The sequence below is a fragment of the Hylobates moloch genome, unplaced genomic scaffold, assembly GCF_009828535.3.
Source record: "Hylobates moloch isolate HMO894 unplaced genomic scaffold, HMol_V3 SCAFFOLD_18, whole genome shotgun sequence".
Classification (NCBI taxonomy): domain Eukaryota; kingdom Metazoa; phylum Chordata; class Mammalia; order Primates; family Hylobatidae; genus Hylobates; species Hylobates moloch.
The window spans coordinates 14,568,048-14,640,136 of record NW_026652293.1 but is presented as its reverse complement, the minus strand read 5'-3'; positions in this window follow the sequence as shown (position 1 = coordinate 14,640,136).

The following is a 72,089-nucleotide window of genomic DNA, read 5'->3' as shown; positions in this document are numbered from 1 at the left end:
CCACTATGTGAAGAAGGACGTGCTCCCCAGGCACAAGTGCCCAAAAGGGCAGTTCCGGGAACTTGTTCCAAAAGTAGACCTCCACTTTGCAGACAAAGCCACATCAGTTATTTGAACAGAGGAGAATTAATATAAAGAATTGTTAATCAGGGAAAGGGAAGCATAAGTAGCATGTGTAAAGGGGCAGCTACTACCACTAGGCCGAATGAGAGTAGACAACGAAAGGACTAAGGTCTCAGGAGAACTACTCTCCCTCCGACACACATGCACACTTCAGGCTGAGATTGAGACCTTTTTGATGTAACTGCACAGGTCTCACATGATCACAGGAAAGACTGTGACAGCAATTTGATGCACAAAGTAAAGCTCTGCCAACCCCTCTCCTGTAGCTATTAATAAAACTACTTCATGAAAAATGAAAAGCCTGTGAGAAATGCTGAACCAAGTGGGACACCAGAATAACAGGTATAACTGGGACTGTTCCCGACAAACCAAGGTGTGTGGTCATCTTACTGATATGTTGTAGTCCAAGAGGATGAGGATTATGTTTCCTAGCTAACTTTCTTGTCTTCAGTACATTCAATCAAAATGTCCCCAAAAGGAATTGATACATTTAAAAGATAAATAGACCTTTCTAATTGCCACCCAACACCTTGTCATTTAATATTTCCAGGTAACACCCTTGGAATTAATGGGGAGAATGACAAGGCACTAACGAGGCACTAATGGAAGTTTCCCGGTGGTGTTACATCAGAAACACTCATTTCCCTTCAAATACAAAATCTGGCAAACCAATTAACATGACGCTTTCAAACTGAGGTCCCCTGGATTCTGTACATTCCAGAGTCAGCAAGTACTCCACAATATTTTCCTTTCATAGCATGCTTTCATTTTGGTAATGAGCTGAACATTTTAATATAAGTATGTTTTAGATTATCTACATGGCCACTTGATAGGTGAGTTCTCTTGAATTTAGGATCACATAGATGCTAAGTGGTACTAATTTAATTGTATTGTAGCAGGGTAGTGAAAAATAAGAGGTATATCTGATGTAAATAATTCGTTAGCTCTATGGACTAGCCACATAATATCCAGGAAGACTTTGTCACAGTTTAAATAGAAATAAGTGGTGGGAGAACTTAAGAGACAAGAGATTTGGGCAAATTGAACATACGCATTAGTACAGTCACAATCAACACAATCAGCAACAAAGCAGTCAAATCGATTCCAGTTGAAATAGCAATTTAGCTTTAGCAAGACAGTATCACAAATCACAGACAAGGAGACTCCATGGAGCCATTTAGGCTGGCTGCACATGGAGAATGAAAACACCATTCCCTAAAGGTTCTCGGCATCCAGACCTTGATTCTTATGGATACATCCTCATCATAATTAAAACCCTCTTCCCTCAGTGAACGCGTGAAACACTCTTTTTTTTTTTCCAACTTTTTTTTATAATCATGGGGTACATGTACAGGTTCGTTGCATGAGTAAATTGCATGTAGCTGAGGTTTGGTGTACGAATGATCCCGCCACCCAGGTAGTGAGCATAGTACCCAATAGGTAGTTTTTCAACCCTTGCCCCACTCCAATTCTCCCCATTCTAGTAGTCTCCAGTGCCCAGTGTCTACTGCTCCTTTTTTTTTTTTTTTTGGATGGAGTCTCGCTCTGTCACACCGGCTGGAGTGCAATGGCACTATCTCGGCTCACTGCAACCTCTGCCTCCTGGGTTCTGGCCATTCTCCTGCCTCAGCCTCCTGAGTAGCTGGGATTACAGACGTGAGCCACCATGCCCTGCTAATTTTTTTTTATTATTATTTTTAGTAGAGACAGGTTTCACCATGTTGATCAACCTGATCTCGAACTCCTGACTTCATGATCTGCTCGCCTCAGCCTCCCAAAGTGTTGGGATTACAGGCGTGAGCCACCGTGCCCGGCCTTATTGCTCCCATCTTTACGTCCATGTGTACTCAATGTTTAGTTGTTACTTATAAATGACATAATATGCAGGTTTATTTTATCTCCAATTCTTTCTATTACTCAGGAAATGTGTGTGCTGAGCCAACTATCTCTATTTGATTCATTTGGTATTTGGTTTGCTGTTCCTATGTTAAATCACTAAGGGTAATGGCCTCCAGCTGCATCTATGTTGCTGCAAAGGACACAATATCATTTTTTATGGCTGTGTAGTATTCCATGATGTATATTTACCACATTTTCTTTGTCCAGTCCACTGTTGATAGACTTCTAGGTTGATTACATGTCTTTGCTATTGTGAATAGTGTTGCAATGCACACGTGAGTACATGTGTCTTTTTGGTAGAATGATTTATTTTCCTTTGGGTATATACCCAGTAAGGCGATTGCTGGGTTGAATGGTAGTTCTGTTTTAAGTTCTTTGAGAAGTCTCCAAACTGCTTTCCACATGAACTAAACTAATTTACATTCCCACCAACAATGTATAACTGTTCCCTTTTATCCAGGATCTGGCCAACATCTTTTTTTTTTTGTCTTTTAAATAATAGCCTTTCTGACTAGTGTGAGATGATATGTCATTGTGTTTTTGATTTGCATTTCTCTAATAATTAATGATGTTGAACTTTTAAAAATACATTTGTTGGCTGCATTTATGCCTTCTTTTGAGAAATGTTTATTCATACCTTTGCCCATTTTTAAAATGGGGTTATTTGGTATTTTGCTTATTCAATTGTTGAAGTTCTTTATAGATTGTGGATATTAGACCTTTGTCAGATGCATAGTTTACAAATATTTTCTCCCATTCTGTAGGTTGCCTGTATCTTATTCCTGGATTTGCAAAACCCTTCAAATTCAGAGCTTCCAATCATCTTGAGGTTTTAGAATGCTGCTCTTTAATACTAGAATTCTACCTACAATAAGAACATTAGCAAATATAGGATTAAAATTAGGTTTAACTCTCCTGGGTCATTTATCAATGTGTAGAAAACATAATATGCATGCTTATTTTATCCCCAATTCTTTCTATTACTCAGGAAATGTGTCTGCTGAGCCAATTATCTCTATTTGATTCATTTGGCCAGTGCTTCACTGAGTAGTAAGTGCAGGGGACTTTGGGGATATTAAAGTTACTAGAAATATAAAGAATAGCAAATCAGTAACTATATATTTCAAAACATCACTAAAGAATTGATTATGTCATATTACTGCTTAAAGCATAACATTTATAATTCCCCAGATACATATGAGTTTCATTTAGTATAAAAATTAAGAGTAAAGTGAGGCCAGGCACGGTGGCTCACGCCTGTAATCCCAGCACTTTGGGAGGCCGAGGTGGGTGGATCACGAGGTCAGGAGATCAAGACCTCTTGGCTAACACGGTGAAACCCCATCTCTACTAAAAATACAAAAAAAAAAAAAAAATTTAGCCGGGCGTGGTGGCGGGCGCCTGTAGTCCCAGCTACTCAGGAGGCTGAGGCAGGAGAATGGCGTGAACCCAGGAGGCGGAGCTTGCAGTGAGCCAAGATCGTGACACTGCACTCCAGCCTGGGTGACACAGCGAGACTCTGTCTCAAAAAAAAAAAAAAAAAAAAGAGTAAAGTGAATTTTATTTTAGATTGGATTTACATCAGCAATGGTAGCTAATCCTCCGTGAAATGTATAGAACAACAAAAATTGGTGGATTTAAAATTTCAGCATAATTAAATCCTTTTAGATTTTTTTGAAATTACCTACACAAGAAGCACTTAATTTCAAGGTAAGGGGTAACTAATGTGCATTAGTAATTAAAGTTAGCTGGCAGAGGGAGTAGATGAGGTGTTTAGAGGAAGAAATTGTGGCTTGGTATTTTCAACCAAGCCAGGAAAGAAAACCCTCTGATTTAACCTCTAATGAAAATTTCTATTTTAATTATGATAATGATGTTATTTAAATTAGCTTCAAGTCTATTAACATATATACGCTCCCAGGATCTCTGGGCACAAATGCCAGTGACCTTCCCCATGACTTGAGATGCCTTCTGCCTTTCATTCAGAAAAGGGGAATCTTTCACAGCAGAGCAATAGCTTGAACAGATTGCTCAGTAGAGAGCATATTTCTAGGAAATAGTCAAACATGGGCACACGTTCCTGGAGTAGGTATATATTTATATACTGAATGAGTTTCAGAAATGCCAAGTTTCAGGCAGCAAAAGACATCCACTTTGTATTCAGAGAAAGAGGAGGACACGTAAAAGAAAATAGATTTAGTAACTAATGTAATGCAAAACTTGAACATGTGCAGACTTTGTTACAGACCAGGTCCCCACTTCATGGTGTGTTTAATGAAAGATAAGGAAACTTTAAAGGTTGAGAAGTTTAAGTTCTCTGAAAATATAAATGATTCTTTGCTGCTTCTCTGAAGCCCTGTGAACAATTTTACCTAAGAACATTTGACATTTTAGGAGAACCTACACATTACTTACTTCTGGAAAGCTTCTAGATTCTAAGCTAATATTATCCTATTCCTTTTTAAAAAATAATTTGTAGAAAAGAATTTGACCAAGAGCCTATGGTTAAATCTAAATAATGAAAAATATCAAAGAATCCTTTCAATCTTAGTAAAGCTGAGTGACAAAGTCAATTGCCTTAAGTAAGCTGCTATGTTGCTTCCAGATGCTTCCTCTACAAGGAGTTCCTCAGAGAGGCTAGGATATTGGTGGAAAAAAAAAGTCTGGCAAGGTAAGAGGAAGTTAAATATGATGAGACCACAAAGCAAATATGTTAACTCCTTGAATCTTATCAGCATCCAGGAAACAGTTTATTCATTCAGTCAAAGGATCTCCCAAGATCCTCTATTATCTGAATTAGCGTGGTATTCAAGGCACTTTGCAATTATTGCTGAAACGTAACTATAGAGTCTTATTTTTCATCACACCCCTTTAGACCCACCCACTCCTCAGCTTGTGCTGTGGTAGGACACAGTGTGTCAATTCACACACCTGTGATTTCTTTTCTCACTCTGTGGCCTCTTTCTGGAATGTTCCCCCATCCTGGCATTCCTGGCAGGCCAGATAAAATTTGACCACCTTGATGAAACTCCCTGAATCTCAGGCAGAATTAATAACTTGGTTCTTTGTGCATGTTTGAACACAGCGTTGGTTACATTTTCCTATAACTATTTGTATTTTTGTCTGATCTTCTCACCAGACAATGTAAAGGGCAAGGATATTATATTATTCACTTTTTAGTATTCTAAATTAAGCACCATATCATCAGTGTTCCATAGCATATCATTAGGTTATACATGAAGAAATTCAAAATATGCTCAAAAAGCAATCTGCTAAACAAAGTTAAACAGGTTTATTTACCACAGGACTTCTTAGAATCTTCAATATGCTAGTTTATATTAGTTTACACCTAATATGCTATGTAGCATATTACACTGGATTGCACAGTTATGTACTATGTAATCCCATTTAGGGGAAACCTCTTGTATTGAACATACTTCAGTAGTTGCCTTCTTAGCACATAATAGATATTCAAAACATGTGTGTGAATTAAATCTGTAAACCATTATTTTCGTATACTCTAAGCGATTTAATTTATCATGGAGTTTAGATTTCTCTACAGAAATAGCATTGTCCAGTGGTTAACCTATTCGCTTGGAAAATTACCATTGCCCCTTCCGGGCAATGGAATATTTGATAAATCACACAACTTATCTTCCTCCCTATTTCCCTATGTTTGGAGCAGGTAATAATCACTTTAATGGTGCTTAAGGATTGTTTTGAAGTACTCTCTTTTGTTGAAGTGCAACTTGAAGTAAAGATATATGATTATTGACTAGAACCATTATAAAAAAATAACAGCTTGCTTTGGTATAGAGAAACAGGCCAAGTCTGTGTCATTTTGTCTGAGATATAATTGGTATTTTCAGCCATAATGAATAAGTCTTTCATTTTGGTTTAGTGGGAGTTCTTATATAGAGCAAACCATGTCCTTGGGGGAAAAAAAGGCTTCCTTACCCTAAATTATCTACCATAACTAATTCCTTCAAAGTCATTGGAAAAAAAATAGACATATCTTCTGACTTTGGTTTCTGGCTCAAGATCTCTCTAAGTTCCCTGAATATATTTAATTAAAACCTTCATATAAAAATCACATGAAACAGATTTTTGAAGCCCTGTAATCTGGGCTATTTGTAGGAGTCGTCACCTTGCTACAGACAGACTTCTCTTGGTGGAAAAATCCTCTTAACCAATCGTCAGCCAAAGGTCACTTGCAAGTGTGCAGTGCTTAGTGTTTCTCCAGGCCCAGTTTTGCATTTCTTCTTGTTTCACTGTAGGTTTTCCTCATACTTTCAAGCTAGCAATTAGCCTCATAATTCAAATATCTTTCAAATAAGAAAAAGCAAACCATTTTATTGAATAATTTTGTATTTTTCACTGTACTGCAAACTAAATACAATTTCTAACTAGAAAGATTAGACTAAGTAGAACTGTTTCACACAAAAGTAGCTTGTTGACAAGAATATCTGGCCCTGGGATATTTCAATTCTCCACCTGGAGGCTAAGCTTCCAAGTTGTTTGTCTGCTATCATGGCCTTTGTTCTTTATATTTCCTGGCAAATGGTATCCATGGAGAATAACTGTTGCAACAAAATAATATAATTCCATTGTGTTTGGTGAACTTTAGGGGAAGACATGTGAAACCAATATATTTCATCCACTTATTACACAAAAATGATTAAATTGGGATTGATTCAATAAATATTTACTGCAAGCTTTCTATGTGCTGAGCACTGCTTAGGCCCTGGGGATAAAGCAATGAGCCAGACAGTTTCTGTCCTAATGAAACTTAACGTTCTACTCTTTTAGTTGAGCAAAATATGTGTTTTCTTCTTCTGTTTCTTCTCTATACCTAAGCATCCCTTTATAACTTTTTGGTTCCTTTTTTCCTAGTAAAGTTCTTCACTTTTTTATGTGCTTTGCACAAATTCAACTCTGGAATGAGAAAAATAGTAATGCTTAACTCAATGTAACTGAGCAGATTAAGGTGATAACTTAAGGTGAGAAATAAAATTATTTCACCTCATTTTCAATGGTTTACAGTTAATATGTATATACAGTAAGCTCATATGATCAACCGTGATCACTAAGGTAGATACAGTTTGTACTCAGTCTCCCAAGCACCCAAATATTTCTCCAGCAAAAGACGACCCTTTGTCACAAATTCACTCAAAACTATTTCTGACGCTTGCTTTAACTGATTTCTCAGATATAAAAATATGCAGGAGATTGGGAGTTCATACATTAAAATTTTTCTTCCAATAAATCCCTTTAGTATTGGCCCTGATCATTGCCATCGCATGATACAAATTGTGTTAAGGAAGATGTTAAAAACTTGCAGAATTAGATTCAGAATTTTAGAGATGGAAGACAAAACAAGGATCCATTGTCTTCCATCTCAGTTCTCTTTCCACACAGAGCCAAGCTATATCCTCTTTATTCCCAAGCACACTTTCTCCAACATAGAGAACAACATCAGTAAAAGCTAATACCGACTCCCTCCGTGAATCACTGCAGCCACAAATTACAATAAACCACTCAACCACTTACATTCGCAAAACTAGTAGTTTAAACACACATTTTTGTTTTTAAAATATGCGAAAGTTTCATTGCACAGAAAAATAATAAAATTAATGTTTCTACACCTGATGGTGATTTCTTCAATTCACTCATCAAATAAGCTGTTCAGGTATATAGAGTTATATCTTCAGATAAAACTTTAGAGTTATATTTTCAGGTCTTCAGATCAATCAGAAGCGTTCACTTTTTCTTCTTTTTTTAGAACCTCTCCCTGTTTTTCCAAGCTCTTCCCCTCCTCTCCAAGGCCACCATAGGGTATAATTTTTCCTTCTCTTAAAATCTCATTGCTATTTCTCTTCACCAACCCCAGAAGTATCTGCCTAACCAATTACCCCACCCCAACTACTTGATCATGACAAATCAAGGCTTTGATCTCTCTACCTCTGTGTTTGCTAGGAAATGTATCACACTTCTATTAAAAAGTATAATTAGACTTGTTCTGGTCAAATTAAAACATTCCCTAACAATTAGTGAGAGGAATCTAGGGAACTTCTATAAATGTCTAACCAGTAAGGCAAGTATTAAGTTGAGAGGAAGTGTGTGTGTGCATGTGTGTGTGTGTGAAAACTTTTAGCACCCTGCAAGTCACTAAACGTTCTACTATAGATACCTGGAAAGACAGATGGACTTTGAAAATCTATAAATGTGCCACTTAACTCTAATGACAATACCGTGCCACTGCAAATTTTCCTAAGACTTGTCTCTAAGTCAACAAAGGCAGCTGTGAAAGAAGTTTCTACCTTTTGGATTGAAGATGTGCCAGAGGAAGGACGGATGGGAGGGGTGCTGAATGTTGATTATTCCTGCATTATCAGTTCTTACTATGCTACAGCCGTCACAAATTGGGTTCTTTGGAAGCAGATGCTGAGACATAGTTTGTGGCATGCAATGTTTATTATAAATGTCTGTGAAGGGAAGGTGAAAAACTAGCATCTGGCAGGAAGAAAAAATGAACTGTACCAACCATAACGCAGGCCCAACAAAGCCTCTTCCAAATATCTGGAGAGCTCTGGTGAAGTACAGTTGACCCTTGAATAACCCAGGATATAGTGATGCTGACCCTCTGTGCTGTCACATATGTGCATATATTAATAACTTTTGATTCCCCCAAAACTTAACTAATAGCCTACTATTGACCAGAAGCCTTATTGATAATATTAAAATCAATTAACACATATTTTATACATTGTATGTATTATATACTTACTGTATTTTTATAATAAGGTAAGCTAAAGAAAAGAAAATATTAAGAAAATCATAAGAAAAAATATTTACTATTTATTAAGTGAAAGTGAATTATCATAATGGTCTTCATCCTGGTTGTATTCACATGGAGTTGGCTGAGGAGGAGAGATAAGGAGGAGGAGTTGGTCTTGCTGTCTTGGGGTGGCAAAAGTGGCAGAGATGGAGAAGATGGAAGGGGAAACAGGAGAGGCAAGTTACTCGACGTAACTTCTAGAAACACTTTGTAATTTCTAACATTTTTTGCTTTTTCATTTCTTTAAATATGTTTCTATACAGTACCAATTTTTCTTCCACCATTTGCCATAGTTCCAGTGCTCAAGTCTTAGATGGGCTCACGTCATAAATGAAGGCAAAACCAGCCTTGAAGCCAGGCACAGTGGCTCATGCCTGTAATTCCAGCACTTTGGGAGGCCGAGGGGGGCGGATCACAAGGTCAGGAGTTCGAGACCATCCTGCCTAACACGGTGAAACCCTGTCTCTACTAAAAATACAAAAAAATTAGGCAGGGGTGGTGGCGGATGCCTGTAGTCCCAGCTACTCGGGAGGTTGAGGCAAGAGAATGGCATGAACCCGGGAGGCAGAGCTTACAGTGGGCTGAGATCCCGCCACTGCACTCCAACCTGGGTGACAGAACGAGACTCCGTCTCAAACAAACAAACAAACAAACAAACAAAAAAACAGCCTTGAATAATTGGAACCCTTCTACCAGACTGTCTCCTGTTAATTTGTTTTCTGGCACTGCTTCTTCTAGATCTTCTTTCTCATTGCCTGCAACTCATTTCTATCAAGTCATCTTATGTTAATTCCTCTGATGTAGTATCTATTAGTTCTTAAATTTCTCCAAGACGACCCCTATATTGAAACCTTTCATTCCCAAACTTTTTTTTTTTTTTTTTTTTTTTGCCATTTTCACAATCTCTTTCATGATTTCCTTGATTGGCTCAATTGTAAATTCTGTGGAATCGTGCACAACATACGGACACAGTTTTCTCCAACAGGAATGTATTGTTTGGGGCTTAATGGTTTTCACAGCTTTTTCTCTAACAACCTTGATAAATTCAGTGGTGTAATCCTTCCAGATTTTTATGATGTTCTCTCTACCAAGGTCCCCTCCAATGTGTTGAAGACATAGAAGATCATGTGTAATGAGCCTTCAAGGTCCTTATGACCTCCTGATCTAGAAGCTGAATTGGAGGTATTGTGTTTGGGGGAAAGCAGACCACTTTGATGCCTTTAATGTTGAACTCCAGATTCTAGGGGTCCAGGGGCATTGTCTAATACCAAAAAGGAATGTAAATGGCAGTCCCTTGCTGGCCAAGAACTTTCTGACTTCAGGGAGAAAGCACTGATGGAACAAATCCAGAAAAAGGGTTCTTCTCATCCAAGCCTTCTTGTTATGCAACCAAAAGACTGGCAGCTGGTATTTAAATTTTCCTTTTACTGCTCAGGGGTTACTAGCTTTATAGGTAAGGGCAGTCCTGATCATAAACCCAACTACATTTGCACAAAACAGGAGAGTTAGCCTATCCCTTCCTGCCTTAAATCCTGGAGCTCACTCCTTTTCCTTACTAATAAATGACCTTCATGGCCTTTTTTTTACCCCCAGACTAGAGCACTTTCAAGCTACATTAAAAACCTGTTCAGGCAGATATCCTTTCTCCTGGATTATTTTCTTAATGGTATCTGGAAATTCATCTGCTGCCTCTTGGTCAGCAGAAGCTACTTCTCCTGTTATCTTCACATTTTTTAAGTCCAATCTCTTTCTAAAATTATCGAACCATCCTTACCTGGCATTAAATTCTCCAGCTTTACATCCTTTTAAGTTGTCATGTAATGTCATCACTTTTTCTCAAATTATATTGAATCTATAGGTATACCTTTCTTATAACAATCCTGCACCCACATGAAAGCTGCATTTTCAATGCAAGAACAAAAGATATTTCACAAAAAGTGCAAGGTATTTTGTCTGCTGGCATAGCTGTAGCACTGACTTCATCGATTTTCTTTTCTTTTTTTTAAGTGATCCTTACACTGGATTCATTTTACCTTGAAATGGTGGGCAAACTGCAGCTGCCGATCTCAATCTACAGTGCATAGGAAGAAATCAACCTTTTCTTGTAATGTTACGACTCATCTCTGTTTCTTGAGAGCACTTCCAGCATCACTAGTGGCAATTTGTATGGGTTCTATGGTATTACTTAAAGTGTACAATATTGCATTAAACATGTTGAAAAATGTGCAAGAACTGTGAGAGATCACTTTTCACTGTGATACACAATTTGAGAGATGAACTGCTGATGAGGTGATGATTAGCATCACATGTTTTAAGCAGATACTCTCAACACTTAGGATCACTGTAATGGCAATAGGAGGTGGCTCCAAAATTGTTACAGCAGTACAGTGTGTGCTACAATTCATTTTATGTGGTTATAATGTAATACTGCATCTTCATGTTTGTTTCTGTTTCTGGGTACTGCAAATGTCACCATGTATGATCTAAAAGAGCTTGTGTGTGAGTTTTGACAAATTTTAACTTTTGTAATAGATATTTGTATATTTTATGACAGGAAATTATCAAATAAACTCGTATCTACATCTACTTTCTACATTCATGACATTCCTATTTTTTCTTCATTTTTTCAATAGTTCTAGGCTATGTGGTCTGTCTGTTAGTTTTTCAAATTCTTGCAAATCTCCAAAAAATTTTCTAATATATTTATTGAAAAAAGTCTGCATACAAGTGGAGCTGCAGTCCCATATTATTTAAAGGTGTACTGTATTGTGCTTTAGTGTGTCCATGTTGGGCTGAAATGGCCCACCATATTCCCCTCTTGCCCAGTCGTCAGATGCAGGCATCCCAGGGAAGAATGTGGCCTGGTGTGGGTGGGAGGGGGGAGCAGGGAAAGTGGGAGGGTGGTTCTCCTCAGCAGAGGCAGTTTCTAAAACATCTGACATATGGAGGCTGTCTGCTGACCACAGCTGGGCAGCAATTCCTTCCCTGAAGGGGAATCTGAGAGGTACATCTTCATGTCTTTCACAATAGTTAAGAGAAATTGGGTACAATTCTAGACCTTATATATAAATAATTTGAAATCAAGAATGTGTCTCCAAGCTCATCAACACAACAGAACCATTGATCACTCTCTTTTTATTATTATTATTATACTTTAAGTTCTGGGGTACATGTGCAAAACGTGCAGTTTTATTACATAGGTACACACGTGCCATGGTGGTATGCTGCACCCATCAACCCGTCACCTACTTTAAGTATTTCTCTTAATGCTATCCCTCCCCTAGCTCCCCACTCCCTGACAGGTCCGGGTGTGTGATGTTCCCGTCCCTGTGTCCATGTGTTCTTATTGTTCAACTCCCACTTATGAGTGAGAAAACGCCGTGTTTGTTTTTCTGTTCTTGTGATAGTTTGTTGAGAATGATAGTTTCCAGCTTCATCCATGTCCCTGCAAAGGACATGAACTAATCCTTTTCTATGGCTGCATAGTATTTCATGGTGTATATGTGCCACACTCTTTTTTAATCCATTCTATCATTGATGGACATTTGGGTTGGTTCCAAGTCTTTGCTATTGTGAATAGTGCCACAATAAATATACATGTGCATATGTCTTTATAGTAGAATAATTTATAATCCTCTGTACATATCAAGTAATGGGATTGTTAGGTCAAATGGCATTTCTAGTTCTAGATCCTTGAGGAATCACCACACTGTCTTCCACAATGGTTGAACTAATTTACATTCCTTTATGAAGGACCCCTTTCCTGAAGAACCAGCTAAATGTATATAAACCCAATTCTGGATGTGATCCAAGGGACCATGATATCTCCCCTGTACAACTCTAAAACTTGCAGCTTCTAGATACACATGCAATAACTTTGCTGTGGGAGCACATCAGGCTGACATTATCCTAATAGTTCCCTTGACTATTGTCTATATGTGAAGAAAGCAGTCTTTCTATATGATTTCTATCCATTTATGCAATCACTCATTGATTCATCTATTAACTAATCATTCTTCCTTTTGCCTACTTCGAGTGCATGTGAGGAATCTGAAACTAAAAAATTTCTTGAGAGGTCAGCCTCCTTGTTCTATAGATACCAGAACTAAAAATCATGCTAATTTATCCAAGGTTTTACACATAATCATTGTCTAAATTATTACCAGAAGTCTTTGTGTTTTGATTCTTAATTCATTGTTACCAGAGCTAATTCCTGCCAGACTCTAAAACACTACCAAACTATATAATACCCTAAATTGAAAATGAAATCAAACTAACTTCAATGTTATCTTCCAAAAATTATTCTACCATACGCAGTTTAAACTCAAGCCATAATTTATATTCCTGTTAAATTATTTGCTATAATAGAACAAACACATTTAAACACACACACACACACATTAAACATAACGGCCTTGTTCAGTGTGTATAATATAGTAGTTAAATGCATTATTTAATCAATTTCCTCCATTTACTATGACCTTTTCCAAACAAATATTCCAAAATGCATTATGTCATACCTTCAACCATCTTGACTATTACTGCAGATTGCCATGGCTGAATTGCTTGACAGTGAATTGGATAAATGTGATAGTAACTGAACTGATAGTGTTGGCTACTTACCAATCTATTTCTTTGAAATAAACAGTTCCATGTATGGTAGGAAGATTATTACAGTGACAATGTAGAGGATGCACTAAATATGGAAAAGACAGAGAAGTGAAGACAGAGTTGAAATACTAGATTGGGTGTTAAAAATGAGTGGCTTACCCTTTGAAGTGAGTTCAGAGGCAAAAGTACAGTACAGGTTTTCTGTATGATTCTATGTGGATTTTTTTTTTTTTTTTGAGACGGAGTCTCGCTCTGTTGCCCAGGCTGGAGTGCAGTAGCGGAATCTCGGCTCACTGCAAGCTCCACCTCCCGGGTTCACGTCATTCTCCTGCCTCAGCCGCCCGAGTAGCTGGGACTACAGGCGCCTGCAACCACGCCCGGCTAATTTTTTTTGTATTTTCAGTAGAGACGGGGTTTCATCATGTTAGCCAGGGTGGTCTCGATCTCCTGACTTCGTGATCCACTCGTCTCGGCCTCCCAAAGTGCTGGGATTACAGGCGTGAGCCACCGCGCCCGGCCTGTGGATTCTATATGTCCTGAGAGGTTAACTGGATTAAATGGCCTAAGAAGAAAGATGTGACTAACCCTAGTTTTACTTATTCAAATATTTAAAATACATATAAAAATATCAGCACTACTTAATAATGGTTATCATTATTGAATGTTCTCTATATGCAAGAAATTGCACAAGATTACACGTGTATATATAATAGTATATTTAATGCATATTAATATATGTATATATTAATATATAAAAGCATATGTTAATAAAGCTTTAACAATTATTAATCATTATTCTAATTTTACATATGAAGGACAGGCTCTGAGATTTTAATAATTTGTGATCACAAAACGAATAAGTGGCAGAGCCAGGATATAAGTCCAGGTACATCTGGCCTAAAAGTTTTCATTTTGTTTTCTATGATTATGCTTTGGGAATATCATTCACATCTGAATGATTGTCTGATTTGATATGTTGTTTTGCCTCAGGTAGCAAATTATTCAAAGTATAGTTGTTAAAGAAGCTCAGGTTTTTTAATGCTCTGAGTACTCAGCTCATAGCCTCATAGCTTTTCCTGACAGAACAGATCAAATATATATATATATATTTACTTATATATTTGATTTATTAATTATGATTATATAATATATAAATATAATCATATATAATCATATATATACCTTAATCATATATATGATTATATTATATATAATATAATCATATATAATCATATATATATATACACACACACACACACACACACACAGAGAGAGAGAGAGAGAGAGATGGAATCTCACTCTATCACCCAGGCTGGAGTACAGTGGTGCAATCTTGGCTCACTGTAACCTCCGCATCCTGGGTTTGAGCGATTCTTGTGCCTCAGCCTCCTGAGTAGCTGGGATTATAGGCATGCACCACCACGCCTGGCTAATTTTTGTATTTTTAGTAGAGACGAGGTTTCACCATGTTGGCCAGGCTCTCTCAAACTCCTGACCTCAAGTGATCCACCCACCTTGGCTTTCCAAAGTGCTAGGATTACAGGTGTGAGCCACTGTGCCCGGCCAAATATTTTGAAAAGCAATAATAACTGAACTTGGAAAAATAAATCTTATAAGGATAGTTCTATTCCATGACCATTTTAAAAAATAAAATGTCTTACATTAACTTGTCTTACGTTAACTTGTTAAGAGTCACATACATTCCAATGTCAGAAACAGGAGGCACTGTTTTACATGGACAATGTGGGAGTTACTTCGATTGATTGTGTTTTTAGTACCTCGAAGATTAAAATCTCACTGTATAGATAAGATATGAACATGTGAAAAGTTCACTATCTAAACAATAATTCAAAATAGCAATAAAGAACCTAGAATATCTGCTGTGTTCAGGTATGGGTGATGCTGTGTGAGGGATGGGCAGAGAGAGTAAAAAGGAAAAATATGAATATAAAATGAAAGAGTGATAAATCATTTTAAGAATTTTAAGAAAAATGTAAAGGTGCAGGTAAATTTTTGATAGGCAAGAGGGAGGGCTGGAAAGTTGCACTGAGGCCAGCATTTGGAAGCTATTCAACAAGAGGTTAAGAACTTTGGCTTTTATCCTCTAAAACCTAGAAGACATTAAATATGTCTAGGTAGGGGTTGAAATTATCAAACAAATATGATAGGAAGATTAGTTTGGTGACAATGTGGGGGATGGGCTGAATATGAAAGAGACAAGAAATTGAAGGCAGAGTGGAAACACTAGGTTGAGAAATACTAGAAATGAGTGGCTGGCTCTTTGAAGTGAGTTCAGGGACAAAGGTACAGGTTTTGTAACTCTCACAGATATATTGGCTTATCTAAATAGTAATATTTTGAAATGCAAATTACTAATGCCTTCTATTATTTGTTCTTCAGCAAAGATATTTGACAATGTCTGGGACATTCTGGTGTGTTGTATTTCTGTTATATATTTTGTTCATGTGTGTTATATGTTTTGTTCATGTCCTTTGCCCACATTTTAGAGGGGCTGTTTTTTTCTTGTAAATTTGTTTAAGTTCCTTATAGATGCTGAATATTAGACCTTTGTCAAAGCCTAGTTTGCGGAAATGTTCTCTCATTCTGTATGTTGTCTTTCTACTCTGTTGATCATTTCTTTTGCTGTGTACAAGCTCTTTAGCTTAATTAGATCCTATTTGTCATTTTTTTGCTTTTGTTGTGATTGCTTTTGAAGCCTTCATCATGGAATCTTTGCCCATTCATAGGTCCAGAATGGTATTGCCTAGGTTGTCTTCCAGATTTTTTATAGTTTGGGGTTTTACATTTAAGTCTTTAATCCACCTTGAGTCAATTTTTGTATACGGTGTATCAAAGGTGGCCAGTTTCAATCTTCTGCATATGGCCAGCCAGTTATCCTAGCACCATTAAATAGGCAATCCTTCCTCCAATGCTTATTTTGGTCATCTTTGTCAAAGATAAGATAGTTGTAAGTGTGTGGTCTTATTTCTGGGTTCTCTGTTCTGTTCCATGATCTATGTGTCTGTTCTTGTACCAGTACCATGCTGGTTTGGTTACTGTAGCCCTTTAGTATAGTTTGAATTGGATATCATGACGCCTCCAGCTTTGTTCTTTTTGCTTAGAATTGCCATAGTTATTTGGGCCCTTTTTGGTGTCTTACGGATTTTTAAATAGTTATTTCTAGTTATGGGAAGAATGTTATTGGAGTTTAATAGGAATAGCATTGAATCTAAAAATTGCTTTGGACAGCATGGCCATTTTGACAATATTGATTCTTCCTATCCATGAGCATGGATAGTTTTTCCATTTATTTGGGTTATCTCTGATTTCTTTGAGCAGAGAATTGTAGTTCTCTTTGCAGAAATCTTTCACCCTTTGGTAAGCTGTATTCCTAGATATGCAAATTTTTGTGGCAATTGTGAATGGAATTGCATTCCTAATTTGGCTCTTCGCTTGACTGATGTTGGTGTATAGGAGTGATAGTGATTTTTGCATACTGATTTTGTATCCTGAGGCTTTGATGAAGTTGCATATTCGCTGATGGAGCTTTTGGGCCAAGACTATGGGGTTTTCTAGATATACAATCATGTCACAAACAGGGATAGTTTGACTTCCTCTTTTCCTATTTGGATGCCCTTTATTTCTTTCTCTTGCCTGATTGCCCTGGTCAGGACTTCTACTACTATTTTGAATAGAAGTGGTGAGAGGGGGTATCCTTGTCTTATGTTGGTTTTCAGGGGGAAAGCGTCCAGCATTTCCCCATTCAGTATAATGTTGGCTATGAGTTTGTCATAGATGGCTCTTGTTATTTTGGAGTATGTTCCTTTAATATCTAGTTTATTGAGAGTTTTTAACATGAATGGGTGTTGAATTTTATCAAAAGCCTTTTCTGCATCTATTGAGATAATCATGTGGTTTCTGTCTCTAGTTCTGTTTATGTGATGAACCACACTTGTTGATTTGCATATGTTGAACCAACCTTGCATCCCAGGGATAAAGCCTGCTTGATTGTGATGGATAACCATTTTGATATGCTGCTGGATTCAGTTTGCCAGTATTTGTTGAGGATTTTTGCATTGATGTTCATCAGGATATTGGCCTGAAGTTTTCTTTTATTGTTGTGTCTCTGCCAGATTTTTGTATCAGGATAATGCTGACCTCATAGCATGAGTTAGGGAGGAGTCCCTCCTCCTCAATATTTTGGAATAGTTTCATCAGGAATGGTACCAGCTCTTCTCCGTACATCTGGTAGATTTCAGCTGTGAAACTGCCTGGTCCTGGGCTTTTTTTGGTTGGTAGGCTTATTTATTGCTGACTCAATTTCAGAGCTCATTATTGATCTGTTCAGAGACTTTATTTCTTCCTGATTCAGTCTTGGGAGGGTGTATTGTGCAGGAATTTATCAGTTTCTTCTAGATTTTCTAATTTATGTGCACAGAGGTGTTAATAATATTTTTTGATGATTATTTGTATTTCTGTGAGGTTAGTGGTAATATCCCCATTGTCCTTTCCAATTGTGTTTATTTGGATCTTCTCTCTTTTCTTCTGTATTAGTCTAGCTAGTGGCATATCTATTTGTATTATTTTTTTCAAGAAGCCAACTCCTGGACTCATTCATCTTTTGAATGTTTTTTCATGTCTCTATCTCCTTCCATTCAGCTCTGATTTGGTTATTTATTTCCTTCTGCTAGCTTTGAGGTTGGTTTTTTCTTAGTTCTCTAGTTCTTTTAGTTCTGATGTTAGGTTGTTAAGTTGAGCTCTTTTTAACTTTTTTGATATGGGCACTTAGTGCTATAAATTTCCCTCTTAACATTGCCTTAGTTGTACCCCAGAGATTCTGATATGTTGTATTTCTTCTTATTGGTTTCAAATAACTTCTTGATTTCTGCCTTAATTTCATTATTTATCCAATACTTGTTCAGAAGTAGGTTATTTAATTTCCATGTAATTGTATGGTTTTCAGTGAATTTCTTAGTCTTAATATCTAATTTTCTTGTGCTGTGGCTCGAGAGATTGTTTATAATTTTAGTTTTTTGCATTTGCTGAGGACTGTTTTGTTTCCAATTATGTGATTGATTTTAGAGTATGTGCCATGTCATGGTAAGAAGGGCGTATATTCTATTGGTTTGGGGTGATGAGTTCCGTAGATGTCTATCAAATCCATTTGATCCAGTGCTGAGTCCAGGTCCTCAATATCTTTATTAATTTTATGTCTCGATGATCTGTCTGATATTTTTAGAGGGTGTTAAGGTCTCCCACTATTATTGTGTGGGAGCCTAAATCTCTTTGAAGGTCTCTTAAGAACTTACTTTATGAATCTGGGTGCTCTTGTGTTAGTTGCATATATTTATGATAGTTAGGTCTTCTTGTTGAATTGAACCCTTTACTATTATGTAATGCTCTTTTTCCTTTTTTTGATTTTTGTTGGTTTAAAGTCTGTTTTGATTGAAACTAGGATTGTAATTCCTGATTTTTTGTCTTCCATTCTCTTGATAGATTTTTCTCCATCCCTTTATTTTGAGCCTGTGTGTCATTTAATGTGTGATGGATCTCTTGAAGACAGCATACCAATGGGTCTTGGTTGTGCCTTATAATTGGGGCATTTAGCCCATTTACATTCAAGGTTAGTATTGGCTTGTGTGGATTTGATCTTGTTATCATGATGTTGGCTGGCTATTTTTCAGACTTGTTTGTGTGATCACCTCATAGTGTCACTGGACTGTGTACTTCCATGTGTTTTTGCAGTGGCTAGTAATGGTCTTTCCTTTCCATATTTAGTGCTTCATTCAGGAGCTCTTATAAGGCAGATCTGGTTATAACAAATTCCTTCAGCAATTGCTTGTCTTCAAAGAATCTTATTTCTCCTTTGCTTATGAAGCTTAGTTTGGCTGAATATGAAATTCTGGGTTGGACATTCTTTTCTTTAATGATGTTGAATATTGGCTCCCAATCTCTTCTGGCTTGTAGGGCTTCTGCTGAAAGAACTGCTATTAGTCTGATGGTCTTCCCTTTATGGGTGGCCTGACCTTTCTCTCTAGCCACGTTTACATTTTTTCTTTCATTTCGACCTTGGAGAATCTGATGATTATGTGTCTTGGGGATGAGCTTGCAAAGTACTTTACTGGGGTTCTCTGCATATCCTGAATTTGAATATTGGCCTCTCTAGCTAGGTTGGAAAAATTCTCATGGATGATATCCTGAAATATGTTTTCCAAGTTGGTTCCATTCTTATCTCTTTCAAGGACAACAACGAATTGTAGTTTGGTCTCTTTATATAATCCCATATTTTTGGGAGGTTTTATTCACTCTGTTTCATTCTTTATTCTCTATTCGTGTCTGACTTATTTCAGAAAGCCAGTCTCTAATCCCTGAGAGTCTTTTCTATGCTTTGTTTTCTGCTATCAATACTTGAATTGCATTATGAAATTCTTGTAGTATGTTTTTCAGCTCTATCAGGTCAGTTATATTCTTTTCTACACTGGCTATTTTGTCTGTCAGCTCCTGCCTTGTTTTGTCATGATTCTTAGCTTCCTTGGATTGAGTTTCAATGTACTCCTGTAGCTCAATGATCTTTACACTGATCCATATTCTGAATTCTATTTCTGTCATTTCAACTATCTCAGCCTAGTTTAGAACCCTTGCTGGAGAGGTGATGCAGTCATCTGGAGGAAAGAAGGCACCCTGTATTTTCAACTTGTCAAGATTCTTACAGTGTTTCTCATGTTTTGGGCTTATCTTCTTTAATCTTAGAGGTTGCTGACCTTTGGATTTTTTTATTTTTTTTTCAAATAGCTTTTGGGGGAACAAGTGGTATTTGGTTACATAAGTTTTTTTAGTGGTGATTTGTGAGACTTTGGTGCACCCATCACCTGAGTAGTATATACTGAACCCAATTTATCCTATTTGATGACCTCGAGGGTTTGATTGTGTTATAAGGTGGATTCAGCCAACTGGGTTTGTTTCTGTGAGATTTTTGGGAGTGAACACTCAGTTCCCAGCTCCTGGACTGCATGCTTTGACTCTGGGGGACTTGTATTGGCCCCAGCTTTGTTCTTTGGCTCCTCAAGGTTAGGAATCTACTGCACCAGGGGTGAGGGGCTGAGGTGCTCCTGGGCCACTGGTCACTACTCTTCAATAGGTGGTGTCAGCCAAAGTGTTTCATTGTGTGGTGACAGCAGAATTCATCCTCATTCACATGCGCTTGCAGCAGCTATAGTAACACCACAGTGGAGTGCATGCTCATCAGCTGCAGCAGAGTGCTAGCAGGTGCCAGCCTGCCTGCCTCCCTGTGGGCAGTCACCACAGTGGCAGAGGCAATGGAGCTGGGTGGGTGGGGGCCCTGCTGGTTACTGTGTGTGCAGTCACGCTGGTGGGGTGGCGTTGGCTCCAGGATGAGGCACTAGTGTGCACAGGTCTGTGAGCCTTCTCTGTGTGCCACAAGCAGGAATGGTCACTCAGGTTCTCTGCCCCTAGTTTCACTCCCATGGCAGTGTTAGCACAAAGTAGGGCACTGGTGGGGACAGGGCTGGCTAGCTTTGTGTCCACCAAGGCCCTGTCTGCAATGATAATGGGAGCAGACTGCATTCCCATTGCAGCAGTGGCAGGGCAGGGTGCATGCACATTCATGCAGGAAGGACAAGGAAAGCAGAATCTGCCCATGCAGACATGTGACAGCAAAGCAATGTGGGTAGTTCCAGTGAGCCTGGTGGGAAACTGCAGTGTGGGGAGGGAGCATGTGGGCTGGTGAGTGGCAGTGGGGGCCATCCCGCTGGAGCTCTCTGTCTGTCAGGTATAGTCTGCCAGCACAGAAGCTGTGATGGGGGACCCCAGGGCATGTGAGTCTGCCCTGCAAAGAGGCATGGCCAGACTGGGGCCCCAGGAGAGGCCAGCAGACCTAGGGTGCTCAGACTGGATGAACCCTGTCTAATGGGCATGATTGCCCTGAAGAGTTCAGGACCAACAGTTACCCTAGGGTTAAAGTCTCCTGTGGAAGCAAGTTGAACCTAGGGGGATGTCCAACCTTGGTTATGCTCCACTATAGATGTTCCCGCACCAAACCCTCTGGGCTCTACGTCAGCTGGCTTGCTGCTCCTACCACTTCTCTGAGCAGCTCTCTCTGCCAATTTGAGTGTTGTTGGTGGTTGTGGGGTCTTCTCCTGCTTGGCTTCCAGGGTAAGAGTAGGTTGCACTTTGCCAGTCCAATTCATCCATTCCCCTGGAGCCACTGGGGACCAGGAATGAGTCCAGGTGTGTGGTAGCCCCATGTAGGATTCCAAGCTTTTTCCCCCTTCAGCTCAGCTTCTGTGTCTTCCCTCTGAAGATCTGTTAGGAGTACACCAGTCATTTCAGTCCTTGGTGACAGCTGTTCCACCTGGCTGTATCTCATCAGCTCTATTATTTCATTAAATAAATTTTTCTATGCCTTTTGCCATCTCTTCTCTTTTTTGAACTCCCATAATATGAACAGTTGTTTGCCTTCTGTTATCCCATACATCTTGTAGGCTTTCTTCACTCTTATTTTGTATTTCATTCATTGAATTCCTCAATTGCAGATTTCCGTTTGGTTCTTTTTTTATATCTACCTCTTTGTTAAATTTCCCTTTAATATCATATATTGTTTATCTGGTTTTGTTGGCTTGCCTATATGTATATTTTTGTATCTCATTAAGTTTTCTTAAGATCAATATTTTGAACTCACTTTCCAGAAATTCATAGGTTTCTTTTTCATTGGGGCCTGCTATTAGAGAGTTATTGTGTTTCTTTGGTGTAATATTTCCTTGCTTTTTCATGTTGTGTCCTGGCACAAGCATAACTAGACCTTTTCGTTCTGTGTTTTCATGAAGTAAGCACGTCTTTTTGTCTTTCTAATTTACTTGCTATTTTACTTTGATGTCCGTGCATCTGGTGGCATAATCACCTCTTACGAACTTTCTAGAGTGGTTTATGTAGAAAAAGACTTTCACCTGCATTTGGATCTTAGTGTGCCAAGTGGGAAAATTGTGGTGATTCTTACCAGGTAGATGCAGTTGTGTAGTCTCCATGCAGCATCTTGAGCTACATTCAACAGCAACAATAACTGTGGGTGCCTCAGAGATCTATGCTGTAGAAGTTTGTGGCAGTGGTGATGCTGGTGTAGGTTGTTAAAGTCCTCAGTGGCAAGACCTTTCGGAGTCTTTCTATTCTCATTTTCCTCACAATGGGGAGACTTTGGTGAGAGAATCTCTATTGGTGTGTGTGAGGTTTCACACAGCCTACAAGCAGCTGCAGTGGCACTGGATTCTAGACACTGGTGCTCAGAATGGTTGTGGAGCCAGGATCCCAGGCTTAGGATCTTGCAAACCTGCTGGGGCACCTGTGTCTTGTGGTACAGGTTTGTTTTCTGTGGCAGAGTTAAATGTTGATTGCTTACAGAGCCAAGATCTGTAACTCCGAGGTATCTCCTAGAATCTTGGGCCCAGAGGGCCAATTTATAGCTGTGATCTTACCCCTGTGGATCAGGTCACAGCACTGGCCCAACTCTGGAGAAGGGTGCTCTGGAAATTTGGGCTTGGGAGCATGATATGGCTGCAATTTGGAAACCTCAGCCAACAGGATTCAATGACAACTTGGGTACCCGAGAATGAGGTACCATTTAACGACTCTGGACCTTGGGATGGTGGGGTTCTGTGAGGCTAGGTGCAGAAGCAACAAGTACCCTAGAATGGCAGAGCACAGCTGTTGTTTGGGCCTGAGTAAGGCAAGGAGCAGCACAGTGATTACCCCACTCCCCAGAGAGAGGAGTGTCTCAGCAGCTCAGATTTTAGGGGACTAGACCAGCTCTGAGAAAGCCAGGTATTAGAATTGTTTGGCCTGTAGAATGGGTGTCTCAGCTCAGCTACTCTTCTGTTTCCCTAAGACACAGGGTACTAGCTCAGCTCAGTTCTTGGATGCATAGCTGCTCAGCTTAGACAAGGCACCATTTCGCCATGGGATGATGTGCCTGTTTAGCTCAGTCCTGGGAAACTTAACTGTTCTGGGTGGTCTGGGCACCATTTCTCAAGAACGTAGAGCATCACTTTAGCATAGACACCAGGGTGTATGACCACTTTGGACAGCCAAGATACCATTTCCTAGAAGATAGGGTGCTGTTTCAACTTATGCACAGGGGCAGACGTGACTATTCTAGGATGCCATGGTGCTGTTTTCCCAGGATCGGGATACTGCTTTGGCTCAGGCACAGAGGGGCATGACTATTCTGGGCAACCAAAACACTATCTCTCCATTTTCTGGCATTGCTTCTGCTCCAGCACAGGTGGGGCAGGGTGCAGTAGTAGCTGGGAGGGTTATTTGGTGTGCCAAACCACCATTTCCTTGGGAGGCAGTGTGCAGCTTCAGCTCAGGCCCCTAGGGGAAGGGTGAGCAGCCACTGGAAAGGGCATGTGGAGCGACTCTGCCAAGGCACTGTTTCCCCAGGAAAGAGAGTACAGCTTCAGCTCAGGCCCCTAGAAGCAGGGCATAACTGCAACTAGGAGAGGTAAATGTAGTGATTCTGCCAAAGCAACAATTCCCCAGGGTGACTGTACAGCTTTAGCGTTGGTCCCCAGGTGCAGAACACAGCAATGACTGGGAGAGGTATATGGAGGAGTTCTGCCAAGGCAATGTTTCCTTAAGAGGCAGTGCACAGCTTTAGCTCAGTCCCCTGAGGGTAAATCATAGCAGCAACAGGGAGGGGTAGATAAAGGGGCTACATCAGGGCCTCATTTCCCAGGAGGTGTTGTGCAGGCCCAGCTCTGGCCTTAGGGGACAGAGTACAGCTACAACTGAAGCCTGGGGAGACAGGCGGAGGAGCTCCACTGCTTCTTGGCTCTATGGAGAAGGAGGTGACAGCTGGTCATAGCTCAGCTTGGGGATGCTGGGCCACTAGCTGGGGATGGTTTGGTGGTGGCTTGGCCTCAGGAATGAAGATATGCCATAAGCACTCACCCCTGTAGTAAGACACACTCTAGTGGTAGTCCTAGTTCCAGGATGGTGTAGTATAGTAGCTTCGTGGACCATGGAGGGCAGCACACAGTATCAGCTCCTTTTGTGGAGACAGCACAGTTGTGTGGGCTCCAGTTAGCTCCCTCAGCTGGGATTCGTGCCTGTGAGGACTGCAGGGGACCCCAGTGGTGAGGGCTGTATGTGTCCCAGATGTTGATGGTGGCTACTGGGATCTTATCGTTTACCTTTTCTCCATGGGAGAAGTTCCTTCTAGTTCCCAGCTGATATCTAGTGGGGGAATGGAGGCCAGGTGTTTACTTCTCTTCTCTATGTGGTTATCCTGAGTTTCTGTGCTCACCAGGATTTCTGTTACTCATAAGATGTACTTCAGTGCTCTCCCTTAGTTATTTTCCTTAAAATATAGTTGTTCATTCATTGCTTTGGCTCTCATTGTGGGGAGGAAGAGCCGTAGGGGCGTCCAGTAAACTATCTTGCTGATGTCACTTCTCAGACGTAGTGAGGTTTTAATAAAGCTAAACAGATTAAAATTAAAGTTTTTTTTGTTCTGAGATTATGTCCTTTGTTTCTCTTTTGGACATTAAATTTACTCCTTTTTATTTAAATGATGGTATCAAGAGACGGTAGGTTTTTTTGTACTTGGTTTTTAAAATTTGTACTTGACAAAATAAAAGTTGACACTTCATTTTGAATGGCTTTTTTTTTTAATTGTGCGGACCATGAAATCTCAAAGTCTGGGAACCACTGATTTATGCCTTGAGGTCAGGCCCAAGGCTTACATCAACTCTGGGAAGTTGCCCTGTGTATCCAGTTAACAAAGTAGATGTTCAATATTCCAGAGTATTAGCACACTATGTCTACTCCACAAGCATGACTAGACCTTTTCGTTCTCATATGTTTTCATGAAGTAAGCACGTCTTTTTGTCTTTCTAATTTACTTCCTATAGCTTTATGCTCATTTCTTACAGCCAGTGACATTATATTTATCAAATATCTTAATTAAATTTAAAAATGGTCCCTGTGACTTATTATGGGGGAATTAGAATACAATTAAAATTATCAAGTTAAAAGTAAAATAAGAGATCACATTAGATTCCACCATTTTATACTCTCTGGGCTACAGATGCCAGTAGCTATACATTTTGCTAAAACTCAGAGAGATTTATAAACAATTTGTTTGGGGTTTGAGATCTAGTTACTAGAAAATTAAAAATCTGGTTACTATGGCTATTTTTCTTCACTCATTTAATTAGGTATAAGTCCTGGTAATTGACCTCTCAGCTGATCTCCCTTGCCTCCCTGTCTTGCTCTATTCTACTGTCCCCACCCCTATGGGCACTTCTGCCTACACGAGAACCTTATGCTGTGCAATGTCTTTCTCCTAGCTACCACTAGCCATGTTCATCTATCCTTCTTCCAACTTTAATCTTTAGACAGCTGTAAACATAACATTCTCTTGTTCAGAGTTTTTTAGGACTTTTCATTACTGCCTAGATGTCATTCAATCTCCACTGCCCATCATTTAAAGCCTTCCCCAATCCAATTCTACACACGTATTTCTAAATTTCAGACTACAATTTCTACACATAGGAGAAAAACAAAATTCTTTTCATTGAAAGAAGAAGGAAAGGGAAATGAATTAATCATTGAAAGTCTACTAGGTGCTTGTCTTAGTTGATTTGGGTTACTGTATAACAAATTACCAAGCACAGAGTGACTTAAACAACAGAAAATTATTTCTCATGGTTCTAGAGTCTGAGGAGTCCAAGATCCAGAGTCTGGTGAGGGCTGGCATCCTGGTTTTTAGATGATTGACTTCTCATTGTATACCCACATAGTCAAAAGAAAACTCATTTCTCTTTTTGTAGGGGCACTAATCCCATTCATGAGGGTTCCACCCTCATGACCTAATTACCTCCCAAAGTCCCCACCTCCTAAACCATCACATCGGCAGTTAGGGCTTCAACATATGAATTAGGGGACACAAACATTCAGTTCACGATAGTACTAGACCAATTTATGCACATTTTCATATTTATTTCTTCCCAGAAATCTATGAAATAGATATTATTAATACCATTTCACAAATGAGGAAACTGGGGCTCAGAGACTCTATGAAACATGTGAAAGTTTATAAAAATGATGAGTAGTAGAGATGTGATTCAGGTCTTTCTGCCCCTCAAACATCTGTTCTTTCTACTCTTCAGCATTCCTGTCTTTTAATTTGGGAAATAAAATTTTTTGTTCCAGCCTAAACAATTATCAGCACCAGTTGATAGACAGGGACCATTTAGAAAAAGAACTAAAAGTTCCCATGCAGCCTCTAAAATTATGCCAAATATTTGGCCCAACACCTGCCACTATTGGGAACAATAGCTTAGAAATTCCAGACTTGACTAGGGAAGTTTCTCCAGGATGCTGAGAGGATCCACTTCACTCAGGGATATTATCCATTTTTCAGTATCCAAGGATAGGTGCCTCATTGATCCCACTTTTATCACTAGAAGTTCACAGCTCAGAGTGGGAAAGGACCTTATTTATCTCCTCTACAAATGAAGCTGATGGAATTCAATGAGGAAAAGTGACTTTCCTAAGGTCATACAGCTAAGAAGGGGCAAACATAAGACCAGGAAGGTCCATTATATCAGTGTATGTAGAAATTCTCTATTATTATCTATTAATGAGACATTCCTAAAACAGAAAATAAAACAACCATCAATTGACTTTTAAAATTTTAATCATTCTTTCAATATTTAGAAGTTTAAGGGGCAAAAATGCTGCATTGATGAAGATCGAAAACTGTAATATTGAAAAACTTTAATTAGACATGTTCGGGATATCTTGAGTCTCATCTGAACAGAATCGTGAAGGAAAACAAGACATGAATAGGGAAAACAAAAATAAAACAAACAAAAACTCTATGATCCCAAATGTCATTCCCTTGTCCACAGTGGCAACATTAATTATGACCCTCTTTTACTGCCTAATGTGACTTCTGAATTTTCAACACAGCACTCCAGGCAACCACCAGTAAGAGAAGTGACTTGACATGCAAAATGAAATCTATTTTCAGAATTGAGCTACCAGCAAGAGCAAACAGATCAAAAAGACATCAACATGGTAAAATATGGGCCATTCAAGGGACAGTAAGTCAATTAGACTGCCTGAGTATAGTTCACAAATAGCACAGTGTGAAATTAACATAAGGGAGGCCTTGACAAAAAGTTTAATTGAATTTTCTCCTTTAATAATGTCTTTGCCATATTTCAAGTCATCTTTCCTAAAATATTGTAAAATATTTTTGAAAATGTTTGAATTCCTGAGCCATTAGCCTTTTTTCTGTTGGTGAAGACTTAGTTTCATCTTTCCCTCTGCTTGTTGAATGTGGCAGTTCTAGCCATTAGAACATGTGCTGAGTGATTTGGGCAGCTCTTCGAATCACTTACAAATTGAAGCACTCAAACAATTTTACATCAGTTTATTCTTCAGTGTCTGCACATGCCCAGATGTCTGAACACAAGAGAAGAACTCTTTAAAAAAAAAAAAAAAAGAGTATTTTCAGCAGCCTCAAATTTCTATGCATTATACATTCCTGGAACCCTCATAACATCCAAATTGAAGCACTCTGGGAAGTTTGGAGAGCTTGTATAATTTTAAATTGTCCTATACATGGCTCAGACCTCATGTACTTCACAAATTGAAGAACCTTTCAATTTTGAACATTTCAATAATTTTAAATCAAGGCATGTGCATCTAGATTTAATTTTGTACTTGCATTTTAACTTACGTCACATAGACCAACTGAAAAATAAATCATTATTCTGATATATTTCTAGAAACTCACTTTCATTTTCAAAGAGATTTTTAGTATGTTTCTCTTTGCTGTTTGTGATTAAACCAACATAGCAAAAGCATCACAGGCTGAAGAGGTATGTTTACTACACTTGACTATGTTTGCTGCACTTGAATTTGAAAATGCCAATACAACAATGTGCCTTACTCTAAAAAATTAAAGCCATGTTACCATTAAGGCTGACACTGGGCTATTACACTGAGTATCACAACTAGTAAGATTTGACTACAAAATAAAACTTAGCTCTTTTCTTAAAATAAGCTAGCTATGATAACGAGAGCTAGGCAGTGGGAAAATTTGAGCTTGTGAGGCCCTAAAGAGTTTTTATTTTCAAAGGTACAAATTATTGAATTTAGAATAAGAAGGAGCCTCTGTGGCTACTCAAATCTGCAGAGTTATATTACATGACTAAATGAATGAATAAAAGCTCTGTACATTACAATTTGGAATGCACTGAATTAGCAAACCTCCCACACCCCCAAACCTCCAAAAAGTAAAGATGTTTAAAGTAAAAGCAAGAGTCTGCCATCAGATCTCACAGAATAACTCCATGGGAATTCTCCACATGAAAGATTACAGGATATGACCTAAGGATACATCACCCTACACAGTCATAAATTAAATTTACTGTAAGAACCATACAAATAGAGAAAAAAAAAAAAAAGAATCACAGAGCCGTACGATAAAAGCCAGCCTAAAATTAAGGGTATTGATCATTTGCCTAAGAAGTGAGAACACGAAACCATAGAGTGATTAATGGTATTATTATTAGAGGAGCTCACCCAACTGCCTATGTTCCCAACAGAAAATTGATATTTTTTTAAATGTTTTGCCATTGTAATTTTTTAATATGTCAGCCAAATGTTTTATCTAACTGCTAAAACACAATCAGGAATAATTTTTAATTCAATGTTAAGTATTCATTTGAAATAAATAATTGCTTATGTTTCATGTGCAGTGGAAGGAAAACCCACAATTCATCTAATTCTGAATTTTTCTGGTTTTCTCTTACATAAAATTTCTAGACAATATAGTCGCATTTTTCCTAAGTAAACATGAGTAAATCAAGCCCAGAGCCCATTCTCCAAACTGAGAATATTGGAAAATGTAATTTCCCACCCTGAGCTCTCAGATGAATAGCCATGAGTACTTCTTAGCAGCTGGGACAAGGAGAAAAAAAAGATACGTGGAAAGTATACCTCTGTTTTTAAATAAAAGTAAAGACTTGATTTTAAGTAGAGGTTAGGGTCAGGCCAGGTCAGACATTTGATTCCCTGGGACAGGCCTCTTCAGTCTGTGACCTACCAAGAGAGGCATCATGTTCTAACTCTTCTCTGACAAAAGCAGCAAAAACAAAGCATTTTAATACAATCTGGACTAATTAGGCGTCCAAGTTAGAATAAAAGAACATTTAAAAAAAAAAAAAGACATAGAGCCTTTCTTATTTTATGGCAATTAAAAAGAGTATTGTGATCAAATAATGGCTTATGTGAAAAGTGGCATGAGGCAAATTATCCTGCTTTCCAAATTTCAGGAAAATCATTTTTCCAAACTAATAGGATTACCCATCACAAAGAATGTTTGAAACTGCTATTTTATATGGCAACAAATCCGACCATAGAAAAAAGAAAACAGAATGAACAGCCTCAAGAAAGAAACATAATGGAAAAGGCTCATGGGGGCTTGTATTTGGCCTATTATTTACAAGCGAAAAATTCCTTTGTTAGCTGCGAACAGACTTTATGGCAAAACCCCATAGACCAGTCTCAGACCAAGCAAAATCCCTTATACTTGCCAAAATTTGATTTATGTAAACTTAGGAGATCTTGGTCTCTGCCTCACTATTTGCAGGAAAAATGTTTCTGTGTACATGATGAATAGAAATTATTCTATTCATCTAATTGATTAGCTAATGAAAATTCCAGCGTAAGACGTAAGACACATGCATCCTCATTTTGAAATTTGAGAATTTCATGCTGTGGAATTTCTTTTGTGCCTCTGAGGCATTTTTAACATATATTATTTCAAGAAATATTTTTTCTTATTACAATGGAATTACTATTATGCTAACTCTTTAATTTTTAGTAAAGGAAATTGGTCATATTATCACTGAATAAAATAATAAAAACATTTCAGAAAATACTCGAAACTACTGAAGGAATAACTTACATCCTACCATACATAAGCTTCTTTACATACAATGTCACTGCAATATTTTAAAGAAGTATCAAGAAGAAATTTTAAAGTTTATTTTTCTGGTTTTATTATTCCTTTTCATATTTAAGCTCTGGGTACATTATGAAAAGAAATTGGTTATTTTATTCCTTCTTTTGCCTGAGCTGGGCTACCATTGTTGTTAAACTTTTCAAAAAAAGTAAAACTTTATTCACTATGTGATCGTCTCCAACAAAAATTTTGGCATGGAGGGTCAACTTGTCATATTTCCTCTTCACATGGTTCAATTAAAAATACAGAAAGAGCCCACAATTCAATGAGATAATATGGACCCCAATTTTTTTCACACAGAGTTGTTTATAAATATAGTTGATACAAGATAGAAAGCAGACAGTGTAGTAATGATCCCTTTTCTGTAAAATGCATGCTTATTCTTGCATTTATATGTTGGGCATGGACAAGGATGTGTAAGTGGCTGCAGCAATTAAAAAAAAAAGTAGGAATAAGAAAAGAATACAAAAGAAAAGACAAAAAATATATATATATATATTTTTCCAGTGCTTGGTTAGTGGCAGTTCCTGTAACGTCTGAGAAATCTCTTGAGTTAATTGGTTGTTTTTTTTTTTTTTTTTTTTTTAACCATATGGGGGTCATATTATTCTCTTAAGCATAGCATTAGGGAATTCCCCCTGACAAAAAATGATAGGTTAAAGGAACATTTGGAAGACAAAAAGACAGGTCTGTGAAGGAGTGAACACTTGTAAGAATCAAATGGAGAAATCAAAGTTGAATCCAAAAATTTCATGAATAGAAGATTGACATTAAAGTAAAAGAAAGACCTACAAGTATAGCCTGAGGTGTAAATCGTATAAGCAAAGTGTTATGTACATGTGCACTTATATTTTATTTATTTTTAAGATGGAGAGACTGAATCACATCTGAAAACCAATAAACAAATCAGTGCACAGAGGAGAAACTAGGTGAGGCCTGCTAGAAATCCAGAGAAACCTTTCTTGGATTGTTTACAAGTACAGTGGTCAAGACACAAATTTAGAGAAAGAGTGTGGGGATTGATGAAATGTTGGTTCCTAGTTCAGCATTTCTCTTTTAGCCGTATGGTAAAGGGTTTTCAGGAACAGGGAGGAAAATGGCATATTTTGGGAGATCCTCTCTAATAAAATCACCTTTGGGATTGTCCCTTGGGCCTACTGGAATATTATCTTCACATACTCCAGAGAATATTTGTGTGACACAAATTACTTGGCTTATATAGTCCTCTTTGGGAAATCACATACATGTTAGACTCTGGCCCTGATAAGAAGAAATCTCATTAACATTTTGCAGACATAGTTTACAGGATGATTATAAGTAACATGAAAAATATGTGAGTGTGTTCTATGCTGTATCAGGAGAGAAAAAAAATTCAACTTCGAAACTATTGCTTCAATGGTTTGGTGGAAGTTCACAGTTTAGAATTTCAGCTCAGTAAATTTTGATAATCAGATTAACAGTGTATATATACACATACATATATACATATATATTAATATATGCATATATAAATAAATATACATAAATATATACATATATGTATATCTCATATATATATATATATTTCCTAACGTAACTAAGCTTACAGACTTGGTTTGAACCTCATTGTATAGAAGCCTATGCAGTAGCAATAATATCCTAAAATTATTTTGATTTTAATACAAGGGATTTGGAATACTTGGCAAACATTAAGACCATTAACTACATTTTCAGATGAAGAACCAACAACAAAATGTGATGACATGGTGCTAGTTATTTTAACTACTCAAAGATAAAAGAAAGAATAGGCCATAGGCAGAGTCCACATAGTGTGATTTTTCAGGCACTGAATATTTTGCAACATTCCATACCTCCTCCTTTGACTCTCAAAAATATTCCCCTCAAAAGATCTTCACTCCATCTAAAATTCAAACACCAGTCAATCTATTCTGAGTACCAACTTAGATTATTTAAAGTTATATTTAAATTCTTCACTAGGAGGAGAAATGTATTAAAACATCAATAACCACAAGGTCTTTAGGGTAAATTAGTTTATTAGATTAGTTAACCAATTATCTTGAAAATCCCAGAGAGACACATCCATCTTAGTGCATGTGAGGAAGTCTAGGCTTGATGTGGGAAAAGGAGAATTGTTCAAGAGGTTAAGATTGCATGAAGGACAGTGTACTGTCCCTCTACTAGAAGAGAACAACTATTTCTAAAGGAAAATGGAAGAAGAAAAAAAAAAGAAAAAAAAAGAAAAGAAAGGAAAAGGAAGGGCAAAGGAAGTATCTTAGAAAACTTCACTGTAATTGTCTATTGTTGTACAACAAATCACTCCAAAACATAGTGGCTTAAAAGAACCACTCTCACTTTATTATGTCTTAGAGTTTCTACGAATCAGGAATTTGGAAGAGCTTGGAAGCGTGGTTTTGGCTCCAGGTCTCTCATGAGGTTACTTAGCCAATATGTAGAATTAGAACAGAACAATGCAGGCCTCAGTCAGCTAGGGACTAGATGAGCATTTCTCACTCTCTTTATGTAGTCTCAGAACCTTTTCAAGGGATCTCTTCATGTGGACTAGTTTTAACTTCTTAGCGTGAAGTATGGCAACATAAGTAAGGCCAGACCGTTTATCTGTGCTTAAAGGTTTAATAGTCTAATAGCAAACAAAATTGAATAAACTTTTATGATTTAGCATCAGAAATCACAGTGTATTACCTTTGCCCTAAGGTATTGGTTTAAATAAGTCACAAAAAGTCTCTTAAATAGAAACAGATTCAAAGTCACACTGCAGGAAAAGCATACGAGATGGAGAATACTCTTGCAGTCATCTTTAGAACATACAATCTGCTATAGCCTAGGATTAGCTTTAGACATCAACTTTAGCTTTACCACCCTTTGTGCAACCATCCATACAGTCAGCATAATTACACCTGTATGGTATCACCAGTGCAAGAGAATTCCAGCTCAAGAAATCTTTCTGAGGGAATAATCACTAAAACCATAGAAGATTGAAAGAAGTATATCCATAATCAACTATAATAAAAGTTCATATTTCTTGAGAATTTACTATATGACCAGCTCTGTGCTTAGCTTATTAAATTCTCACAATTACCTATAATAAATGCATATAAAGAATTTGATATTAAAGATTATAAATGAAAAAGCATTACTTTACTTTTCTGTAGGACATAACTAAATTTCCCTTAGTTATGTCAGACCTAGCTGACATCCCTTTTTCATAGCTGAACAGAAACAGTGAGAGAGACCTGGTTACTCTAAATTTATAATTCATATAAGTCTCCTGAGGTTTTCTATTCTCTGTCTGAGGAAAGAGACAAACTTTAAGTGGACTAATTCTTATAAAAATTTCAACTTTGGACCAATGCAGCTAAATTATTAATGTGTAACAAAAGAAATTAAGAACACTTTTTGGGGGGGAAATTACAGTCTGAAGCCTCTATGATTCTTTATAAGGAATGTCTTACCTAGAAAAAAAACTTACAAAACATGAGAAGATAGATAAATAAAAAATATACAATGCAAGGCAAAGAGAATAAATAAGAGGAGCAGGAGAATGGGGCAAAAGTAGTATTTGAAGAAGTAACGGTTAAGAATTTTCCCAAACTAATGAAAATGTTATTGATCCAAGATTTGAGAAGCTCAGACAATACCAAGAATGATAATTAGAAAAAATAAAACACCCAGACACATCAAAATTCAAATGCTGAAAACCAAAGACAAAGACAAAAATCTTAAAAGCAGACAGAGATTGATTTTTGAAAATTCAACATTAAATCTTATGACTGACTTTTGAAGTGAAACAATGGAACCTAGAAAACAATGCAATAATATCTGCATAGTGCCCAAATGGGAAAGAACCTGCCAATTTATAATTCGAATTCCTTCGTATACATCCTTCCAAAATTGAAGCAGTTTAAACTTATTTTCAGATTCCTCCCCACCTACCACCACCCAAAAGAGCTAAAAAATGTGTGCCAGTTGACCTGCACTGTAAGAATTACTAATGAAGTTTTTTCAGGTTGAAATAACAGATGAAACCATAAAGCCACAGGAAGAAAGGAGGAACACCAGAAATGGTAAACTTCAGAAACACAAAAGACTGTGACTTTTAAAGCAAGAGTAATGATTATGCCTTGTTGTTTTCTAACATAAGGAGAAATAAATTATATGTCCATGATATCAAAAAGCATGGCTGGAGGTGGTAAGTAAATAGAGATAAATGTTTCCAAATTTCTAACATCATTCAAAAAATGGTAAGCATTCTAATTGAAGGGAGATTGCAATAAGTCAAGGATACATATTTTAAACTTTATCGTAACCAGAAAATTATAAAAAAATATATTTATAAATCTAATAGAAGAGATAAAAATATCACTAAGAATATAGAATATATACAGAATATAATTAACCAACTGGACTTAATATTTATAAAACCCTATACCCAAGAGTTGAAGAATAGATATTATTTTATAATACTCAATGGAACATTTAAAATAATAGACTAAATTAGTGTTAGAACGTAAGTATGAACAAATTTTAAAAGACTAACATTAAAAGTATGTTATGACAATAGAAATTAATTTAAAAATCAACAAAATTAAAATCAAACAGAACTATAGCCAAAAAATCCCTACATGATTGGAAATTAGGCAGCATATCAGAATATCAAAATGAAAATTAGAAAATATTTGACCTGAATATTAATCTCCATCTGCCTATCTATTAGAAGGATATTTTTCACTGGATTCAGGGCCCACCAGGATAATCCAGGATGATCTCCTTCCCTCAAGATCCTTGACTTAATCACATCTGCAAAGGCCCTTTTTCCAAATAAGTTAACATTTGTAGGTTCTGAGAATTGGGATGCAGGTACATTTTTGAGGCCACCGCTCAAGCTACTACAAACCCCAACAGGATTTTTTCCTGGAAATTAACAAACTGATTCTAAAATTATATGGGCATATCTCAAATAACCAAGTCAAACTTGAGGAAGATGAACAAACTTGGCAGACTTATGTTTTCTGATATCAAGATTTACTGTAAAACTACAGTAACTAAGATAGTAGTTAGTACAAATATAGACAGAGAGATCTGTGAAATAGAATACAGAGTCCAAAAAAATGCACACACAGTTTATAACAAAGGTTCAATGGTAGTTTAGTAGGAAAAGGGCAATTCTTTAACTAAATGATGCTGAAGTAGTTGAGTATCCACATAGAAACAAAGAAAAAAACAAACTACCTGATTTCTACTTTACACTGTATATAAAAATTAATTTGACATATGTCTTAAGTAATGTCTCTAGAAGCAGAGACTAACATCATGATGTATTCCATGAGATTTATTGATAGAGTGGTCTCCAGAAAAAAAAGAAAAGTATGAGAGAGACTGAAGCAAAATAAGGGAGAGTAAAAAACTGACAAGGATATGGTCTTAGGTAAAGTCTAGCCTTGACTTGACCCACCGTTTATGCCTCTGAAGCATAGACTGTATTATTACCCCGTTACCTTTCCTTTGTCAAGGAACCTGGCATTTTATACAGCTGTATGAGTGAGTTATTTGCTGTTGCCATGGTTTGAGGGAGAGGTATAACTTCCCAGTGAGTCTTTGAGCCATTGGCAACTAACACGCAGCTTGAGATAGATGGATGCACTGATCTGAAAAAAAATAGGATCTGTTAAGGGCACTATAGTACTTACTACAAGATAGATCACAAAAGTGAAACAACAAAACTTTTGGAAAAAAATAGGAAAAATATCTTCAGGTACTTAGGGACGGGTAAATATTTCTTTAATAAGGCACAAAAAAACTACCTATAAAAATAAACTGATTAAATTCATTTTTTAAAAAAATCAATAACTTCTGGTAAATAAAAAATAAACATCATTATGACAATGAAAAGGAAAGCCATAAAACTTCATATATCTACAAAGAAATCTTATCCAGCATATATAAAGAACCTCTACAAATTAAATAGGCAATCTAATTTTAGTAGACACATTTAATTTGACTATTGCATATCGATATAACAAGAGTTCTTCAACCTAATTACTCAAAGCAAAGCAAATTTCTAAATAAAGCATATATGTTTTGACTGTCAATGTATCACATAACCCAATGTTAGCAAGAGGGTAGGGGATAGGGTATATTCGTGAAGTTCAATTTTACAACATATTACAGAATATAAAATGTATGAAAACTCAACAATCCCACTTCAGGAATTTAACTTAATGAGATAACTATATAAGCATGAAAACAATAATAGGCACAACAATGTATATTATAGTATTGTTTATAATGGTAGTTGATATGGTTTGGCTGTATTTCCACCCAAATCTCATCTTGAATTGTAGCTCCCATAATCCCCATGTGTCATGGGAGGGACCTGGTGGGAGCTAATTGAATCATGGGGGAGGGTTTTTCCTGTGCTATTCTCTCTTGCCTGGTGCCATGTAAGGCATGCCTTTGCTCTCTCTTCGCCTTCTGCCATGATTGTGAGGCCTCCCCAGCCATGCTGAACTGTAAGTCAATTAAACTTCTTTCCTTTGCAAATTACCCAGTTTCAGGTATGTCTTTATTAGCAGTGTGAGAATGGACTGATACAGTAGTAAATAAAAACAATCTAGATATTCATAAAGAACCAGCCAATACAGTATAAGACATCCAAACAATACAATAGTATGCATTGACACAGAAGACATCCATTACATTGTTTTAAAATATACATACAAACTGTTGAAGAATATATATAGTATAATGTTTTTATGTGAAATTGTATATATATATGTATAATTGTGTGTGTGTATACACATACACACACACATCTGTGTATGTAACTATAGACATAGAGATACCTAAAATATGTTCATAAAAATATGAATGTTTTGTATCTCTTGGCTGTAAAATTTCAAATGATTTTCACTTCTTCATATTTTTATACATTATTTAAATTTTTATAATCATCATGAATAATGTTACAATTAACTTTCCTTACCTAAAAATCAATTTAAATATCATTTTGATGTCCAATACTTTACTGTGGAAGACAACAAAGCAATGTTAGCTGTTAATGGGGAGGACTAGGGGGAGGGTGTATTGGGGGAGGACATGTTGTATGTGAAGACATCTTAAAAAAAAAAACTAAACACATTCTCAGATATAAGATGATTCAGATTATATGCACTCTCCTCAAAATACTACTTGAAGATATTATCTAATTTCGGGCACTGAAACAAGTAAAACATGAAAGAACTAGCAATTATTAAATCTGGTTGGAAAGAATTTTCAGTGTGAAAGAAAAAATATAAAATATAAAAACTAATAACTGAATATAAAGATAAAGCCCCAAACTACACTACTAAAGACCAACATATTAGTAAGGGACAGGAGAACTAAAGTGTGTGACATACATGGTGTCACATAAGGGACCACAAAGACACATCACAGAAGGTTTCAGATGAAGGCCTTTGCACAAAGCATATGGCTGCATTCCAATTGTGGATTTTGTGTAAATTTAGGCAAGTTACTAATTTCCCTTATCAATAGTTTTCTGCTCAATAAGGATTCTACTACTGTACTCCTTATTCTTCCTATGAGAGCCCCACCCCCCTATCCATTCTCTACCCTTCTCTGTGCAGCACTATGGCTCAGGAAACTGACACCTGTGAGCTGTCTACAAGCTGCCAGCTAGGCTCAGCCCATGGAAGGCACCGGAAGGAGGAAAGAGAAGAAGAGGGTAGCAAGGTCAGGGCATTTCTTCCCCACTCTCTCCTTCTTTTGCTCTATGTCTCTGGCAGTAGCTACGCCCTTTCTTGAGTATGATTATGGCTCCTGTTATATAGCTGATGCTCCTCCAATCCCCTGTGCTTCTATAGTAGCTCTCATTGATCTCCAGAAACACTGCTTCCTCGCCTTGTTCCTTCCCCAGTGAAGATAACAAATGTCTGTTGTTTCTGGTTTGTGGGTATCACACCTGCCCCTTTCTGGTTTCCCTAAGCAAGCCCACATCTCTGGAAGCAGGCCCTTCATTGAGGTCTTTCCATATGGATTATCTGGGGTAAAACCTGCTTCCTACTGAAACTCTAATTACTATGAATATGCAAAACCAGTTTTGTTGTGAGGCTTATATGAGGAAATTCATCTAAAGTGTTAATATAGTGTTTAGCATATAGTATTTAATAAATCTTATTTTTAAATTAAACACTTTGTTTTATAAGTTTAGCAAACCATCCTCAAGCACTTCAAGATTGGCAAGACCATTTCTATTGTAAAAATATTGACATTATCTCTTATTTCGATGGTATTACATTATTTGTTCCTCCCCTAATTCTCTTTATCCTAATTCTGGGTTCACAAACCAACCTTTTGATTTTCATTGTTTCTCATTTAGATTCACTAGTAAAAAAAATCCTGATAGCAGATGTATCATGATAGTCCATTCTCTGTGATGATTATTTCTAATTTCAAATTAATGAACTAGTATTCTAATTCTAACTTGACTCAAGCTAGCCTGATGAATGAAAATGAAAACACTTTGTTACTTTAAATATTGTTCTCTTTGATAATATTCTTACGGTAAATGAATGAGTTGTAATTCTGACTTTATACAAACTTCTCATGAGCTCGGATATTTTCATTCAGAAATTCAAGAATTATCTATCCTGCTACATAGTTCCATGACCTAGGCATATTTCAGCACATTAAAAAAGACCAGTCCCTATCCACATGGATCCTGCATTCTGAGCAGGGAAACAGGAGTAAACAAATGCTTAAAAGGAAAACAATGATCGGATGACAATAAGAACTAAGCAGAAAATTAAAACACAGCGATATGATAGAGAGTGAGTAGGTGGCTAGTTTAGATGAGGTTGCTAGGACAGGCGTCTCTGGGAAGATGATCTTAGAACTCATCCCTAGATGTCAAGAAAAAGGCAATCATGACAAGATAAGGAGAAACATGTAAAGCAGAGAGAATGGCTAAGTATAAAAGCCCTAAAGTGAGAATAAGCTAGAGGTTCCAAAGATGAGGCTTATAATGATCTGTTCACGGAACAGAAGGAATGCCAATGTAGTCTAGAAAGTGATGGAAAAATATTGTATGAGATGAAATAAGAGAGATAGCTAGTGAGAAGTTCATCTAGGACTAGGTAGTAAGAGTTTGTGTAATTTTTATTCAATGTTCATCTGCTCTGGTGCATTGACAGGATAGGCAGATAGGGTAGGCTTAATTAGCTTTGGGGTTTTATCATATGACTGTGACAAAAGGAAAAGAAGAGCAAGGTAGATAAATACATAAATAATCAGAATCTAAACTAATAAGGACATAAAGGGGGAGATGCAGACTATCATAGCAGTGGGATCAATGACTTGAACACTTCATTGCTGAAGTAAAAATTCTGGACTGAGTGATGTACAATCAGAGGTGGCTGTTAGAACAGGAAGCTTGGGATAGAGAACTAGAAGAATATGTGACAAAGTTACAATGCTGCATGTATGTTGCTGAGGATGAAAAAATATATCATTGAATACCAAGAGATCAAGGAACTGAAGATGATACGACGTAATGCATTCCAGAGAACACAGTGAAAGTGATGGGAGGGCCTAAAGGGGTGGAGGTTTGAGGCCTTTTAGGAGATACTTAGAGATATGGGGAACAGAAGGAATTCATAAAATTATATGCTAAAGCTTGAGTTTCTAGTGAAGGCTGTGATAAATAACAATGTGAATTTAATCTAAAGATCCATTATTAAACTATGAAAACACTATGTCCCTAATAGCATCTCTTTCCCTATTTTGTGGGAAAGAAGAAATATTTACTAAAATTAAAACGACAAGGAATTCCTGAAATGGAAAATGAATCCTTAGACGTCATGCAACTTAATTCAATGGGTTCTTAAAAGCCTGTATCATAAATAAATTAAAAGAGCTCTCTAGTGTGAAATCCTATAATTCACTCTGGAACATATAGACTTTCATCTTGGTATGTACTTCTTAGGGACTTATCTCAATTTTCTGCTTTCATGTGACAGCTAGCTTCTCTTGTACTCCTGGGAGACTGAATGAATCCTTCTACTATCTCCCAATCCTTAGGGCTAAATTGTTCCTGTCTTTTAGTTGTTTCAAATTTATCTTCTAGAAGATTCCTCAGAAGGGGCTTATGTGAACAATATTCTCCGAGTTCTTATATGGTCATATTAGTTTATCAGGAGACTTCATAATCTAAGCTCAGTTTGGCTGGAAATAAAAACTTTGACTCACACTTTATTTCTCCTTCTTCAAAAAATTCCCCATTTTCTTCTCGCATAAAGGATTGTTGTCAAAAAATCTGATAACAATCTAGATTATTTTTATTAATAAATTAGTTGTTTGTTTTGTCACAGTGCCAAAGGCCTCTTTTCTTTTTTGTAAAGTCCAACCGTTTGCCAAAACATATCTCTATGTTGATCCATTCTGGGTTGATTTTCCCAGATATATGACATGGAATTTTTATATATAATTTTAATCCCACGTTTTTATCTTTTATTAGATACCTAATATGTATATTTTATTTTATTGTAGTAAGGCATATATTACAATATGCCATTTTAACAATTTTTAAGTATACAATTCAGTGGCATTAAGTACATTCACAATGTTGTGCAACCATTACCACTATCCATTCCCAGAACTTATTCATCATCATCCTCAACAGAAACTCTCTATCATTCAACCTCCCCATTTCTACTCAGCAATCCACCTTGATCTCCTGTATTCTATTTTCTATCTCTATGAATTTGCCTATTCTGGGTACCTCCTCTAAATAGAATTATATAACATTTGTCCTTTTCCATTTGGCTTATTTCACTTAGGTAATCTCAACAAAGTTCATTCACACTGTAGCATGTATCAGAATTTCACTCCTTTTTAAGGCTGAGTAATAGTCCTTTGCACACATTTACTATACTATATCCATTAATCTGTTGATGGATATTTGGGTTGCTTCCACCTTTTGGTTATTGTGAATAATACTGCTATGAATATTTGTGTACAACTATTCATTTGAGTCCTTGCTTTCAATTTTATTATTTTTTAATTTTTAATTTTCTTTTTAGAGACAAGGTTTTGCTCTGTCACCCAGGCTGGAGTGCAGTGGCATGATCATAACTCACTGCAGCTTTGAACTTCTGGATTCAAGGGATCCTCCCCACTCAGCCTCCCAAGTAGCTAGGAATACAGGCACTCACACCGTTCTTTTAATTTTTGTAGAGACAGGGTCTTGCTATGTTACCCAGGCTGTTCTTGAACTCCTGGCCTCAAGTAATCCTTCTGCATTGGCCTCCCAAAGTGCTGGGAGTGCTGTGTGCATTGGCCTTCCAAAGTGCTGGCCTCCCAAAGTGCTAGAAATTGTTTTAGATATGTATCTGGTGAAGTGAAATTGCTGGATCATATGTTAGTTCTATTTTTAACTTTCTGAAGAATCACCAGTTTTCTTCAGCAGCTGTACCAGTTTACATTCCTACTAGCACTTGTTAGTTTCCATTCTTTTGATAAAAGCCATTTTAATGGGTGTGGGGTGGTGTCTTGTGATTGTCGTTTGCATTTTCCTAATGACTAGTGATATTGGGCATCGTTTTACCTACTTATTGATCATTTATGTATCTTCTTTGGAGAAATGTCTATTTGAATTCTTTGTCCGTATTTAAATTGGGTCTTTTGTTTGTGTTTTGTTGAATTTAAGGAATTCTTTATACGTTCTGGATATTAATCCCTTATCAGATATATGATTTGGAAATATTACCCCCATTCTGTGGGTTGACTTTTCACTCCTTTGATAGTGTCCTTTCATGCACAAAAGATTTTAATTTTGATGAAGCTCAACTTACCTATTTTTTCTTTAATTGTCTGTGTTTTTGGTGTTACATCTAAAAAATCATCACCAAATCCAATATCATAAAGATTTCCCCTATATTTTCTTCTAAGAGGTTTACAGTTTTAGCTCATATATTTAGCTTTTTGATCTATTTGAATTATTTTTTATATGCTGTAAGGCAAGGATCTAACTTCATTCTGTTTCATGTGGATATCTAGTTTTCCCAGCACCGCCTGTTGAAAAGACTACCGTATTCCCTATTGAATGGTCTTGGCACCCTTGTCGAAAATTAATTGAACATTATATGCCAAGGTTTATTCCTGAGTTCTGTATTTTATTCCACTTATCTACGTTTCTATCTTTATGCCAGTGCCACACTATTTTGATTACTGTAGCTTTGTAGTAAGTTTTAAAATCAGGAAGTGTGAGCCCTCCAACTTTGCTCTTTTTCAAAATTGTTTTGGTTATTTGAGGTCCTTTGAGATTGTATGTGAATTTTAGGATAAGTTTTTATTTCTGCAAAAAATATCCTTGAGAGTTTGATAGAGATTGTATTAAATTGGTGCATTACTTCAAGGAGTATTATCATCTTAAAAATATTAAGTCTTCCAGTCTATAAACTTTTAGTCCATGAAATGCCTTTCCATTTATTTGTGTCATCCTTATCTCAGTAATGCTTTTTAGTTTTCTGTGTATAAGTCTTTTGTCTCCTTGGTTAAATTTATTTCCATTTACATATAGTTTTAAGTCTTTATTTTCGACAATGTATAGAGTAATAATTTTAGTATTGATGCTATTCCATTTTGTTGGTATTGTTCTTTGTGACTCCTGCATACATTTGCTGCATCTGATTGGCTTATTTTTTACATCTACTACATTCTCTCAAATCTTCCATATCTCTTCCTTCACTTTTTTAAAATTAAAACAAAATTTTCTCCTACCCTTCTTCTATATATTTTAGACATAATTTATTGTGTTTATTTTTTCTGACGCTCTTTATCATTTAGTTTTCATTTCAAAATGATTTTTCTATTGTTTCTAATTATTTTCATTACCTCATTAGCCTTTTAAAATAATTTTCCCCATAATCTAAAATCTAAGTTTTCTAATTCTCATCGATGCTGTTATTTTATAGTACTATAATTTTCCTAATTTTTTAAGCTAATTTTGAAATAGTTAAACTTCTAAAACATAATATGGGCATATCTTTTTTATAATTGTATGCAATATCTGACCACAGACCTTTTCTATTATTCATGGATAAGTAAGATGAGCTTTCCTTTATTATCAGGAGGGGAGGGTGGGCAAGGTTGGCTTAATTAACTTTATGGCTCTAGCACTCCCTCCCTCTAGTGCTTTTGTTTCCAGGAAATGTTAAAAATATGACTGCATACTTTCTGAGATATGCTGGCCCTCTCCCCCTCTCTCACTTATATCTCGACCATCTCTGTCCTTTGCCCCTATTGTCCTTATCCTGCTAAATGCGGCTCTTAGTCCTGGTAGTTTCTGATTGGTGCAGGGGTTTGACCTAGAAGGGATTTTGCTAGGTTAATTTCAAGTGTTCATACACCTAGACTGACCAAGCACCATACAATTTTACCACAATGCCCTTGCATTCATCTGTTAATTTGAGCCTGCAAAACCCCTTCCCAGTTTTGACTGCTGTTCTCACATTGGTTCACTTAGAATTCCAGTTGAGTACTCATTGGCTTATTTGGCATTCTCTGGCAATCATCTGAATTCCCTTTGTTTCACCTCTCCATCCTGCACACAATTGCTGACACATGGGTCTTGTTGCTGTCAGTAGTTTGGCCCTTGCATCTATATTGTAAGGTCTGCAGAGATATCTTAGTCTTGCTTTAGATTTATTGTAAATTTGTCGTGGATTTTCCAAAAACTATTTTTAATTTTGCTATCCTATTCCAGTTGTTCTATTTATTTTAATGGGGGGATGTGAGGGAACACGAAAACCCTGCTCTTGCCATCTTGTTCTAATCTGCAAAAGTTATTAAAGAAAGAAACATTTTCACCTTTCATCATTTATTTATGTCAATGAATGATATATGGAAATAGCATTGAAAAATCTTTTAAATAGCTGTTATGTAGTGTTACATTGCCCTTTCTTGTTTTCTTGGTTGTATTGTAAAATACAGGAATAATATGTATTAATACTTGTATCTATGTGTGTAGGTAGGTATATATGTGTTTATGTGTATATTTAACAAAGAAAAGACCACTGGATTTTTCCCTTTTTGCACTGCCTTTACCTTTTGGATAGCTTTTCTATAACTAAAACAGTCGAGGGAAATTACCTGTCTCATGCTTATGCAAGCCACCAGCACAATGCCTACAAAAAATAAATACAAGTAAATATTTCTGTTGTTGATGATAATGGTGAGGCTGTTTATCATACAAACTAAATTTTAATTATTCATACACAAGTTTTAAAGTCTCTTCTTTTTGTGCAAAAGAGGGTAAAACTATGATAAAACATATAGTTATTCTGAGTTGAATAGAATAAGAATTTCAGAACTTACCTGAATTTTTAACTTTCTTAGATTACCAGATGCACTTATGTATTCAAATTGAGAAACCTAGTTTTTTTTTCCTCACAAGTGAAGCAAGAAACCAGTTATCTGCTTTAATGCCTAAAACAGCTGATTACTCCAAGTTCTCCTAGCGATCCTGTTTCATTCACCGACACATAAGCTTATGCTGATGCTAAATGTAAGGTGACAATTTCAAAGATGTCATTCTTAAAGATTTATATTAGAAGTATAATAAAACATAATCTTCAATACAGATGCATGAGAAAACTCTCATTACATTTTTTTTTTTTTTTGAGACGGAGTTTCGCTCTGTCCCCCAGGCTGGAGTGCAGTGGCGCAATCTCGGCTCACTGCAAGTTCCACCTCCCGGGTTCACGCCATTCCCCTGCCTCAGCCTCCAGAGTAGCTGGGACTACAGGCGCCCGCCAACACGCCCGGCTAATTTTTTTTGTATTTTTAGTAGAGATGGGGTTTCACCGTGTTAGCCAGGATGGTCTCGATCTCCTGACCTCGTGATCCGCCCGCCTCGGCCTCCCAAAGTGCTGGGATTACAGGCGTGAGCCACCGCGCCCGGCGAAAACTCTCATTTCTTAAGTCAGCATTCAAAACAGAGAAGAGAGAAAAATGGAGCAACTTTTAGAGTACATATACCATGCCAGGCACTGTAATTGGTATTATATTTACTATACACCATAAATATGTGGATAAACATGGGTAACATGATAAAAAGGAAAGAGAGTCCAGAGACCTAGATGCTAGACTTTCCTTTGTTATTAGGCTGTGTTACTCCAAGCTATTCATAATTAATATATGACAGTGATTTCTTAGAAAAGGCACTTGTCTCAACTAATATACAACTTCATTTCCAAATTGTTGAGATGTGCCTAATCAACATTCAAACACTTCTTATTTTGATAGGATCTCCAAATGGTGTGGAGACAGGGCCCTATCTCCCACTCTGGAAATCAAATGGAAGGAGATGTTTCTATCTGTTCCCTGTTAATTAAAGGACAAGTATGTGGCTTAGGCTTTTGACCAAATCTTTAAATCTTCAGGGAGGGCTGCATAGATGAAGAGACAGACAGACATTATTTACGTGACAGTGGTGAAATTGGGAGCAATAAGTCATCATTAGTATAGTGGTGATACTGGATGGTTGACTTCTTGGGTGCCTAGCCTCAATTATTTCTAATACAATTTTCTGTAATGTGTTCTCTTGCCTTTCTATTGGTTATGCAAGGTACTATACATCAATTCAACTTTCTTTTTCTTTACTACCTCCAATAAGCAGCATTGGTTTCTGCCATTTGCAACCAAGAACCTTTACATGGAAAACAAAACTTTTTGGCTGAAGTTTATAGGATTAATTGTTTAAATGGGAAGTTACAAACAATCTATAAAGGGTTTAATATCTAAACATTTGAGATTGCTTTAAACTACTGGCATTCTCATTTAATAATATTAATAATATATTATCAAGTAATAATTTTAAAAAATATTTTCACATAATATAAACTTGTGAGCAACTAAAGATTATAGAGCTTAGACTACATAATACATACAGCTTACTAATTTTTAAAGAAAATTTAAAAACAATAAAACTCATCATTCAGACACAAAATTATCTTTTTTCAAATCCATGTTCCACCACTTAGTATATTGTGAGCTTGCAATATACAATTTACCATCTCTAAACTTAATTTTCTTCATCTTTAAAGGGAAAGTAGTAATTTAATATTAGTCATGTTAATACCTTTTATGAATATTGAATACATTATGAATTTTTAAATTTAGCAAAGTCTAGAATATAGAAAGCCACTAAAAGCAATGGTAACAGAGGTGATTTTCCTATGTAGTTGTGACTTAGATATCTTTTAATTGTACCAGTGGGACTCACAGAACCTGGCTTTGAAATTAATAGCTGAACATAAACTCTTTGCAGTTTATCACTCCAAAACTCCCTGATATAATCCTTTTTGCTCTAATTTGATTTTTTTCTCAAAAAGAAACTCTTCATTTTATTTCTGTTCACAATCTCACAAAGGATCCATCCCTGCCCTCACACCTGATGCAGACCCCTCCCCCATCACCTTAAAAAATGCTGATTTCCTAAAGTTAAAATGAACACTTAGTTTCCAGCTACGGCCATTCTCAACCCTGCCCATTTCTCCTTGTTTGCCTGCATATTCACCTGCTCTGTTAACTTAACCATCTTTTGGCTTCCTCTCCAAAGGTAGTTCCCCAAGGGCACTTGGCTTCCATTTCTGCTTTATTATTTGGGTTCCATCCTTACAACCTTCCTTGACTTACATAACCAGGCAGCTTTCCTATTCTCATTTGCATGGTAATTCTGCATAGCTTCCTGGCCCTACTTCCTTATTCTATCCCACAGCCACTCCAGAACCCACCAAAAACAACTTGCAAGAAACCACTGATTTGAATTTCAAGAGATTGGGTTTCCAAGCTCTGTCCTGCCCTCTGCATTCCCTGTGTACCTTAGTTCCTGGGTTATTTGAGGAGTGTAAATGTTGACTGAGGCCAAACATTCCACCATTCTGAGGAAGGAAGGGGAACCACATTCCGAAAGGGACAGGAGAGGAGAGATGGATAAAACCAGAGGTAGGGGCCTGTGCACCCTCTAGTCCTAGCTCCTTGGGAGGCAGAGGTAAGATGCCTTGAGCCCAGGAGTTTGAGACAAGCCTGAGCAAAATGGTCAGACATTGTTTACCCCTGCCCCCAAAAAAGCAAGGGTGTGATAGTAGGAATGAAGTTGGTGACAAAGGGATGATAGAGGGGCTCCTCCCACCTCCACACAAAACCAAAAGTGAGCCAGGGCTGAAAACCAGCTCCCCTTACAACACAAAGCCCTTGCCCACCTAGCTGTGGTGGTCCTCTGGCTTGGAACCTAGTCCACTGGCTTGGTGAGCAGATCCTTGACTTCCTAAGCTCCAGCTCAGCTGACTCAGCTCTCTCCCTCAGCTCCTGCTCTGTGACTCCAGGACATGGCACTTGTCCCCCAGGGCCTCACCCTCTGCCCATTTCTTCTAGTGGTACCCTCAGAGCCTCTGGTCTCTGTTCTTTTGCATGTGGTACCCTTGGGTGGTGTCAGGATTGGGGTAGGAGACCAGGCTAGAGGGCTAGGTGGACGGGGAGGAGGCTACTGTGGTGAGGACAAGGGCATCAAGCCCGTTCCCCCGCCCAGACTTGTTGAGGCAGGAGGGGCCTGCAAGTCAAGGGTATACAGGGCAGGGGGTTAGAGAAGGTCAAAAGTGGGGAGAGGGAGAGGGAGAGGCATTGCCAGTGGCTGTGGTGGCCATGGGAATAGGTGATTGGGGAATTGGGACATCAAAGTAAAAGTTTTCCATCTGTCCCAGCTCCTACTGTAGGAGGGAGGCCATGGCTTCCAGGTCATGTGGGAGCAGGGAAAATGGAGGGAGGCTAGCTGGGGTCACATGGGGGGCTCTAAAGGGAGGAGGGCTGTAAAGTCAAGAGCCCAGTCATCTGGTCAGAGAAGTCATCACCTGTCAGGGCATTCACTGTCCCCTCAGCCTGCTCTCCAGGGCTCCCGTAAGGATCTTACAAGGCCCAAAGGGGTAGAGGAGTAGAGGCCTGGGAGAGCGCCTCATGGTCTAAGAGCTGGCACAGGCCCTGTCCACACCGCCAGGAGTGGCATGGCTGCAGCACAGGCTCTGAGCACCTGTGGCAGTGGAGGAGCCAGCAGCACCATCTGGAGGAGGATCTGGGCATTGCTCAGATGGTGCAGACAGGCACCAAGGTGAAATTGAAGGCTTCCATGGGGGCCGAACAAAGGTGGCTGCAGCCTCTGCTGAAAAAAGAGGAAAGCCTGAGAGCCTTGAACATGGATCCTTCTCCTCCTGGCTTCCAGGTAAGAAAAAAGGACACCTGACGATGGGAAATCTTATCTGAACTTTCCATTTCTGAATTTTGCCCAGTCTATTAATCCTCTCTGCCAAATGTTGACTGTGTCCAACTCGGTATTAAGATTTTCCCAACAAATATCTTGTCCCCACTCCTGCTCATAGGGTACCACTATTTTCCCAGGACATTATGCATAAAACTTATCATAAAACTTTGCTCTCCCCACCCTCCAACTGGCATATAATCAGGGATCAATTTCTGTCAATTCTTCCTTCACAATCTTTCCCAAACTCATTTCCGCTTATAAATTCCTTTCCTTTACCACTATCATAGTCTAAAATTAATACTTTATTACCTCTGATGTAGATCGTGGACAACTGTATATAGTTAAATAAATATGAATAGAATATCGACACAAAACATAAAGAGAGTTCGACATATATCTCACCATGTCCTAAAGGAAATTAGAGAAATATGTGATCCTATCTGCTTGACAAAAAGAAGCCAAGGATAGGATGAACAGAGGTGGCATTTAAATCTGAAAACTGAGTATTTCAATTGCTTCTGCGTTTCCAGTTTCTGTTCTCTCCAAGTCATCCTCCAGTCTGTGTCCTGGTCAATCTTTGCAAAATACTGTTTTAACTTTGCAAATTAAGCAAAAGGGCTAGAGTGATATTTTCTAGATGATAAGTTAGGCATTTTTATTTGGGAACAATGCAGTCATTGTAAAAAATAAATAGACATGAGACAGTTATGTTGTGTGAAAAGAATGTTTGTGGCCGAGTGTGTTGGCTCACACCTGTAATCCCATAACTTTGGGAGACCTAGGCCAGTCGATTGCCAGAGCTCAGGAGTTCCAGACCAGCCTGGGCCATGGTGAAACCCTGTCTCTATAATAAATAAATAAATAAAGTAAATAAATAAATAAATAAATAAATAAATAAATAAATAAATGTTCATTTAAAAAAGGAATAAAAGAAAAGAATGTTTGCCAAGAAATCTAAACATTTGTGCACTAAGCCTGGATAACTGAAATTTCCTGGAGGGAATGTATAAGTTTTTAGAAAAATGATTAAATGAGGATGTGGTTGCAATGATGTTAAATAATCTAGATTTTTCTAATATGGAGTCAATTTTGGACAAACAGGTGAAATTGATTAAGTTATCTTCAGTGCCTAGAACTCTATTTGTTGCCATATTTGGTATGCCTTCCCTTACTCAACCATCCGAAACCTTCATATTCTTCTATAACCCTTTTTCTAAACCTATTTTTGGGTGCTTTGGTCATACTGAGGAGTCAGTTACTGATACCAGCTCAGATTAATGAAAATCTTCCCAGTAGAATTTGTAGGTGAATACATATAAAATCTTTTACTGGTACTATCTTTGTATTCCTAGCAAAGTCCCTGGTTTTCATTAAATGAATAAACAGTGAACAAACAAGAATTTAAAAGTAAATGATTAAATTGAAGACATAAAGGAAAAAGAAACAAGGAAGATGAATAGAAAGAAAGACAAACTGAAGGGGAAAACAAGAGAGTTCAACATTGAAATTTCTGGTACTAACCATTGGGTAAGGAAAGACAGCAGGGAGATATTGATGTCTTCAAATATCTAGAGAAATTATACCACATACATGGTCATCAATTGTGTTGATGGTTGTCCTACATAAGAGTAATATACTACATTATAGTGAAGAATGCAATGAGAAGTCCTATGTTTTCTAGTTCTTTAATATTTTTGTGTAAAGCACCCATATGTGAAATATTGTGAAACAAATCATCATCTAAAATTAGATGCCATTATCATTCATGGTGATACATATATGTATATTCACCAATGATACATCTGTAAAAAAATACAATTGAAAGCAAACGACTGAATTTAATATCTAGACATTTTGTAACAGTTATAATGCTTTCTATAAGTCTATAGAATTCTGGGGATGGGGGCAATCTTCTTTACTTAATCCCATCATTTACAAAACACACTTGAAATGTAGAAGCATTTTCTGAAACTGAATGTATGTGACCATTGATAATAATATTGGAATAAAGTTGTATCTTTCTATCCATCTCATATTGCAAAGCCAACTACATAGTATGGAAAATTTTCCTCTCTTTTCTGACTTACATTCATCTAATGACTTGCCTAGATTGGAAAAGCTCTTATTTTTTTAAGCTTCCCTCCTCATGTCTTATTCAGCATACATTTTGAGGACAGCTGGAGAAGCACATAATGAGTTACATTAATAACTGAAGACGAAGAATGATGGGCATTCTTAAAGGTAGGGGGAGAGAAAAACTGAGAACATGCAGATGTTTGTGTACAGCCAGGAGTAAATTAGCAATGCATGTAGCGTATCTAAGATCAGAAATGAAGACGTCACGAAGAGGAAGCCTGTGATTACGATTCTCAGCACCATAGCAACACCTGACATGCTGGAATGCCATTACCTTGAAGCCACACAGCCTATCAATGCAGTTACTCCACCTGGAGAAAAATGGGAGAAAAACCCACTCAAACTTACTCCTTTTTTTAAAAAAATCTCTAAGGGAATTTTAATCATTGGGAAGTTTGTTTTTACTAGAAAAATGTCAGGTAATGTAGAAGAAGCTAGTGCTTCATTATTTAAGAGGGAAGGCACAGAAGGGGAAAGAAGAATTTGAAAGGAAAATAAACTTAATTTTCCATGGAAAGTGGGACGGAGATAAAAGTAAGAATTTGACTTGTTTTCTATCATAAGCAATATTTCATAAGAAAATGATATTCCCTTGTTAAATGACATAAAAACAATATAAAATTAGACTCATAAAATAATTGTAGAAAAGACTTGCAACAAGTAAACTTTGATAAGCCTTGCTGTTTTCCATGTCTTTTACTTTTCTACTTTTAGTGTTTCTATTTTCTATATGCATTTGTGCCCCTAAATTCAATATTATCTTCCTAATTTTATCTATTCTGATTGAAACTATATTCTTTTCAATGCTCTATTTTCTTTAACCTAAGTATTTCTTGGTTTAGTAAGATTTTTCCTATGTCAAGGCAAAGATCTCTTCCTGCTCATTTAAATCTAATGTAACTACTAGACCAGATGTGAGCAAAGGGTTGGCAATAGATAATTATTTAAATTGAACTCTCCATGGGTAGGGCATCAGATTACCACATCAGATTACTGCATAGCTATTACCAAAATCCATTTTCAGTTATACCTCTAGGCATTTTGCAGAGGTAAAGGATGGGAGCTGTTATGCAGAGGGTATCAGTAATGTATATAGCTAAGAAATGACTATTTAAAGTTTGTAGTGTGGTACAAGGTATGTACTTTGTTTATGTCCCTCCCTGAATTAAACTACTAATTATATCCCCTACAAACACAAGAGAATGCATTTGTAATGGGAAAGCTCTAACTGATATTCCTTTGTTTTGGTTCATTAAGGAGGAGATAATAATGATTTGAGACCAAATGAAAACATAATTTAAAAGGAAACCCAAAAATCAAGAAAAACATTAGTGATTGAAGAACACATGAAATAACATTACTCAGCAGAGAACTAGAAGATACTGGGATTAAAAAATGGATCTGGAACCCCTGTAAATAATGATTTTGTACTTTCTGAAAGAGCTTCCTCTTGCCTAAGGCAGTTAGTTATTTACTCATTCCAGCACACCAGAAACCATCATCCTCAAGTGGATCTCCTAAAGCATGCCTTGTCTTAAGCAAGGAGAACGTGTAATGCACAATTATCATTTGCTACCTGTAACTGCACTTCTTTTTCATAGCTCTATCAGACACACTGGTGTGTTATAACATTCTGGTTGAACTCCAGTCATTCAAAATAATATACCATAGTCATAAGCCCCAGCAACAAGTGAGAAGAATCTTGCTGCTTACCCCAAATGGAGAGAGGTCATGGTAATTTAGTGACAGATATGAAAGCAGTCATAACTGAATGATATTCCTCCTAAAGAGAGTGTCTGAAGATGTTATGGCTATTCTGCCATGATACATCTAATAGACTAATTACTATACATTTCTGCTATTCCTCATGGGGAATAATAGTAGGCAGATCTGAAATACGTATCTGAAGATATTTACATTTTTAGTAGAAAATTAAAGTGAATGATTGCCTACGTATGTAGTGTGGCAGAGCTGTATATAATTTTTGAAACATACCATAAAAATACCATAAGCATAGACTGTTGGCAAGAATTGTGTGGGTGCATATCAAGAAACTGGCAAAAATGTGCCTGACAAATTATTTCATGTACTAGCTTGATCAAAAGATATTTGAAATGAATTTAGGTGTGGAGCTGAGAAAAACAGATAAAAATGCAAATACAGACAATAGAAATAGCTATAAAAAGAAGTCATTTGGTGAAGGAGAAATCCAGGAATTTCTCATAAAAATTAAGATGATGAAATATGGGGAACAAATGTTATCACAGGTCTACAGACAAATACACTCAAGTCAGATAACAATGTAAACAATATAGAAAAGGAAATGAACCCCATTAGATGCCATTGCAAAGGTACAATTTAGACTTGATTGAAATAGACTCATGACTAAGATCCATCACTAAGGAAATATGCAATGTTTAAAAATAAAAAGTTTTAATAAAAGAATTTTTATTTATATAATAAATATCCATAAAACTGAATATGGTAATATGGTGAAGATTATTTGTTTATGAATAAAAAGAACCGCAGCAGTTTTCATAAGGAAATAAACTATACATTTCCTGGCAGAATTAATGATGTGGACAATGCTTTTCTAAGGTGAACCACAGAATGGGCACAGAGGGTACGTTCTGATAAGAGGCTTCAAGAATTTCAGAAGACATCTGATTTTAACATAGTCCAAGATTGAAGTTTCCTATTCTTCTTTTAGAACATATCCGAAAGCAATTTGGAAAGCAAGCTCCATTTTTGATGAAATTAGGAGACAGTGGTAATCTGAAATCAGAATATGTGAATAAAAAGCCTGCCACACTTAGTAAAGGACAAACTGAAATGCAAGAGGATCCTTAGAGGATGTCAGATATTGCACATCTCGGATACAACTGGTAAGACACAAATCTCTCAAGCAAGTGGCATTTACTGAGGGACAATACTTTCCTTTTTCAAAATAAGAGAATTGTGAGCACTGGCTGATGGTTGGAGTTTTTCTGAATCCAGTTGGCATGACAAAGAAGCTGGTAGGAAGAGGAGAATAAGAAATACAAGAAGCCCCATTTGCAGTAGCAGTTAGGAAGCAAAGAGATGAAGGTGAGGGAATCTGCAAGGTGGATCCAATCTCTGGTGGCCAAGACAAGTAAAGGCTAAGAAGACTAAGAGGACTTCTTGCTATTACAAGAAAAACTCACCACTTTCAAACTAATAATCTAAAAGGAACCAGCCAGTGCTCAACATCCCTATTCATGAGGAAAGTGCAAATTAAAACCACTATGTGGTATCACCTCACAATTGTTAGGGTGGCTACTATGAAAAGGACAGGACATAAATGCTGATGAGAGTGTGGAGAAAATAAAACCCTAGTACACTGCTATTGGGAATGTATATTGGTGTAACCATTATGGACCGTGGTAAAGAGATTCCTAAAAAGATTAAAAATAGACCTACTTTATGACCTAGCCATCCTTCTTCTGAGTGTATGCCCAAAGAAGATGAAATCACTGCTTCATAAAGATATCTGCACTCTCATGTTCATTGCAGCATTATTCACAATAGCCAAGATATTGAAACAACCTAAGTGTCTGCTGGTGGATGAATGGACTAAGCAAGCACACACACAGTGGAATATTATTCAGCCTTAAAAAAGAAAAAAATCCTATCATTTTCCACAACATGGATGAACCTGGAGAACATTATGCTAAGTGAAATAAGCTAGACACATAATATTTCATAATCTCACTTATGTTTGGAATCTTTAAAAAAAGGTCAAATATACAGAGATAGAGAATAAATAGTGATTACCGGGGGTAAAAGGTTTGGATAGAAAATGGGGAGATGTAGGTCAAAGAATAAAAAGTATCAGATATGTAGAAAGAACAGGTCTAGATATGTAATGTACAACATGAGGACTATAAGTAATAAAATTCCATTTGGAATTTTTGTTAAATAAGTAGATTTTAGCTGCTACTGCCACAAAAAAGTAACTATGTGAGATGACAGATAATGTTAATTTGCTTCACTGCAGTAATCCTTTTACCATCTATATAGCCCATAACATCATGATGCAAATCCTCAAATATGCATAATAAAATTTAAAAATTTTTTTAAAATATAAAATAAAAGGAATGAATTAAGGATCTATATACAGTGACTAAAAAATAAAGGAAGAAAGATATCAAGACATAAAGTAGAAATTATAATAAATATAATAATAAATTCAATGCAATAAATAGAAAAAACCTTTAATGAAATAAACTTTCTTGGAAAACAAAAAGAGGTACAAGAACTCAAAGAAGATATGGCAAAATAACATAAGCTGGCAAAGTTTAGGAAAGAAGTGGCTTAGAAAACAAATTAAACTGTTACAGATTTGAAGCCCACATTGAAAACAACATAATGGAGTATAAACCTAGCTGAAAACACAGTAATAAATATATGAAGGGCAGTGATGAAAACAAGCAAAATACAAGGTAAGAGGACCATTACTTAAAAAAGATTCAAGGGACAATGTAAATATACAATACCAATAAAGGAGATCTAACATATACATACTTGGCACCCCTAAAGAAGAAAACCAAAATTATCAAAAATAAAAAATTCAAAAATATAATTCAAAGATACTCTCTGGAAATAAAAGGGCCTACTATGTCAGAGGAGAACCTGACATAAAAAGATCAAAGCCAAGGCATATCCTAATAAAGTTATTGGACTTCAAAATTAAAGAATTCTTGTAATATCCAGACAAAAAGATTTAAGTCACTTATAAGGGAAGAATAAGCAAGTGGGCTTCATATATCTCCATAGTGATAGCTCATGCTGGAGGGCAATGTTGGCAACCAGTAGAACAAGACTGAAATTTATCTAAATCAGCAATGAAAATATATAAGGGCATAGATAATTAAACAAACAGACCACATACTGATTCTGACATATATATATATATATATATATATATATATCACATTTTTCATATATATGTAAAAATATAAAATAATATAATTATAATATAGAGTATAATATATAACACAGAATAATATAATAATAATATAAATTATAATCAATGGATAAAGACTAAAGTAGTGTAATATCAATGTGAATTGATTAAACTATAATATTAAAAGTAAACAGTTCTCATATCAGCTTCCAAAGCCAAGACCAAGCTACATTCTGTGTATGCATGCTGCACATAAAACACAAGTGATCAGAAAGTTGGGAAGTACAAGGGTGAATAAAGACATAGCCAAATGCACCAAGGGAAAGCAGGAGTCATGGATCTAACGATAGGCAAGGTTGAATTCAAAATGTAATCAAACAAAGAGCACCTTAGGATGAAGACATAATAGTTTTAAATATATACCTACATTTCTAACCAGTACACTGAAAACGAATACCAAAACACAACACAATATAGCATTAGCATTAATAAAACAAAGATTATAGGACTAATAAGCTAAAATAGAGAAACAGTACCTGTAGGAAACTAATTCACTTTTCCAAACCCATGAAGAACAAGGACTCAACTAGAAGCAAGGATAACAGTAACACTATCTAACCACTTTTAAGTCTTACTATGCACCAAACATAAATTTAAGTGGGTTATATGTGCTAATGGATTTAATCTTTTTAAGAAACTAATGAGTCAAGAACTCTAATCACAACTAGTTTAAAGATGAGGAAAATAAAACACAGAGAGGTCAAATATCTTGTTCAAGGTAAAATAGTAAGTAGGAAAGTTAGCAACTTGAACTTCACGAGAATGTCTTTATGGTTTGCCCTCTTAACTACAACTGCCTCTCATGTAGAAAGAGGTAAGTTAAGTAATGACGATGTAGGTCTGTTTGGTATATATCAAACTTTCTGCCTGAATACCTTCTTTGCAAATGCGCATTTGTTCCAGATATTGAACATAGTTTACTAGGTCACAAAAATATCTAAAAACATTCTCCAATCAGATACAGTACAGAATACAGTAAATCTGATCACAATTCAGTAAATCTGAAACTTATATTTTGAAAAGGTAATTTTAAAAATTACAGCATATATAAGTTGTAAAAGAACTTTCTCTTACATTACTTTTTAGACACAGAGGAAATCAAAATTGACATAAAATGTATTTTGATATGTATACTGATTTAAATCAGTACCAGAAATAAAAGTCCCTGTGCCACTATCTAAAGCTAATTTTTTCCTCTGTACCTTAGATCATATCACCCCAGCATTCTCAGAAATAATCTGTTGATTATCCCTTGTCTCCTGTATATATATTCAAACCCATTTTGTAATGGCTGCTTCTCAGGGGCTTTTAAATATGGACAAGATTTTCCCATAGAAGATTCTACCTTTCAAACTCTTCAGCTGTTTATCTATCTATCTATCTATCTATCTATCTATCTATCTATCTATCTATCTCTATCTGTTTCTATTTTCTCTCTCTCTCTCTCTCTCTCTCTGTCATCTATATATCCATCTACTTGAGACAAGATCTCATTCTGTTGCCCAGGCTGGAGTGCAGTGGCACAATCATAGCTCACTGCAGCCTTAAACTTCTGTGGTCAAGCCATCCTCCCACCACAGCCTCCTGAGTAGCTAGGATGACAGATGCTTGCCACCATGCCTAAATAATATTTAACTTTCTTTTTACAGGCAGGTTCTTGCTATGTTGCTCAGACTAGTCTCGAACTCCTGGACCTTCATCTCCCTTTCACAGCCAAACTTCTTAAATGACTTGAAAATATTTAATATCACAGGCTTGATATTTCTCAACTCACAGAAATCTGGCTTTCTATCTCATGTATACTCTAAAACAGCTTTCAGTTATATTACTTTGAAACAACTCAACAACCATCTTCATGTTGCTAAATGAACATTTCACAGCCTTCCCCATTTTTTAGTCACATGAATGCTATTGGCCATACCTTCCTTTAAAAAAAAGTTATTTTTTATTTCAATAGGTTTTGGAGGAACAGGTAATGTTTGGTTACAGGAATAAGTTCCTTAGTTGTAATTTCTGAGATTTTGGTGCACCCATCACCTGCCCCAAGCAGTGTACACTGTACCCAATGTGCAGTCTTTGATTCCTCACCCCTCCCACCTTTTCCCCTGAGTCCCCAAAGTCCATTGTATCATTCTTTATGAACTTATAGCTTAGCTCCTAATTACGAGTGAGAACATAAGATGTTTGGTTTTCCATCCCTCGATTACTTCACTTAGACTAATAGTCTCCAATTTCATCCAGGTTGCTGCAAATGCCATTATTTTATTCCTTTTATGGCTGAGTAGCATTCCATTTTATATATGTGTGTGTGTGTGTGTGTGTGTGTGTGTGTACATATATATATGATACATATATATATGATACATATATGATACATATATATGATACATATATATGATACATATATATGATACATATATATGATACATATATATGATACATATATATGATACATATATATATGATACATATATATGATACATATATATGATACATATATATATGTATCACATTTTCTTTATCCACTCATTGATTGATGGGCATTTGGGCTAGTTCCATGTTTTTCCAATTGCAAATTGTGCTGCTAGAAACAAGCATATGCAGGTATCTTTTCATATAATAACTTATTCTTTTCCTCTGGGTAGATACCTAGTAGTGGGATTGTTAAACCAAATGGTAGATCTACTTTTAGTTCTTTAAGGAATCTCCACACTGTTTTCCATAGTGGTTGTATTAGTTTATATTCCTACCAACAGTGTAAAAGTGTTCTCTTTTCACCACAACTACACCAACATTATTATTATTATTTTTTATTATGGCCATTCTTGTAGGAGTGAGGTGGTATCACACTGTGGTTTTAATTTGCATTTCCCTGATAATTAATGGTGTTGAGCATTTTTTCATATGCTTGTTGGCCATTTGTGTATCTTCTTTTGAGTGTTGTCTATTCATGTGCTTAGCCCACTGTTGCATGGGATTGTTTGTTTTTTTCTTGCTGATTTGAGTTCTTTGTAGATTCTGGTTAGTAGAATCTAGAAAGCACTCAATCTTTGTCAGATGTATAGACTATGAAGATTTTCTCCCACTCTGTGGGTTGTCTGTTAACTCTTTTTTTTTTTTTTTTTTTTTTTTTTGAGATGGAGTCTCGCTCTGTCGCCCAGGCTGGAGTGCAGTGGCGCGATCGTGGCTCACTGCAAGCTCCACATCCCAGGTTCACACCATTCTCCTGCCTCAGCCTCCTGAGTAGTTGGGACTACAGGCACCCACCACCACGCCTGGCTAGTTTTTTGTATTTTTAGTAGAGACAGGGTTTCACCATGTTAGCCAGGATGGTCTTGATCTCCTGACCTCGTGATCTGCCCACCTCAGCCTCCCAAAGTGCTGGGATTACAGGTGTGAGTCTGTTAACTCTTTTGATTATTTTTCTGTACAGAAGTTTTTAGTTTACTAAGTCTCATCTATTTATTTTTGTTTTTGTTGCATTTGCTTTTAGGTTCTTGGTCATAAAGTCTTTGCCTAAGTCAATGTCTAGAAAGGTTTTTCCAATGTTGTCTTCTAGAATTTTTATCGTTTCAGGTCTGAGATTTAAGTCTTTCATCAATCTTTGGTTGATTTTTGTATAAGGTGAGAGATGAGGACCCAATTTCTTTCTCCTAATTGTGGCTTGCCAATTGTCCCAGCACCACTTGTTGAATAGGGTGTTCTTTCCCTGCTTTATGTTTTCGTTTGCTTTGTTGAAGAGCAGTTGGCTGTACGTATTTGGGTTTATTTCTGGGTTCTTTATTCTGTTCCATTGGTCTATGTGCCTATTTTTATACCAATACCATGCTGTTTTGGTGACTACAGCCTTACAGTATAGTTTGAAGTCTGATGCTTCCAGGTTTGTTCTTTTTATTAGTCTTGCTTTGGCTATGTGGGCTCTTTTTGGGTTCCATATGAATTTTAGGATTGCTTTTTCTTGTTCTGTGAAGAAAAATGGTGGCATTTTGATGGAAATTGCATAGAATTTGTAGATTGCATTTGGCAGTATGGTCATTTTTACAATATTGATTCTACCCATCCACAATCATGGGATGTGTTTCCATTTGTTTGTGTCATCTATGATTTCTTTCAGCAGTGTTTTGTAGTTTTCCTTGTAGAGGTCTTTCACTTCCTTAGTTAGTTATATTCCTAATTATTTTAATTTTTTTACAACTATTGTAAAAGTGGTTGGGTTCTTAATTTGATTCTCAGCTTGGTTGCCATTGGTGTATAACAGAGCTACTAATTTGTGTACATTAATTTTGTATCCTGAAACTTTGCTGAATTCATTTACCAGTTCTAGGAGCTTTTTGGGTGAGTCCTCAGGGTTTTCTAGGTATACGACAGTAACATCGGTGAACAGTGACAGTTTGATTTCCTCGTTGCCAATTTGGATGCCCTTGATTTCTTTTGTCTGATTCCTCTGGCTAAGACTTCCAGTGCTATGTTGAATAGAAGTGGTGAAGGTGGGTATCCTTGTCTTCCTTGTCTTCTTCCAGTTCTCAGAGGGAATGCTTTCTACTTTTTCCCTTTCATTATAATGTTGGCAGTGGGTTTGCCATAGATGGCTTTTATTACTTTAAGTTATGCCCCTTCTATGCCAATTTTGCTGAAGATTTTTTTAAATATTTTTTTTGTATTTTTAGTAGAGATGGGGTTTCACCATGTCAATCTCCTGACCTCATGATCTGCCCACCTCAGCCTCCCAAAGTGCTGGGATTACAGGCGTGAGTCACCACACCAGGCCAAAGGTTTTAATCAAAAAGGGATGCTGGATTTTATCTAGCTGGATTTTGTAAGATGTTTTTTCTGCATCTATTGTGATGATCATGTGATTTTTGTTTTAAATTCTGTTTTTGTGGTGTATTACATTTATTGACTTGCAGATGTTAAACCATCCCTGCATCCCTGGTATAATACCCACTTGATAATAGTGGATTATCTTTTAAATATGCTGTTGGATTTGGTTAGCTAGTATTTTGTTGAGGGTTTTTGCATCTATGTTCATCAAGGATATTGGTCTGTAGTTTTCTTTTGTTGTTATATCCTCCCCTGGTTTTGGTATTAGGGTGATAGTGGCTTCACAGAATGATTTAGGGAGGATTCCCTCTTTATGCTGTGGAATAGTGTCTACGGGATTGGTATCAATTTGTCGTTGAATGTCTGATAGAATTCAGCTGTGAATCCGTCTGGTCCTGGATGTTTTTTTGTTGGCAACTTTAAAATTACCATTTCAATCTCTCTGCTTGTTATTGGTCTCTTCCAAGTTTCTATATCTTCCCCTAGGAGGGTTGTATATTTCCAGGAATTTATCCATCTCCCCCAGATATTCTAGTTTAAGCACATAAAGGTGTTCATAGTAGCCTTGAATACTCTTTTGTATTTCTGAGGTATTAGTAGTAATATCTCCCATTCTGTTTCTAATTGAGCTTATTTAGATATTCTGTCTTCCATTCTTGGTTAATGTCACTAATGGTCTGTCAATTTTATTTATTTTTTTCAAAGAACCAGCTTTTTGTTTCCTTTTTTTGTATTTTTTTTTTATTTCATTTAGTTCTGCTCTGATCTTTGTTATTTCTTTTCTTCTGCAGAGTTTGGGTTTGGCTTGTTCTTGTTTCTCCAGTTTGATGAGATGCGACCTTAGATTGTCTATTTGTGCCCTTGCGGACTTTTTGATGTAGGCATTTAATAGTATGAACTTTCCTCTTGGCACCACTTTTGCTGTATCTGAGGGGTTTTGATATATTATGTCACTATTATCATTCATTTCAAATAATTTTTAAATTTCCATCTCAATGTCATTGTTGACCCAATGATCATTTAGGAGCAGGTTATTTAATTTCCATGTATTTGCATGGTTTTGAGGGTTCCTTTTGGAGTTGATTTCCAATTTTATTCCACTGTGGTCTGAGAGAGCACTTGATATAATTTCAATTTTCTTAAATTTATCGAGACTTGTTTTGTGGCCTATCATATGGTCTATCTTGGAGAAAGTTCCATGCACTGATGAATAGAATTTATATTGTGATTGTTGGGTAGAATGTTCTATAAATATCTGTTAAGTCCATTTGTTCTAGGGTATAGTTTAAATCCATTGTTTCTTTGTTGACTTTCTGTCTTGATGACCTGTCTAGTGCTGTCAGGGGAGTATTGAAGTCCCCCACTATTACTGTGTTGCTGTCTATCTCATTTCTTAGGTTTTCTAGTAATGGTTTTATAAATTTGAGAGCTCCAGTGTTAGGTGCATATATATTTAGGATTGTGATATTTTCCTTTTATCATTATATAATGTCTGATATGGTTTGGCTGTGTCCTTATCCAAATCTCATCTCGAATTCCTACATGTTGTGGGAGGGACCTGGTGGGGGGTAATTGAATCATGGGGCAGGTCCTTCCTGTGCTGTTCTCATGATAGTGAATAAGTCTCATGAGATCTGATGGTTCGGTAAGGGAGAGTTTCCCTGCACAAGTTTTCTCTCTTTGTCTGCTGTTATCCATGTAAGATGTCACTTCTTCCTCCTTGCCTTCCACCATGATTGTGAGGCCTTCCTAGCCACGTGGAACTGTAAGTCCATTAGACCCTTTTTCCTGTATAAATTACAGTCTCAGGTATGTCTTTATCAGCAGCATAAAAACGGACTAATACAATGCCCCTCTTTGTCTTTTTTAACTGCTGCTGCTTTAAAGTTTGTTTAGTCTGATTTGAGAATAGCTACTCCTGCTCACTTTGGTGTCCATTTGCATGGAATGTCTTTTTCTACCCCTTTACCTTAAGTTTATGTGAGTCCTTGTGTGTTAGGTGAGTCTTTTGAAGGCAGGGGATACTTGGTTGGTGAATTCTTATCCATTCTGCAATTCTGTATCTTTTAAGTGGAGCATTTAGGCCATTTACATTCAATGTTAGTATTGAGATGTGAGGTACTATTCCATTCATTGTGCTATTTGTTGCCTGAAAACCTTGGGGTTATTTATTTATTTATTGTATTTTTGTTTTATAGGTCCTGTGAGATTCATGTTTTAAAGAGGTTCTGTTTTAATGTGTTTCCAGATTTGTTTCAAGATTTAGAACTCCTTTAGCAGTTCTTATAGTGCTGGCTTGGTTGTGGTGAATTCTCTCAGCTTTTGTTTGTGTGAAAAACGCTGCATTTTTCCTTCATTTATGAAGCTTAGTTTTGCTGGATACAAAATTCTTGGCTGATAATTGTTTTGTTTAAGGAGACTTAAGATAGGGCCCCAATCCCTTCTAGCTTGTAGGGTTTCTGCTGAGAAATCTGCTGTGAATCTGATAGGTTTTCCTTTACAGGTTACCTGGTGCTTTTGCCTCACAGCTCTTGAGATTCTTTCTTTCACCTTGACTTGAGATAAACTGATGACTATGTGCCTAGGCAATGATCTTTTTACCATGAATTTCCCAGGTGTTCTTTCAGTTTCTTGTATTTGGATGTCTGGATTCCTAGCAAGGCCAGAAAAGTTTTCCTCAATTATTCCCCCAATTATATTTTCCAAACTTAGATTTCTCTTCTTCCTCAGGAATGCCAATTATTCTTAGGTTTAGTCATTTAACATAATCCCAAACTTCCTGGAGGCTTTGTTCATTTCTTAAACTCTTTATTTCCTTGCCTTTGTTGGATTGGGTTACTTCCAAAATCTTGTCTTCCAGCTCTGAAGTTCTTTCTTTTGCTTGTTCAATTCTATTGCTATGACTTTCCAGTGCATTTTGCATTTCTCTAAGTTTGTCCTTGATTTCCAGAAGTTGTGATTGTTTTTGTTTTTTATTTATGCTATCTATTTCACTGAAGAATTTCCCTTTCATAGGCTGTATCATGTTTTTTTTATTTCTTTAAGTTGGACTTCGCCTTTCTCTGGTGCCTCCTTGACTAGCCTAATAATTGACCTCCTGAATTATTTTTCTCACAATTCAGAGATTTCATCTTGGTTTGCATCTATTGCTGGTGAGCTGATGTGATCTTTGAGGGGTGTTAAAGAAACTTGTTTTGTCATATTACCAGAATTGTTTATCTAGTTCCTTCTTATTTGGGTAGACTATGTCAGAGGAAAAATCTGGGACTCAAGAGCTGCTGTTCAGATTCTTTTGTCCCACAGAGTGCTCCCTTGATGTGATGTTCTCCTTCCCTAAGACACAGGGCTTCCTGAGGGCTCAACTGCAGTGATTGTTTTTGCTCTTCTGGGTCCAGCCACCCAGCAGAGCTACTGGGCTCTGGGCTGGTACTAAGGAGTGTCTGCAAAGAGTCTTGTGGTGTGATCCATCTTCAGGTCTTGCAGCCATGGATACCAGCATCTGCTCCGGTGGAGGTGGCAGGGGAAGTGAAGTGGACTCTGAGGGTCCTTGGTCATTTTTTGTTGTTGTTTAGTGCACTGGTTTTGTGTTGGTTGGCCTCCAGCCAGGAGGTGGTGCTTTCAAGAGTGCCTCAGTTGTAGTACTCTAGAAAGGAAGCAAACTTGCCCTAGGGTCACTTGGTTAAGTATTCAGTTTTCTCAGGCAGTGTGCAAGGCCATAGAGCTCCCAAGAGATTATGTCCTTTGTCTTCAGCAACCAGGGTGAGTAAAGAAAGACCACCAGGTGGGGGCAGAGTTAACTGTGTCTGAGCTCAGACTCTCCTTGGGTGGGGCTTGCTACAGTTGCTGTGGTGGATGGGGATGTGGTTACCAGGTCAGTGGAGTTATGGGTAGTCAGGGGGATTACGGCTGCCTCTGCTGAGTCATACAGGTAGCCAGGGAAGTGGGGGAAATTTGGTAGTCACAGGCCTCATCCCACTCCCACAGAGCCCACAGTCCTAAAGGCCTAAAGGCCAGTCTCATTCCCACCTTGCCCCACCAACAGCACTGAGTCTATTTCCAGGCAGCCAGTGACCAGGGCTGAGAACTTGCCCCAGACCACCAGCCTCCCTGCTGAGAAAGCAAGCAGACTGGCAGTTTCTCAGCATCTCAGGGAGCCTACAGCAGTGATCCAGTCCTTTCAAAGGGTCTGTGGAGTCTCTCAGCTTTTCTGGTATGCTGCTGTGGTCGCTCTTGGAGCAAAAGCTCACCACATGAATCTCCACATGCTGCTCTCTCTGTCTGAGTAAGAGCTGTAAGCTAGTCCTGCCTCCTATCCACCATCTTAATCCCCCAACCCCATACCTTACTTTTTAAAACACTCTCTTCCCTTGGTTTCTGCCACACAGCACGGTCCTGATTTCCTTCTACCTCACAAGCCACTCCTTCTCCATTTATTTTATAAACTTATCCTTATACTCCATTGTCTAAAGCCTTAGATCTCCACCTTGTTAACTTCTAGTTTCTTCTTTAGGTTTTTCCCATCCTGCATCCTCTTCCTATATCATTTCCTCTACACACATAACCTTACCACCTTTATGCAGTGCACATTACTTTAAGATCTCTAGCCCAGAAGTCATTGAGTTTCAGATGTGTATAAAAAACTGCCTAGTTTCAATGACAGCTCAAATTCAATATGTATAAAATCAAACTTAGCCTCTTCCTCTTCTATTGTCTTCGTGAAAGATACTTTCACTAACTCAGTTGCTGAAGCCAGAACTAAGAAGCCATCCTTGACAACTCTCTCCCTATACCTTCCCATATTCAATCTATTACAAAATTCTGTTGATTTTATCCCCTAAGTATACTTTATATCTATCCAATTCTCTTCATATTCACTATTGCTTCTATAATTCAAAATTAAATGGTTATAAAGTACTTAACACATATTACTAAATTCTGGACAATAATACTTAATAAAATCTGCAAAATATAAAGTAAAATAACACATGAAGCCACTTGCCATTTTCTTAATTTCAAATATATATATATACCAATGCTCAGCCCAAGTGCTGCTTGTGGGGTAAAATTCAAGTTTAAATCCAAGGCATCTTAGGGGACACAATGTGATTGAAACAAATTTAACAAACTCAACTTATTAGAAAATGGAAGGTTCATCATTCCTGTGTTTGGCAGCCCTCATAAAACTTTTCCTGTTATCTTAGTAGAGGTGGAATTTGGAAATTTCGTTTAGAAGGAGCAGTAGGAAGTAAAAGGTTTTAGGTTCAAATACATCTCTCTAATTTGCAAAGTAATTTTTGAATGTTTAATTGTCATCTCAAGAGGTAAATGTATCCTGAAAATAAAGAGAACAAATAATTTTATAGGAAAGCTCCATGGATAACACAATCCTTTCTTCATTCAACAGCATCATTTAGCATTCAAGTCGACAACAAAGACCTGACACATTTTAGCTTCAAAGTTTTGCTCTTAACCACTGTGCTCTACTATACTACCTGCCATTCAAAATAACAACAACTTGTGAACCAAAGACAAGGATCAGAGACAAGGCAGAAAATAGTGTCATCAGCTGTTGAATATGCCATGCAGGGTTGATAGGACTTAGTCTTCAGCTCATGGGAAACATGTCCTTGGCTGTCCAAAAATAATAAATCCTTTTGGTAACAGTCAAGATAGGCTGCCTCAGTGAAAAACAGCCCTCAAGTTTTCAGTGATTTAAACAGCAACGGCTTTATTTCTCATTACCACTCTACAAGTTCATTGTTGTTCTCTTTTAGAAAGTGAAGCTAAGGAAGCCTCAATCTCTTTGATTTTACCATTGCTGAAGCAGGAAAAATAGTAGATGACAAATAGTGTCCTGACTTAAAGTTCCTGTCTAGAAATGACATAAATCATGTCTACTCACATGGTCCTTTCCAAAGCAAATCCTCACAAAAGGGGTAGGAAAATGTAATTCTACCTTGTGCCTGGAAGGAGCAGAGTAAGGCATATTTGATGAATGAAACTAATACCTCGAAAAGACCTTGAATCGGAGGACCGAGTTAAGCCATACCCAGTTTCCTGATCCACAGAAACTGTGAGATAATATATGTTGTGTTAAGTCAGTTAAAAACAAACAAATCAACAAACAGAAAAAACTAATGACTATAGTAATAACCACAACTTTACAGAATATTGGGGTCCTAAATCAGAATGTTGTTGCAACATCCAGTGAAAGACAGGGAGGCCTGAAGTCTACCCTGTGTAGTCCTGTGTGCTGTCTAACCTGTGGCTGCTCTGTGCATCAGGACAAGCATGGTAATAAGCTGAGTACGAGTTGAAAGTTGCTTGGTATTCACAAAGGTAGGGCAATGGGAATCAGTTACATGGTTCAGACATTTCATAATTTTCAATGGAGATAATTTAAAACACCCATTTCCACATTGTATTTTACCACGGATAGAATAGATTAAACCTCTGACATTCTCTCCCCTGGATATTGTTGGCACAAACACCTGACTCTTTCTTATGAATGTCCCTCAAATCTGCAAATCTGCATTATTCTGGAAGTTGATTATTTTGCTGATCAGGCCAATGGTGAACAAAGTTTTCTCTGGTCACCAAATTCACAAGGCAATACTTTTTTTTTTTTTTTTTTTTTTTTTCCTATGGGTTAAGGTTGACACAAACCAAGTACTGAGAGTTCAATTGTCTTCTCAGCCTTAGACTAGGAAGGTTAGGATGAAATACTCCAGATTCAACTGTGTGCCTAGACTGGTCCTCTAAACCAAGGGTAATGTAGAGGAGACTGTAGAAACTGGGCTTCACATACAAAAAAATAATTTATTTGGACTGTTGTAAAAGCATTAAGCTAATCCTTAGGAAATAGGGAGGTATGACAGCTGTCACTTGAAAATCTGTCACCTCATGAGGGGATCTTCATTGTTACAGAGTATTTTACTCCTATCATTAAAGAAAATGGGCCATACCATTCCTCAGGAGGCTGTCCTAACTCATTCTGTGTGTCCTTGGACAGCCTAAGGCCATAATCCTCATCTTGCTGAACCTGGGAGATTGGGGGTAGGAGGAGCACAGGCTTCCTACCTCAATCTGACTCATATGTTTTATATTTTAAGCAGTCTCTGCAGTGGAAAGGTGCCATACTTCTGTGCACTTGTTATGGGTAGAATTGTGCCACTCCAAAAAGTTATCAAAGTCCTAACTCCCAGCACCTGTGCATGTGACCTATTTGGAATTACGGTCTTTACAGATGATCAAGTTAAGATGAGGTTATTAGTGTGGAGCCTAATCTAATGTGATTGATTTCCTTCTAAAAAACAGAAATTTGGACACAGCGACAGACATGCATTCAGAGAAACAGCAGGTGAACATGAAGGCAGAGATCAAGATGATGTATTTACAAGGCAAAAAATACCAAAGATCGCCGGTAAACCCCAGAAGCTAGGAGAATAGGCATGAGACAGATTCACTCTCTGGGGACGGTGGGGGACCAGACTCAGCCCTCAGAAGAAATCAGCCCTGCCAACACCTCGATCTCAGCCTTCCAACCTTCAGAACTGTGAGACAATACATTTCTATTACGTAAACTACCCAGTTAGTGATATTTTGTTACAGCAGCCCTAAGAAATTAATATAGCACTGCAAGTCCATGTCTCCCTGAAGATGCTAGGCCTGATAACATCAAGATTTCATTTGCCTGGAGTTCATTTTCTTAAAAAAAATTGTCTAGGCCCATCCAATGATTTCAGTTAATCCTGCTTTGAAGTCCTACATTTTTCCTTCAGAGACCAGATTTTTCTGTCTCACATACTGAGATCCAATAATATCACTATTTCAATAAATATGGAAAAATTTTCCTGAAACAGGACTCTTTGATGACATAATTATAGAAATCGCTATAAAAATATACTCAGTAATATGAAAATTGAAATTATATTGGTGACAGTCTATTGAACACAGCATGCTTGAGATTATATGAGCCAATGAATGTAGCTATGAATTTTTAAAAGGCCTTGTCCCATTTAAAACAGTTTGGAAAAGCAATGGATTGCATTAAACAATATAGTAATATGAACATATTAATATTATCCAGATTACTAAACTAATACTGAAGAAATTCTCTTTAAATAGAAGTATTCTAGAAAGTTTTAGAAAAAAATTCCTTTGGTTATAGTTTTTGTGTTTAAAGTCCTCTCTACTCCATGGAATGTAAACTTCTCTGCAGGTTTCATTCAAAATTATATAAAGCAGTATAAATAAATATGTCTATTACAAATATTTTATTGCTATGTCTTTATGGATGGTTTCAGGGAGAGGAAATCCTGTGGACTGTAGATTGTGTTTAGTATAGGAGGCATTTTCCCCAAATCTGAGTTTCTCTTTTAAAATCACTACTGGGGGCCACTTGTTAAGTATCAGATTGTGGAAATCAGATTAAAAAATAAAATATGTGTGTTTACTCAATCTAGTGTATATCAAGGCTCTCTCTCTGGCCTGCACTTGCATTCGGAGTCCTCAGTATGTGGCTCACCACTGGCAATCCCACTGTCTGCCACCTGGCTTCCCCGCAGAATTACAGCGGCCGCTCGCCTGGCTCTGTGTATTGGTTGAGGAGACAGGACTTCACTGGCTGGGATTAGACTGTAGGAACTGACAATTTACTACTTGTATGACCTGAGTTGAGTCACCACATGAAAACTGAGGATAATAATAGTATCTACTGTTATGGGTTTTATGATGATTAAATGAGATAATATAAAATGATTAACACAGTTCCAGGTATATAGTAAGCACTGAACTGTATCAACTCAAATTATCATCCGATATTTACTAATCTCCCATGTTGTCAGCCACTGTGCTGGGCTGGAGGGTCCTGAAATGAGTTCATCATTGGCATGAATTAATCACAAGCTCAGCCGTTTCAAGGAAATATTTGTGCCTAACACATTAGATTGTAACTTTTCTTCTATATTACAAAACCAGAGCTTAAGTTCCATCACAGATGTAGACTAACAGAAGTATGTTCATAGAAAAATGAGTAGCAGGACACTGTAGTGGCTGAAAGCATGAGCTCAAACCAGACTGCCTGGGCTTGGATCTCAGCACCTTTGCTACTTTGTGTAATCTTGGGCTTATTTATCTTCTCTGTACTTTAGTTCCCATATTCATAAGAGAAGAGATTATAATACTACCTACCTCACAGGATTATTCAGAGAGATAAACAAATGTACAAAAGTAAATGTAAACAAAAGTAAAATGCCAAGAACAATCTGGGCACATAGAGAGTGTGTTACAAAGTGTCTGCTAGCTCTATTATGGACTAAATCAAAGGCTACACACAGAGGAGATACAATTAAGTCATCCTGAGGAGAATAAGGACTTCTGAAAGAAGTCTGAGAAGGGTTTGGAGGAATAACTAGAAAATGGGCTGGGCACCATGGCTCCTGCCTGTAATTGCAACACTTTGGGAGTTGGAAGTGGGAGGATTGCTTGAGTCCAGGAGTTCAAGGCTGCAGTAAGCTATTATAGCACCACTGCACTCCAGCATGGGGAGAAGAGCAAGACTCTGTCTAAAAAAAAAAAAAGAAAGAAAGAAAGAAAAAGAAAAAAATGGAAGGAAAAAAGGAAATGGGCAGGTGCAGACTTAGGAGAAAGGATGTAATGCATTTTGGATAGAAGACTGTGTGCAAAGGCAGACTTTGAATAATGTAGTCTAAAGCAATAGCAAATAATTCCATGGTTTTGGAGCACAGGAAGCTCAGTGCAAGGGGTAGATGGTAGGAATTTATGTTAAGAAGCAGATACCAAATAGATACAATGCAGAATGAACATTGTATGACCCCCTCAGAAGTGCAAATTTTATTTCATTAGCAATGGGGGTGCCACCAAAGGTGTTAGGGCAGGAGAAATGCATATTGATTTATTATTCAGTAAATATTTACTGAGTGCCTTTTATGTTAAGCAACGTGGATACAGCAAGTAATAAGTGAGACCAGTTCCCTTTTGTTCAGAAATCTGCATTACAGTAATGGCAGAAAGAAAATAAACAATGTGAAAATATATTAAGAAAATGTTCGATTACATAATTACAGAGGACGAGGATGATATGGTGGATCACAGGGAACTGGGACTTTTTATACTGAGTGGCCAAGAAAAGACTCTCTGAGAATATAACATCTGGGCTAAGACCAGAAGAAAGAGCAGGAGGCTGCCATACAGTGAGAGAAAGGGATCAGGCCAGGGGAAGAGAACAGCAAGCATGTAGGCCTTGAGGTAGCAAAATGCCCAGTGTGTTCACGGAACAAAAACGAGGCCTCCTGTGGCTGGAGCCAAATGAGCAATGGGTGTGGTAGAGACAACAGCTGCCCACCAAAGATCTGTGCTTCCCCTTCATAGTGTGAAACTGTAGCTAAAAAGCCACTGTCCAACCAGTCAGTCACCTCCCTCCCCTCTTGCATCTTGATGGGGCCATGCGACTAGCTTCAATTTGTCAGCTGAGTATCCCCAGGTCAAACCTGGAAGCATCTTTTTGAGGGTGGAAGAGCTTAGTCAGGCTGGGTTTCTGAATGACTGGGTGGAACAGAATCCAGTTGTCCTACCTTAGATTGCCAAATGACCAAGAAATTAGCCTTTTTGTGTGTTAAGCGCTAAAATATTAAGTTTGTTATAGCAGATAGCAATACCTTAACCAGTACATGGGGTAAGTGGTATAAACTGAGGTCAGAGAATGACTAGATCAGGTAAGGTTTTATAGGTCTCAGCAAGGAATTCAGAGCTGTATTTTCAGGTATCTCCGTGAACAGTGTCCTATAAAAACCTCAAACTCACATAATAATTGAACTTACATTTTTCCTCACCCCTACTTGCTTTCCCTCCTGTATTTCCTCTTTGTTGTGAATATAAAATTATTGAAACTTACTGATTCTCTACAGAAGAGAGAAAGATTAAAGGAAGGAGAACACAGTGAAAAGAATACATACAGGAAGCATCTCCATGAGAGAAGAAAGCAGTGTGGTATATCAAGAATTGCACTGGCTTAATCTTTATTCTCAGACGTTTTGAATTCCAATCCTGGTTCTATCACTTATTGGCTGAAAAATGGTGGACCATTTACTTAATCTCTCGGAATGTCATTTCTATCACATATGTACTGTAAGGTGTTCTAACCATAGTTTCCATGTCTAGGCCAACTATTAGCCACAAGTGATAAATTGTAATTGACTGCTCTGATATAACTAAAGGAGTCACAAGATATGATCTACTCAATTAAAAAAATTTAAAAATTTCAAAATAT